This window comes from Bubalus kerabau, chromosome 22, assembly GCF_029407905.1.
Source record: "Bubalus kerabau isolate K-KA32 ecotype Philippines breed swamp buffalo chromosome 22, PCC_UOA_SB_1v2, whole genome shotgun sequence".
Classification (NCBI taxonomy): Eukaryota; Metazoa; Chordata; class Mammalia; order Artiodactyla; family Bovidae; genus Bubalus; species Bubalus kerabau.
This window is the reverse complement of record NC_073645.1, coordinates 20014325-20077040: the sequence shown is the minus strand read 5'-3', so window position 1 is coordinate 20077040 and position 62716 is coordinate 20014325. Positions and strand designations below refer to the sequence as shown.

At 37.8% G+C, this 62716-nt stretch overlaps 2 protein-coding genes across 16 annotated transcripts; both read right to left on the bottom strand.

The window, feature by feature from the left end:
* Positions 1-4096: 4096 nt before the first annotated feature.
* ZNF518A (zinc finger protein 518A) lies at positions 4097-59172 on the bottom strand. Of its 15 annotated transcripts, none has more exons than XM_055560752.1 (6): positions 30956-31419; positions 29482-29601; positions 28968-29053; positions 13999-14146; positions 10795-10916; positions 4097-10650 (listed from the first exon to the last, which is right to left on the bottom strand). In XM_055560752.1, the coding sequence occupies exon 6, from the start codon at positions 10514-10516 to the stop codon at positions 6065-6067; it is 4452 nt and encodes a 1483-aa protein (XP_055416727.1). In that variant the 5' UTR covers positions 10517-10650; positions 10795-10916; positions 13999-14146; positions 28968-29053; positions 29482-29601; positions 30956-31419; the 3' UTR covers positions 4097-6064. The 15 variants fall into 15 exon arrangements, with proteins under 15 accessions (XP_055416727.1, XP_055416723.1, XP_055416726.1 ...); XM_055560748.1 differs by lacking the exon at positions 29482-29601 and adding an exon at positions 11627-11757; XM_055560751.1 differs by lacking the exon at positions 29482-29601 and adding an exon at positions 11627-11667.
* On the bottom strand, positions 39863-41615 carry LOC129636975 (cytoplasmic dynein 1 light intermediate chain 1). Its single transcript, XM_055560762.1, has one exon. The coding sequence runs from the start codon at positions 41608-41610 to the stop codon at positions 40039-40041; it is 1572 nt and encodes a 523-aa protein (XP_055416737.1). The 5' UTR covers positions 41611-41615; the 3' UTR covers positions 39863-40038.
* Positions 59173-62716: the final 3544 nt, after the last annotated feature.

Below are 62716 nucleotides of genomic sequence, written 5' to 3'. Positions count from 1 at the left end.
GTAAAGAATCCATCTACAATGCAAGAGACCTGGGTTCGATCCTTGGGTTGGGAAGATCCCCTGGAGAAAGAAATAGCTACCCACTTTGGTATTCTTGTCTGGAGAATTTCATGGACAGAAAAGCCTGGTGGGCTTTTTAGTTCATGGAATCACAAACAGTAGGACACAACTGAGCAACTAACACACATACACTCTGATTGATCAGAGGTTGTGCTTAAGACTCCTGAATCAGTGAGATTTACACTGTTTACATTGGATTTGTGTATGGCTTGGAATTTCTTTCACTGTTCAGGGAGTTTACAAGTTTTGCCCTACATTCAGCCAGAGTTGTTCTTATGTGGTTGCAGACTTGAGCACACACACATCCTTTCTGATTACAAGGGATGTCTGTAGTTTTATCCAGATTTTCTCTCTCAGCTTTAAGCTTCTCACTGATAGCTACTGGTATCACCAGCAATTGTTAGCCTTCAATAATTGCTAGATGATTGCTCTACTGTTTTCAACAATACTGTAAGGTATAAACTACTCCAATCTGATCCAGATAAAGTCAGGCCCCTTGCAACAGTGTGTTACCAAGTCTTTGATGCTTACGCCATCCTTCCCCTGAATAGAAACTTTGCCTCTGTGCTATAGAGCAGGTTGTGGGGTGAGGGAGTGTTGGGAATTTGGCTCTTCATTGAATGCTCCCTGTCAAACAGCTGTGTTGGTGGTTGGGGAGGGCATGGAAGGAGACTAGAATGTGCCAAGGTTCACTAGCTGTTAACGTATATACAATAGCTCTTCTGCCCCAGAAACCTGGGAGAGATGTAAACTGTCACATGACTGCCAATCTAAACAGAGCAGGTAGGTCTGCTGCAAGCTGTGGGGTAAAGTGGGGCTACACACTTCTGTAGCTGTCCTGTCCTGTGCCTTATATTGCAGGAATTGCGAGTGGTGCAATGAGCACCACTACCCAGCTGCCACCACCTATTTGATATAAGCCGTCTGTGGGGCACAGGCATGGAAAATGAGACCTACCAGAGTGGTACATTTAATCTTACACCCAGAAACATTGTATTTCTCCCAGCTTGGTTTTCCTTTTGGCAGATTCACACGATTTTTATTTTGTGGCTATTATAAATGGGTCTTCCTTTATTGCCTTCCAAATGACTACTGTTAAGTGTTCACAAAGCTAACTATTTCTCAATGTACTCTTTTGGATTTTCAAAATATTGAAATAGTCATTTGCAAAACTCTCTCCAAGTTTTCATTTTTCTTTCCTACAGTAACAATATTAGTAATGTGAAATAATTGATGACAGCAGGCACCTACATTTTTTAATTGAAAGAGGCAATTTGAGTTGCAACCTGAATATAACCATTTTTGGTTGAAGGACTCTCAAGTATTAGGTAAGAAATCTCCTTCTAACATATTAAAAATGTCTCTACTAGCAATTAGCATTTTTAAATAAGTACATTCTTGGCATTGACTAAAATCGTAATTTTCAAAACTGAAGTACATTAACATTCTTCCTACATTATTCAGGTTTGTTGTTTAGTTGCTAACTCATGTCCAATTCTTATGTGATCCCATGGACTGTAGTCCCCCAGGCTCATTCAACCATGATTTCCCAGGTAGGAATACTGGAGTGGGTTGCCATCTCCTCCAGGGAAGCTTCCCGACCCAGAGATATAATACATGTCTCCTACACTGCAGGCAAATTCTTTATCACTGAGCCACCTGGGAAGTCCTATTCAAATTTACAGTATCATAATTTATGATATTCACTTTTTAAAGAAAAAAGATTTTTAAACTAGAGGCATTTATTAACAGAAACCATTTTAGAGAAATAATCAAAAAATAATTCAAAGACTTTATCAAACACCTCTTCTAAGATACTGACTACTTCTTAATTTTCCAGTTATTAAAGGGAGCATACTTAAAGCAATGAACACCAAAATCAACCAAGTTAATCCTATATTTCAATTCTCCACTATAGGGAAATTCTTCTGCAAATACCACACTCTTAACTAACATCCCTCAGTAAGCTTCACCAGATGAGATTCCCCAAGGCACTTTGCTCAAAACAAGGTTCATAACCAAGGCTGTGGCAACGAACAGAGCCAATACCTCAACACAAAGGGGACAAATTCTCAGTAAGCAGATGTCAATGTGAAAAGGAATCACTTACCAAGAAAAAATCGTAAGTGAGCTGCACAGAATTTATACTATATTCTGTTTTCAGCTCACCTCCATTTCCCCCCATCTTAAACAATTTCTATTACTTTTTCTCACTAGGGATTTCAAACCACTAAAAGAACCAGTATCTATTTCTCATCTAACCTGAACATAAATTCTCATAGCAATTTTTTGATTTTTGATCCCTCCATAAATTGCATTACTCTTAGCACACAAAAGACCTGTCTACTAATTATTTTCATCACCTTCACTACATTTTTGAACAAATACATCTATGGTGGTAACCATATCGACACACATTTTAGTTTCAATACTTTGAACCTTTTGTATAGTTGGTGTGCATTGCAAAAAATTCTCTTAAACTTCTATTTTGAATAAAAATCTCAATCTAAGAACACATCTATCAGAGAAAGCAAGGGCTGGAAAAACCATCTGATGGGCCAGATTAAGCCCACTGACAATTTTTTTAAACAAAGTTTTAATAAAATGAAGAAACTAACACATGCAATTATATTCTAATTTATATTCTAAAAAATAGGCACACTCATTCACATGTTGTCTATTGCTGTTTCAGTATAACAGTTAAGTAGTTATAACAGAAACTAATGGCCTACAAAGCCTAAGTTATTTGTTAAGACCCTTTACTGAAGTATCTTGTTGACTCCTTAATAAAAATGAAATTCTTAAAAATAATTACATTTCAATCTGTGCTGAATACTTAGTAAGACAGTAAATTCTGAAGAGTTAAACTATTAGTTTAAGTAAATGACAAACAGGCCCTTTTCAATGGAGAAGTAGGAAAAAATGAAAAACTCCTTACCCAGGAGTTGGATTGAAAAAGTAACACTAACTCTTCCAGTTGTACTAAGAACTTTGAATTAATGAATACTGTTTTGGAAAACCTTCTTTAGCTAACTTTCAGCCAGGAGGAAAGAAGGATAGAGGTTTCTATTTTCAGATTTCCTGCTATGGCAATAGAGGCTCCAAGTAGGTTTTCCTTCAGAATAACCTAAGTTTAAAAAAAAAAAAAACTCATAAAAGGTACCAACTAGAGGAACTGGCAATGGCAACCCACTCCAGTACTCTTGCCTGGAAACTCCCACAGATGGAGGAGCCTGGTGGGCTGCAGTCCATGGGGTTGCTGGGAGTCAGACACAACAGAGACACTTCACTTTCACGCACTGGAGAAGGAAATTGCAACCCTCTCCAGTGTTCTTGCCTGGAGAATCCCAGGGACAGGGGAGCCTGGTGGGTTGCCGGCTTATGGGGTTGCACATGACTAAAGCGACTTAGCAGCAGCAGCAGAACTGGTGCATGAAGTTTATTAAAATAGCTTTTAAAACCTTAAGGCAAAAAATATGTATTTCAACATTAGCATTAATTTTTTAAAGTATATTTTTATAGTGTTGCAAACACTGGCAAGATAGTTCCTCTTCTCCCTTCTGTATTCACAGGTGAATCTAACCATAACACAGCCACATTTCAGTTTTATTGTCATTAGGGTACTGAAGAACATAACCCTCTCTGTGTCTTTTCAAGATTTTTTAATGTGGACCATTTTTAAAGTCTTTATTAAATTTGTTACAATACTGCTTCTGTTTTGGTCTTCTGGCCCTGAAGCATGTAGGATTTTAGCTTCTCTACGAGGGATCGAGCCCATACCCCCTGCATTGGAAGGTGAAGTCTTTATCACTGGACAGCCAGGGATGTCTCTCTGTGGCTTTTTTTTTACCAGCATAGTTAAATTGTAATACGTACTACCCTTCTCAAACAAAATTTCACCTATAATTTTGGAGGCGGGGGAAGCCCACATTTTATTTTGCATTCACTAGCATTGAAAAAAAAAGTTTTGAAAACTAAGTATTTCCCACTAGAATAAAATTCCCATTTGAATTCAGCACAGTAAAAGAAAAATATGTAAACACAAACTTAAGATAAATTTAATGGAAAAAACATTTGTTACAGAAATTAACAACGCTTACCAGTCTTTAAACACCATACACATTATTAATATATATTGTATATTTTCAACCAACTCCATTCTTAGGCTCAATTTAAGAAACACAATTGTAACAGGTTTTATACAAAAAATACTTCACTTCTAAGAAAGTAGACAAACTGCACAAAAACAGTACATGTATAATGTGCATAGCAAGATAGCTTGAAGCGTCTATGTATGGCTTTCTTTAAAATAAAACTATTGGGGAAAAAGGCCCATTTGGGACCTAATGTTACAGTTGACATATGTAAACTGTTTCACATCTTTTAGGCACTTGCTAACAATAGTGTTCAATCCCTGAAAACTGAATTTATATATAAAAAAAAATTATACATCTGAAATAAAACCCCCCAAAATAACATGGGTAAAGTCTTATATACTCCTTTTAAATTAAACAATGAGTTTTATTAGTGCATGCACAGAACTAAATTGAAAGAAAATAAACTTTTTATCTCAAAAACTTTCTGTGCAAAATTTACATAACTGAAAGGTACAAAAATATGTACAGGTTTAAATTCTTTGTTATATACAGAAGAGAAGCCCTGAAGTTTTCATTCAATCAATGAAAAACATCATAACACTTGTAGTAACAATGTAACAAAAATTATATAGTAATTTTTTAATACAAGAACCCCATTATCCAATGATCCAACAACATTTGACCCAAACTTACAAAGTGAGAAGTTTAAATCAATGATTCTGTTGTCATGAAAACATTCCTTTTTAAAATTCTACCTGTTGGCATATCCCTTCAGACACTGTCCTGAAGTTTTATGCATTGTCACTGAGTCCACTATTAATGCTTCTTCATTTCCAACTGCAAACAACCAGTACATAATCTGCTTTGGGTTGTCAGTCATACTGAAACGCTGCTAACAAAAAATGGTTTGTCCCAATTGGACATATTCAGACACTAATAATAAACACACAAGTATGATTTACTTTGTTAATCTTGCTTCAAAATATTGTTTCTGAGGAGTAATTTTTAATTTTTGAGAAAAGCCATTCCCTTGGAAGTGCTTCTACGTTTCACTCTTTTTAAAGGGATGGCAACCAAGAAAAAAATTGGCCACTTGGTTTATTATGGGACAAACAACTTAAATCAAAGGAACGCCAAAAGTGAGTATAATCAAATTCAGAAAAATATTCAAGTTCTTTAAATGAACTTCAAACTAGATGAAGAGAGGTTAATTCTTCTCTCAAGACTGCCCATCTACTGCAACATGAGCGCCATTTAGAAAAAGAAAATCTCCTTGGAAAGGTGTTCCACTCAATGACGTGTGAGACAGCTTACAAGGAAAAAAGACCTACTCTTCAAAAACTTTTACCAAGCATCATATGAGGTGTAATTGTAGTGAGTTAAATGTACTCTCAATGGAGCCTAGTTACCTTCAAAAGAACTACATCTTGCAGAGGAGAGTAAGTTCTTTACCTAAGCTCTCTTAGAGTATCTTCATGAACGACGAGAAACTCCTTCGGTTGCATAGTGAAAGAGCTCTCAACCTTTTCAGAGGAGCTATAGTTATCAAGATTCATAAGGCTAGTGGAAGAGAGGGAATGGGGCTGTCAGCTGCTATTCTCTTTACTAACAGTCACTAAACTGGGAAAACTGTTTCACCATACTTTTCTTTAGCCTTAACTTCCCAAAAACACATATTTAAAAAAATTAAATCAAGGTAAATCTGTGATTAGTTTCTTTCAAAACTAATGTGCAGTGATGCAACTAATGTGCATTTTCAAATGCAACACTGAAACTTTTGCTCATCCATGAAATACAGCTAACTTTTAAATGTTTAATTTTGGTGCTATATTGAAGTAAAAAAATGTCTGCATGGAGTAACCCAACTCACTATTTTCTTCTAAGGTAATTTTACTTTTCCTTGGTAATTATTCTAACATGTTCCAATCACGAGTAGCTTCCATTAAATGCCTCTGTCCATGACCAGCCCAAGCATCCTGATTGTCAAATACTCTACCGCAAAACCAACAGTTAAATTTAGCCTTCAGAATATTTTCAGAGGTAGTTTTCACAATCTGGTAATTGTTTTTGCTTGTCTTTTTGAGAGTTAACTTTAGCACAAATCTTTCCTTCACAGAACTAACAGGTTTAAATGTTTTGTGCCTCTTAGGAAAATCGTCATAAGTTGTTTCAGAAGGGTTACAACAAACCGGTTTCAGTAAAGCATCCATAGTTCTTTTCGATAATGAAACCTTAAGAACGCGTCCATTAAATTTAGCAACAGTTTTCATTACATTTACTACTTCTGGGGAATCTGCATCAGGATGATTCAAAACTACAACTGGTTGGTTTCTCCGAGGACATTTCACAAGCTGTTTGGAACTAAAGGGGAAAAGCCGCAGAGTTCTGACTGTATCTTTTGAAAGCCTAGGTCTGTTGAATTCAAATGATTCAGGGATACTTTCAGGCTTTGCTTTTTCTTTACACTTTCTGTGTAAGGCTTTTTTTCTTGGAGGTTCTTGGTAACTATCTCTACACTTGCGTTTACAGTTTCTGCTTCTAGATACAAAAGCAGTTTCAGAATCTTGACTTCTTACATGACTTTTTATTCTTGAAACTTTTCTTTTCGAAGTGTTTTTCTTATTGAAGTTTCTCTCAATTGTACAATTTGTTTTACACCTTAATGCCCTGGCCTCTGAATGGTCGGTGATACATACTGGTTCCTCAGAAGATTCTGGGCATGTTGCAGTAGAAGTTATCACAATTTCGTTTGCTGGCATCATATCATCTAGTAAGCAGGGTAAGGCATCTCTAGAAGATTCTGGCTCTTTCTGCTGTCCTGTAGTCTGGTTAGATGGTACACTGTCTTTCTGCAATGAGGATCCAGTGTTGCTTACTGACAGATTACTAGCAGCAGTCACATTTAAAACAGGGTTAAAAATTTTCAGCAATATTTTTTGTGGTGTTCCTTCAGGTTTCTTTGGCTGTATATTTTTCAAGCAAGTACTATTTTGGACTAATTTAGGTTTAAGCAGCTCAGTCTTATTTGGCATCACACACTTTAAAAAAACAGCTTGTTTGCCATCAGGCAAAAAGGTATAAAGAGGTGGTTTTGGAAAAATCTTGTTCTGTGGTTTTACTGAATCGGAGATATTCAACTTAGTGCCCTGATGCTCAGGTATTATATGAGTAGGAACAGCTTTCACTGAAGAATTTGCTGGCGTTTTAATAATATAAGGGCCTTTAAATGACAAAGTATTTTCTGGGCTACTTTTCATGCTCACACAGCTGCCAATGCTGGAACAAAGTGCAGGGGTCAGACAATTCCTGTTTTGTTCTACTTTTAAGAAAGGTGCTCTGCAAGGTTCCTTAGTTGTAGTTCCACAAGCTTGAGCACTCTCAGTTTTGACAGCAGAAACACCTTCAAGTTTCCCATTATTAAATGTTAAAATCATCCCCGGTTTCTTGTTTAAAAGGAGAGGAGCAGGGATACCTTGTGTATTAACCAACGGTCTTCTTGAAACATGGAATCTAGGCTTATTAGTAAAGTGCATGGGTACCAAAAAGCATTTTGGAGTCTGAACAAATATAGCCTTTTTTGGTTCTGAATTTAGTGGATTATGCACATAGAAAGAATGTGTTGTGGCTCGTAGTTTGTCTTTGACGAGCTGCTGTGTAATTATTGCATCTGACTGAGTCTTAGGCAATGTGCCAAAACCGAAACTTCTAGGGGTCTTCTCTGACTCTCTCACATCCTGTGACAGCATTTGCTTTTCTTTTCCACTACAGTGTAAATTCAGATCATCTGTAGGCATACTAGTCCCCATACTACCAGACGGAATCGGGAAAAGGCCTTGTACCTTCAAGTCTTTTGAAGATTCAACTATTTTGTTTTCTCCCCCATGTTCCTGAAAAGACTGGGCACACTGAAGCGGAACATCTTTATCTGGAATGTTACTAGAGTCTTGTTTCACATCAGGTTTTGCTTTTAATACATCTAGAAGTAACTGGTTTAGTTCAGGTGGCAAAAGTTCTGATGCCTGCTGGCTCTGGAGTGAGAAAACAGATGTGATCCTAGGCATCATAGGTGACTCAACATTAGAAATGCCATCCCATTTAGGCTTTTCAGTCATGCTCTCTAAACTTTTATTTTCATTAGTGTATAGGTTTTGTCCATCAATGTTCTGTCCTTTTTCTAGAACACACTGTTCTTCGATTTCAGCTTGTGTTTTTAAAGTTCCATCTTTACTATTTAAAAGACTAATAGATGCTAACCGGCTATCTGGGTTTGAGCTCTCCTTCTTCACTGATGATAAAACTGACTCACTTAAAACTGTCTTGCTGGATGAAGATTCTCTTTGAGGGTTTTCACACATTGCTGTTCCTGAAAACCTACGACGTTTATTAGAATTATTCACTTTTGAGTAATTATGAAAAGGTAATGATCCTTGACTGGAAGATTCAACAGGTAACTCAGAGTTGATATAATTAATGCAATAATTATGCATATCTCCACTGTTGTATGAATTTGGTTTGGCAGTACAGCTGACTTTATCTGGACTTTTAACTGTAGTACTTAACTCCTCAGGGTGACACTGAGTAATATGACTGCCCCATAAGTCAACATTATCTCTTGTTTCTACTTTTGTGGTCAAATTCACTGATGCTGTAATCAAGTCTGACTCTACTGGTGAAGGAGATACACCTTTTTCATCATCCACTGCTGGAATAATATTACTTGTCTGAGTTAGCAAAGCTATTTCTTTTTCTGAAATTACTTTCCCTGAAAGTACAGGAGATGAAGATGAAAATGGAGGAGCTGCTTTCATGCAAACTGTGTCATTTAACTCAGCTGGTACTCCTGTTAAAAATGCAGCGGCATCCAAAGTCTGGTGCTGCAGAACTGCAGTACTGTCCCTTGCAGCACCTGACTGTGAGCCTGGTACACATGAATTCTGTTTAGTGGTAGGCAACAGTTTTATTACAATATGCTGTCTTCCATCCACCATCTTGAAGCCCATAAACTTAGCGCTGTAGTTAGCAGGAATTGTTATTCTGTTGTTTTTTACCATTAACACTGTAGGTCCTTGTACAGCAGTCTTCAAGAAACCTGAAGTAGAATTTGATCCCTCTTGAGCTCCATTACATTGTCCAGTGGACAGAAGAGTTGGTTTTTCCAACTCTGACTCAGCAGGTTTATCATTATTCTCACAGTATAGTCTTTCATGCTTTTCTTCATTTACATGTTCCTGAACAAGATGGCTTGGGTCTTCAGATGTAGCCTGTGTTCTGTTCACTTTTTTAAGCACTTGAGTATTTTTTTCTATACTTCTGTCACTTACATTGTTGACTTTCTTGCGTCTCCAGAATGTCTTCCTTGATGCACCTATCTTGTATCTTTTCAGTATTAGTTTAAGTCCTGCCGAAGACTTCACCATCCTTTTTTCATATTTGTCCTTTTCCAGTTTTTCTTTCGCATATAAATGTTCTTTGTGCAAAGTTATAACATGTCTTACAAGGTGCTCTCTCCTGGTAGCACCATAGCTACAATATTGACAAGTGAAGGGAAATGTACCAGAATGAATATAAAGGTGCTTCTGAAGCTCTCCTTTGGTTAAACATATATAATGGCATTTACCACATTTATAAAGGATTTCGTTGTGTCTATGGATATGCTGAACAAATGTGCCAACATCCTGGGTGGAGAACTCACACTTTTCACACTGAAAAGTACCATTTACACAATGTGTGGATGAAAAATGCTTTGTTAAGTCTAATAAAGTATATAAATTCTCATTGTTACAAATGTCACATTTTACTAAAGTGATTCTATGAGTTCGTCTGTGTTGTTTAAATACCTGGAAGTCATTTGCTGAAAAACTGCACATCTCACAAGGATAGGAAGGTAATTCACCATGGTGCCACATTTGAAAGTGTTTCTGCAAATCATTTGGGCTATACCGGGTGCTATCTCGGCACTTTAAACAATTGAAATTGAGTATTTTTGCAGACATTTTTATACCTTCGTCAACTCTCTCAGACTGATGAAGCAACATACACTCTTCTACAGAGCTTACAGTCTTTACATTGATAGATTTTCTTGCAGTCTGTGGCTTATGCTGAAATAATTTTCTGTATTTGTCAACTTCATGTTTCAATAGGACTTCATTTGGAATATTTATCTTCGGCAAAACAATTTTCAAATTTTTTAATCCATAATGAAAACTGCTTTCTGAAATGTTTGGTTTAAGTTGGTTCTGAAATTTTGGTTCTGAAATTTTTGATCCGAGACTATCAACTACCTCATTTTTCACATCATAATCTTTTTTTAAAGTATTTTGTTTTTCATCAAAAAATAAATGTTTCTGTTCAGATGGCATGATTTAAAAATAAAACAAAACAATCTCAATTCTTTTTTTCCTGAAAATTCTTGAAGTTACTTGTAATTTGAACAGGAAACAATACTGTGCCGCAACATCTTCAGAATACCAGGATTTTCCCCACATTAACTCACCTAAAATTAAACAAAGAACTGAAATTTTCATCACAGAAGTATCAGTAAAATTCATTTTAAAGTTCATTTTGACACAAAGCAAGAATGCTGATCAAACAAATAAAAGATATAAAAGACCTGTTAAGTAATTTAAGAGTAGCTTACCAAAAATTAAGTCTGAAGTAGAAATAACACTAATCTGGACCTCAGGAAATACAAGCTTTACTTTCGGCTCTGCTCTGTGACACTGGGCAAGGTTTGACTTCTCTGCACCTCAGTTTTCTCATCTAAAGAAAACCACAACTGGATAAACACCTTTAAGCTCTAAGATTTTATATTAACTTGACACTATAGTTTTTAAACAAGATTTTTAAAATCTCAATAAGAGAGCCCTATAAACTTAAGTCCCACTTACACACATGTAAAGTTCCAATTATACACATATACCATTAACTTTCTCAGTTACTTAGTTGACCCATAGCTATTACCTTGTGAGAATTAAAACAGACTTCTCTGTAGATTTTCTACTTCCCTAGTGCCTCAGGGATAATTTATGTTTAAAATAAAAGTTTCACTCATCTAACAACAACAATAACAAAAAGACATTATCTATTCTCTCAAGTTATCATGACTAACTGGTTAAAAAAAGTAGAAATTAAAAGGAGGAGTACATTTCCCTGGGGTACTCCTAAATCTACTTACTACCTTTCTGGTTCCCTACCATTTTGGTTTTTTCTTTTTTTAATCCTTAGAACTAAGGCAGATGGCAGCAAGGAAAGTCCTTGGCATTTTAGAATGTACTCATTACCATCTGCCTCCATTAATTTTAAAAATTACTGGTTTGTGTTACTCTAAGCAAATCTCAATCTCTGTGTTTTAGTTTCTTCACCTATGAAATGAAAAAAAAAAGAAGAAAGAAAATTACCCCTAACTATGTAACAGCATCCTGTAAGGTACCTTATAAACTGTAGCTACCACCATTACTGTATGTACTTACCATGTATGAGACATTATGACAAGGTGCAGAGGACAAAAAAACTGTAGAATTAAAAAGATGTTCAGTGGTTCAGTGGTTAAAACTCCAACCTTTGGATGTAGAGGGTGTGGGTTCAATCCCTTGTCAGGGAACTAGGATCCCATGTTGCATGACACAGCCAAAAAATAAACAAATAGATAGACAATATATTGCTGAGAATGGAATCTGAGCACCAAAGGTTCAGCAGCAAAAATATCAAATGGTGTATTACAAGAATTATATTTTCTTACTTTCATGTTCTTAAATATGTATATGACTAATAATTAGATAAGCTAAAAAACTAAAGTATAAATCACAGTAAGCTTCATCCACAATGTCTATCCAAAGGTCTCACCTCTAAATTCCAATTAATCTAAGTAACTAGGAACTTCACGGTTTCAAAAATCCTTCACTGAGGGAATATAATTAAAAGTTACATTACATTACTATTAAGAGGCCCTTTGAATATTTCTCAAACTTAAAAATTTGGTTGTGTCTAAAAAACACCTTCAGTATTAAAAAAATAATAATAATAAATATATATATATGCGCTAACCTGAAAATGAATTCATTAGAAGCGTTTGAGTTTACTGAAATTTTTTTTTTTTACATACTATTCCTAATACAGTAAAAAATGTGAAACTTTTACTATATTATTTAAAGCTAAACGTAAAACTTTTTCTTCAAAAGTGAGAAAAATAATAAAGGGCTAGAAAAAAGTTCAGTGATAACCTGGTGGATACTTCACAACAACTAAGAAAATTCTCTACAGAGTGTCACATTCTCAACAGCGACAAGCGTCATAATCAACTATGGTGTTTTCACTACACCAGACTCTGAGCATGGGGCTCAAATATGTGAAACTTCTTAAGCACATTGAGTAGTAAGTCTTCCACATTTGCCAGAATATCATATTGTGGTCATTCCAGACTATCGATACCCAGGCTTTTCTATTTCTATATATAATCAAGAGGAGTCCGTATCACAGGTTTCATTACAAAAGGCAAATTGCTTCTTATAGTATATGTTACATGTCCAAAAATGTGTATGTAATGCTAAAAAATACACGTTTTGATAAAATTTCTAAAGATCATCAACTTCATTTCAAAATACCTATATAATTTAAAATTTTTCTCATGAAAACACATATCCCAAAGGTTGACAACAAGTATATGATTTAAATAATTCAATTAACTAATACTAAAAAAAATCTATTATAAATATGATACATTTTGATGAGTGCTACTGAGAGATCCCAAAAACATGGTTGCCACCCTTAAATGCAGCTTGTAATCTAAAGGATGAGGTGGGGCATATACTTATGTTAATACTTGGCTTATTCAGAGTTGACCATCCAGCAATAAAACAGAAAAATTTAAAAGCAGAAAATAAATAGGATGCATGGCAGCCAACACAGATGTCACCCAGTTCATCCATTAGAGTGCAAGTCCTTTCCACACAGACAAAACAACACTGAAAAAAGGAACCACCTTATTAAGAAATTCATTTAGCTTTTACTTAAGTCTGATAACTGCTAATAAATTAATGTTGAATGTGATTATTTTTTATATTTAATATATGACATGTATAATATAGCACCAAAAGAGATTAGTATTTTACGTATCTTGGGGTTTATTTACCCTCAAATTTTAAGTTTGGAAAATCTCTTTTGTCAAATCTTCAACTATGTTCAACCTGTTTTCTGTGAAAGCAATCAAACACGACATCTGGTACCAAATTTTATAAGGATTGCCACCTATGGGGAAAAAATGTGTTTCATTTTTTAAAGAAGGAAAGAAATTTTACTCTTTCAACCTGTTAGCTAATACTCATTTCACTACAGACCACTCTCTATCTTACCAACAAGGATTACTGACTTTAAATCCCATATTTGAATTACCGCCTCCTATATATGTATTATTATCTCATAACACGACCAACATCTTCTCAAGCCTTTTATAATACTATTTGTTTAAAGTATGACTGGCCCTTTAAAAAGTAACCCAGAGTGTTTGCTGCATCAAGATGGCAACTCAAGCCATTTGATGGTCTTCCTCTCCCAACTGCTCACTGAAATATAAACTAAAAAATATAATTTTAAAGGTTCTATAATATGTCAAGAATCTAAAATATATTCCATACAGATGCCACAAGGTGTTTGGAAGGTTAAGGTCCAGAGAGAGAAGAGTGAAAACAAATGCTGATATAGCAACCCTTTTAAAGCAACACTTTCAAAGAGGAAGCACACTTCCCTGGTTGAATGAAGGACATTCATTCAACCAATATGCAGTAAGTGTCCATCATGTCCTAAGTAGAGAAGTACTGATTCCAGCCACTCCTTCTCCTATACATACCTTGGGAGAGAAGTGAGGGCTTGAGAGGAAGACTGCATGAAGCACTTTGGGGTGACACAAGGCTCCAGCTCAGGTATGGCAAGAGAACAAATCCAGAGCTTTGAGCTGGGTCCAGAGACGAGACGGAATTGAGAGTTGCTAGCACCAGCTGTCAGGAGAGATGTAAAGAGGCATCATTTCTGAATAAAAATACATCTTCCTAAACCCATGACCATCTTGTTCTGTTTAAGAGTGCTGCTCTTCCTTTTTTTTTTTTTTTTTCAGTTTTCAAGGTTTTTTTATTATTATCATTATTATTTTTTTACTTTAAAATATTGTATCGGTTTTGCCATACATCAACATGCATTCGCCACGGGTGTACATGTGTTCCCCATCCTGAAGCCCTCTCCCACCTCCCTCCCCATACCATCCCTCTGGGTCATCCCAGTGCAACAGCCCCAAGCTTCCTGTATCCTGCATCAAACCTGGACTGGCGATTCATTTCTTATATGATATTATACATGTTTTAATGCCATTCTCCCAAATCATCCCCCCCTCCCTCTCCCACAGAGTCCCAAAGACTGTTCTATACATCTGTGTCTCTTTTGCTGTCTCACATACAGGGTTATCGTTACCATCTTTCTAAATTCCATATATATGTGTTAGCAAGTCATGCTGGGAAAACTGGTCAACCACTTGTAAAAGAATGAAACTACAACACTTTCTAACACCATACACAAAAATAAACTCAAAATGGATTAAAGATCTAAACATAGGACCAGAAACTATAAAACTCCTAGAGGAGAACATAGGCAAAACACTCTCCGACATACATCACAGCAGGATCCTCTATGACTCACCTCCCAGAATATTGGAAATAAAAGCAAAAATAAACAAATGGGATCTAATTAAAATTAAAAGCTTCTGCACAACAAAAGAAACTATAAGCAAGGTGAAAAGAAAGCCTTCAGAATGGGAGAAAATAATAGCAAATGAAGCAACTGAAAAAGAATTAATCTCAAAAATATACAAGCAACTCCTGCAGCTCAATTCCAGAAAAATAAACAACAAACAAACACATGAAAAAATGCTCAACATCTCATTATCAGAGAAATGCAAATCAAAACCACAATGAGGTACCATTTCACGCCAGTCAGAATGGCTGCGACCCAAAAGTCTACAAATAATAAATGCTGCAGAGGATGTACAGAAAAGGGAACCCTCTTACACTGTTGGTGGGAATGCAAACTAGTACAGCCACTATGGAGAACAGTGTGGAGATCCCTTAAAAAACTGGAAATAGAACTGCCATACGACCCAGCAATCCCACTGCTGGGCATACACACTGAGGAAACCAGAATTGAAAGAGACACGTGTACCCCAATGTTCATCACAGCACTGTTTATAATAGCCAGGACATGGAAGCAACCTAGATGTCCATCAGCAGATGAATGGATAAGAAAGCTGTGGTACATATACACAATGGAGTATTACTGCTAAGTCACGTCAGTCGTGTCCGACTCTGTGCAACCCCATAGATGGCAGCCCACCAGGCTCCCCCGTCCCTGGGATTCTCCAGGCAAGAACACTGGAGTGAGTTGCCATTTCCTTCTCCAATGCATGAAAGTGAAAAGTGAAAGTGAAGTCTCTCAGTCGTGTCCGACTCTTAGCGATCCCATGGACTGCAGCCCACCAGGCTCCTCCGTCCATGGGAGTTTCCAGGCAAGAGTACTGGAGTGGGTCGCCAGTGCCTACTCAGCCATTAAAAAGAATACATTTGAATCAATGCTCTTCCTACATGTAAGTCAATTAGTATCTCTAAGCTGTCAGAAAAAATTATGTTAACTTTCCAGACTCTGTCTAACCAAAAACACTAAGAAAATCTTGGTTTATTCTCCAACAATACATCTCAGCTCTCAGTGCCATCTAAATAGATAGCCGACAGAAACATCACTGGATGCAGCAGCTCAAAAAAGGGAAAATGACTGAAACACTCAGAGAAACCTCACCCATTCTCTCATCCAGCATGAGAAACATAATTACAGTTAAAAGTTACTGCAGGAAAAAGGAGAAAGCTTTACCAAAAAAATCAAGTAATGATTGGCAATCTCAGTAAGACCTGAGCTAGGATACTGAGGGGAAAAAAACAACACAACAACAACAAAAGTACTGCCAGGAAAAAGAACAAAGTAGATGGGGGAGAAATAATGGTTTTGAAAACAAGAGGAAAAAATTACATTGAGTTATTGCTTTCTTTTTTTTTTTTTAAAGCCTTGAATTTTCAAAATCAAAGGCTCCCCAAATGCCAGGCAAGATTATTAGTGTATAAGAAAATAAAACTCAATATCTACACTTATTCTAGTAAAATGTTTCCGTTTAAAAGGTAAAAATGAAATTTTACCAAAAAAGGTGGACAGGGAGTTATCTAAAAAGATATTCCCAACACCAACTTAAAGCAGACAACAATATTAATCAGACATTTTACTCACAATTCTAAATGCTAGAAGACAATGAAATAACAGTTTTAGAGTTCTAGAGAAAATAATTAACTCAAGAATTAATTCTATACCCAGGAAAACTCTCACATATGGGAGAAAAACACAATTTTAGATATGGGAATATTCAGAAAATACACTACATATGTACTTTTTCTAGAAAGAAGTTTTAAGTAAATACTAATACTTCAGCAAAAATCAAATTTTAGTCAGAAGAAATGACTATAAATAAATAATATGACATAGAAAAAGTATCTGTCAACTGTAACATCTACAAAAGAGAAGTATAATTTTTCGGTAAATACAGTTAAGAAAAATGACAAATATATAAGAAGCCCTTAAAAAATAACAATGGGAAACAGAAGAAGTGACAATAACAAAATTCTAGATACTGGAAAGCAGATAAGTAGATAGTAAACAACCTGACACAATCAGGCAGACAGAGAGGGAAACTAAGAACTAACCCATTTTATACTCTGAATCTCCAAAAGACTTAGGAACTGGCAGCACCAAGTAACTCTGAGATGGGAAGAAAATAGGAAGAGGAGGCTAAAACAGAAATTTGGAGAAGCTGGTTGAGTTTTGGTTGGATGCTAAGATTCTCTTCCCCACTCCATCATGCTGCTGCTGCGGCTGCTAAGTCACTTCAGTCGTGTCCGACTCTGTGCGACCCCATAGATGGCAGCCCACCAGGCTCCCCCGTCCCTGGGATACTCCAGGCAAGAATACTGGAGTGGGCTGCCATTTCCTTCTCCAATGCATGAAAGTGAAAAGTGAACGTGAACTCGCTCAGTCATGTCCGACTCTTAGCGACCCCATAGACTGGAGCCTACCAGGCTCCTCCGTCCATGGGATTTTCCAGGCAAGAGCACTGGAGTGGGGTGCCATTGCCTTCCTCCTCCATCATGCTAGGTTACTGCTATTCCCCCACCACAGAAGTCACAGGTATTGTCTGCGGAAAAGTAAAACAGAATTTCTGATATACAGGATACCAGCACAGCTGAGAAAGTGGGCACCACACCAAAAGCTAGAGGATTAAATGACCATATACATATGAGACGCAAACCCCATCCCATGCCCCAGTTAAAACAGGGCTAAAACACTGCTACTAAAAATGTGGTCTGCTGATAATACATGAGCCATTTGTCACCAGTCCATTACAATATTTGTACAGAAACTGAGAGTAAGCATTTAGGAACTAAAACAGCAATTTTACAAGGTTGTCTGTTGAATCCAACAATAAAAATTTGAACTTGTTTGTATGCTTTCTTTTTAAAATTTTATTTTCTGGTAAGAGATATACTATGAGATACTAACGATAGGAATAATCGACAACTTTCATAAAAACAGTTTGTAAAATATATGTATTTATTATAAAGATTATAATTTCATAAAATAACATAAACACAATATATCTACATCTACATATATGCCTGGGGAGAAAGTACTTTAACTTCTGATTCACCCCTAGAAATCTATCCTAAAAGTAATAATCAGATGTTCATGGGAGCACTGTTTATAAAATCACAACATTAAAAATAATTAAAAGCCTACCAATAAATAAATAATGGTATTTCTATTCAATGGAATATTCTTCAATTTATAAAACAACACTGTAAACCCACGCTTAGTAATAGGGAAGACACATTAAGTGAAAAAAAAAAAAAAAAAAAATCAAAACAGTAGCCATATCAGGATTTATTTTGTTCAACTGTTAATAGATGGTAGAGAACAGATGAATAAACAGACACATGGAGCCCTAAACACTCTTAACAGTCAAGAATACATAGAACGTGTTTATAGTGATCACTGGTTATCCTTGGGTCAGTGTTTCTTAAAATGTCCTTGGATTACTATGGCCTCCACACTGGCATACTTCCTTATCATAGCACAAGCAAACAGCCTAACATTTGGATGTAACAAGAATGATTCCAAGACCACACTATTATGAAACTTTAAGAAAAAGCACCATGAATCCATGAAACTTTTGGAATTCTCAAAGCATGTGAGTCTGAGGTAAACAAACTGTTTTTCTTGAACAAACTCAAAATAGTAAACTTGACACCAATAAAAAAATTGAATGTTGACACTAAAGGTGGACAAGAAGTTAAAACAAAACAGGTATATTCAACGTACTCCTCTTATCAACACAGAAGTACCCAATCACATCACTTCAGAAAAGACTGTTAACAGTTACAAAGCTAATGGCAAATGTAATACTCAGATAATGAAGAACTATGCTATCAGATGTTACTGTTCTTCATAAATTCATGCTATGAAATTTCTTTTAACAATTAATTTGAGCCATAAAGTTATCTAAAAAGTAAGTAAAGGGAACTGGCACCACCAAAATAGCAGTTATAGATGCACTGTTGTTATACAAAAAAAGTTTTATGTATTTTATATAGAAAACAAGTGGTATTTAGTTAATAATATGATTCCTGATCTAGGTATACTGTTAAAAGAATAAAAATTATAACATCAATCTAAATTTGATTTTTTTCTATACACTGTACAAAAAAATAAATATCAAGTATAATGTTGAACTGTTTTGTATTAGTTAAGTATATTATTCTTTAATAAAGCACTGGTTTTAATCTGACAAAATTTTATCTATTTTTATTTTCTTTTTTAGTCCTCTCATTAAGTTTTGATTTGGTATGGAGAATTTGTAAAATCAGTGAGGATACCTTCCATCATTTCATCTGCTCTGGAATAGTTCAATAAACATAAGACGTGCCCACTCTTTAAAATTACACAGACTGCGCAAATATACCATATGGGCCTGGGACATTTTTAAATTTTAGATATTATAATCTTTGAAAGTTCTTCTATGGTTTCTGGGATCGTTGAGTGCTCTACTGCTTAAATCACTTTTGGCAGTCTATGTTTTCCTTGAAAAAAATCAACTTCCTTCACATTTTTAAAATATACTCCCCCAGAAAAGTTACTTTTAACAATCTATCCTACAGAAATAAAAGCAAAACATATAGATATGTACCTTAAATACATATCTTAAGCACTTAAATGCCCATAAGAAAATGATTAAGTAAATTATGGAATACCACACATGAAAACAACATAAAGAATAAGGTGTATGTATTGAATTGACTTGTGAAATTTTTTTAGTTTTCAAAAAAGGAAGTTGCAGATTAATGCATTTAATATATTTTTAAATTAACAGGGAAGATCCTCATTTTTACATCAGAAGGAAAGATTCTATGAGTACATGTTTGTAAACAAACAACTCTATAGTAAAGATACCCTTTAAGCTAATGATAACAAATTAAAAACATTTTTTTAAGGAATGACAGCAGAGCAAAGCAAAACAAGATAAAACAAAAAACAAAACAACAGGAAAGTAATCATCAGATCTCCTAAGAACCTTGACTAAAACCTAGGGAGTAGTATCACTACAAGTTTTTACCGAGACCTGCCCATATTCCCACCCCACTCCAGTACTCTTTTGCTTGGAAAACCCCATGGACGGAGGAGCCTGGTGGGCTGCAGTCCATGGGGTCGCTAAGAGTTGGACACAACTGAGCGACTTCCCTTTCACTTTTCACTTTCCACTTTCATGTATTGGAGAAGGAAATGGCAACCCACTCCAGTGTTCTTGCCTGGAGAATCCCAGGGACGGGGGAAACCTGGTGGACTGCCGTCTATGGGGTCGCACAGGGTTGGACACGACTGAAGCGACTTAGTAGCAGCAGCCCATATTCCTGCCCTTGAATTCTAGGAAATGGGCTTCCCTGGTAACTCAGACTGTAAAGCGTCTGCCTACAATGTGGGAGACCCAGGTTTGACCCCTGGGTCGGGAAGATCCCCTGGACAACGAAATGGCAACCCACTCCAGTTTTCTTGCCTGGAAAATCCCATGGACTGAGGATCCTGGTAGGCTATATTCCATGGGGTCTCAAAGAGTCGGACACAACTTCACGACTTCACTTTCACTTTCAATACTGGGTTGGCCAACAAGTTCACTTGGGTTTTTCAGTAAGATGTTCTGGAAAAACCTGAACAAATAATTTTGGTCAAGCCCAATACCATTCCCCCTATTCAGCTGATGGGCTTCCCCTTGTGGCTCAACTGGTCAAGCCACAACTTCCCTTGTGGCTTCACTGGCAATGCAGGAGACCTGGGTTCAATCCCTGGGTTGGGAAGATCCCCTGGAGAAGGGAACAGCTACGCACTCTAGTATCCTGGCCTGGAGAATTCCATGGGTCCATGGGGTTGGAAAGAGTCATAGACACGACTGAGCGACTTTCACTCTCACTTTTCAGCTGACACTAGTGTAAACTGACTTAAGCTACTAGGTATTACTTGTAACCAAAGGTTCTTAAGACTTGAAGTTAACAGATCAATGTTGACTGTATCTACTTCACAGAAAGGTAGATTTTATGACAATCCTTTAGAGAGTAGCAGGGCTTAAACATGTAAGAAAGGAGCAAAGGTTATCAAGTTCAGAAAAACAAAAAGGAAACACTGCAAGAACTGTAAAATCTAGATTATAGAGAAAATGGGAGGTTAATTAAGAGGACCGTAGAGGACAGATCTGAACTTGAAAGGTAACAAGGAGCCATTCCTGTCAGTTCATGAGCAGAGTTACAGAAGCAGTATTTTAGAAATGGTATAGAATGCTACTAGAAAACAGAAAGCAAGATATATTCGAGGAAGAGAGTAAAAACAGAAGGAAGAAAACTAAGAGAACTAAGTGATAATCCAAATAAAAAGAGAGGAACCAGAAAACTGGCAGTGTTGGCATACATTAGGAATCACACAGTAGGTACAGAGAAACTTTTAAAAAGATGATTCCCAAAGTAAAATGCCAAGGATAAAGACTTAGAGTGAATAAAAAGAACAATTCCTTGAGAGTTTTGTTTATTTTCTATAACAGATCAAAAAGCAAAGACATTCTACAGTGTTCAGTTTTAGTGTAAACGTATTAAAAAGGAAGAATCTATGTGCAACTTACAACATTCCAGTTGCTTAAACATTAAACAAAGAACTAAAAACCTCTTGAATTTAACTGACCCTATTTGTGACTCAGCATGTAGCTCTGTAACTTGTCACATTACACAGTTAGGAAAACTAGTCATTATTTTTTAAAACTATTGTATTTCTTGACTTAATTGAATTTTTTTCTGCAGAGATAACTGAGTGCAGAATGGTCACATAAATATGCAACTAGAGATAAAACCAAGAGCATGCAGCAGGAAGAGCTTACTGAAAAATGTAAAGAACACACAAAAAAACTAAAACTTTTATTTTCAAAGCAGGATCTATTTTAGTGTCTTCAAAATAATAACTATTATCTTTTCATGACTTAGAACATTTTGGGCTTACTCTTTTTGTAGCTATTTAAAGTTTTTCAAAAGTTTACCCAGGAAGCTAATGCCTATCATATTTTGAAAAAGTAAAAGATTAAATTTTGTAGAAATTTATATTAAAGTTGGTTCCCTTCAAATCACTGTGGCCTAATGACCATCTTCAACACAAAAAAAGAGGAAAAAAAAAAGGTTAAGTATACAAATGTGATCAAGTACAGATACAGAAATACTAAAAATGCTAGTATGTACATATGAGCCACATACCACTAAGGTAGGCTGGTGACACTGGTATACAATGAAGGAGTTTAAAATAAAAATTAAAACACAGAAGCAGTTCCTGGTTCAGATGAATCTTACTTATTACTCTCTGAAACTACAACTGCTCACTGAATACACACACACACACACACACACACACAGCCCAATATACATGATGCTTTCTGCTCCCCTACATATCCACTTTCCTTTATGTTCATACTATTTCCTTTCACCAGGCTTGTCATCCCCTTCACTCAACTCTGGTCAAACTTCTTTTCTAATTCTACTTTCTACACAGACATGAAATCTTCTGCAACATACACCGATCTCTCCCTTCTCTGAATATCCATTTAAAGGACAGCCACTGTGCATCATTTTACTGCAAACTGTTTTATAGTTACATCATTTCCTTTTACAAGTTTTACATCCCAAGAAAATTTATAAGCTTCTTAAAGACAAGTTCTATTTCATATTTATCCCTCACAAAACCCAAGAAGACTGGGTACACAGGGACCTAACAAATTCTAATTTGTTTATTATTTTCTTCTCTCCATCCCCACTGGCATCATCTTAGCCCACTGTCATCTCTAACTCGGATTAAAATGATAGTCTTCCTAACTGGCATTCATGCTTGCCCCTTGCCCATCACCCTTCTCTGAATCTATTCTCCACAATGGAGCAAAAGTCATCTTAATATAAAATAGATCACGGTGTTCTCCGCTTAAAATTCCTTAGGGGCTTCCCAAAGCACTTAGCAAGTAAAATACAATCTCTTGGCCAAGGCCTGCAAGCAACAGTGACATACGGTCCTGGACCTCTGTCTTCAACTTCATCTCACACCACTCTCCCCATCTGTAAATATACTCCAGGGCTTCCCTGGTGGCTCAGATGGTAAAGAATCCACCTGCAATGTGGGAGACCTGGGTTCAATCCCTGGATTGGGAAGATCCCCTGGAGGAGGGCATGGCAAGCCACTCCAGTATCCTTGCCTGGAGAATTCTTATGGACAGGAGCCTGGCGGCTTACACTCCATGGATTCACAAAGAGTTGGACATGACTGAGCGACTAAGCACACAGTACAAGCCACCATATATAGACAGTCTCTCAGTTTCTCAAATACTTCTCTCCCATCTTTCGTATCTCAGGCCTTTCTCTGCACCTGCTACTCCCTGCTTGAAACAGTCTCTCTTCCATTCCTCAAATGACTAGATTCCTTAGTTTTTAGGCAGTTCAAATGTCATCATCTCAGAGAGGTTTTCCTCAACCTATAAGCCATTCCTTCCTCAAACAAACAAACAAACAAAAAAACTGTTTTCTATTTTATACCCTCATATTTATTTTTCTATAACATTTTCTCCTCTGGAAATATTTTATGTATTTGTCAATTTATTTCCCATGTGTCTCTACCACTGGAATAAGCGCTACATAAGTATATGGACTATATCTATCAGGTTTTTGGCCATATGGCCAGCATCTTGTACAGTGCCGGGCTTGCAGCTAGCACCAAATATGTGCCAGTCTTTGTTCTAAACACTGGGAATACAGCAGTGAATGAAAAAACAGACAAAAATCCCTCCCCTCATGGAGCTAACACTCTGATTATTTAGATAATAAACAATGTAGGTAAATCATATAATACAGTCAAAGGTGACAAGTGCTGTGGAGAAAAATAAAGCAGGGAAGGAGAGGCGGAACCAGAGAATTCCAATTTTAAATACAAAGTCAGGGAGACCTCACTTGAAAAGGTCTTATTTGAGCTAAGATCTTAAGGAGTTGAAGCAGACAGCATTCTAAAAAAGAAAGAGTAAGTGCCAACATCCCGAGTGTGCAGCATGCCTAACACGTTCGGGAAACAGCAACAAGACAGTCAGTACGACGGGAACAGAAAACACCATGGGGAAAGCAACCAGAGGAAGATGAGGTCAAAGAAACAATGAAGACAGCTGCTGGAGCATTGTGGGTAGAGAAGTAACATGAGCTACGTTGTTTTTTTAAAAGATCACTCTGGCTGCTATGTTAAGAACATGGTATTTGAGAAGGAGGTTAAAAACGGATGCTTCTCAGGTAGCTCTACTGGTAAAGAACTTGCCTGCCAAGGCAGATAGACGTAAGAGAAGCAGGTTTGATCCCTGGGTCGGGAAGATCCCTTGGAGAGGAAATGGCAACCCACTCCAGTACTCTGGCCTGGAGAATCTCATGGACAGAGGAGCCTGGCAGGCTGCAGTCACATGGAGTCACATGTGACTTGTCACATGGAGTTGGACGTGACTGAAGCAACTTAGCATACACACAAAAACAGAAGCAAGGAGATCACTTTGGAGATTATTAGACTACAATTACCCAGGTAAGAGATGGTAGCTTAGTAAAGACAATGATACAATGGTCAGATTTTGAACATACTTTGAAGATTGAGACTACAGGATTTACTAACAGACTAAATTTGGTCCATGAGAAAAAGAAACACATCAAGGATAACTCTGAAAGTTCTGACCTCACCAACTGGAAGAAATGAGTTGTTATTTACTAAGGAAAGATGGTGTGAGGGTGGTAGGTTTGGAAAGTATATCAAGAGTTTGGTGTTGCCCATGTAGAATCTGAGATATCTAGTTGACATCCAAGTGGAAACATGGAATGTATAACTGAATACAGAGCTCTAGGTTTAAGATAAAATTGGAAATTATTAGTGTGTGTGTATATAATGTGCATGTGTATGTTATTTTTATAGGTAGAACTGGATGAAATCACCAAAGGATAAGTAAAAAAAGAGAGAAGTCCAAGGCCTGAGCCTTGAGATGTTCCAAAATTTAGAGGAAAAAGAGAAGAGCTGGTATGACTGAAAGAAAAGACCAGTGAGAATGAAGGTGAATTAGGAGACTGGTACCCTCAAAGCAAACTGAAGAAAGTGGTTCCAGAATCGTAACAATCAACTCTGTCAAATAAGATGAAGACTGAGAACTGATCACTGGACTTTATGTCAAGAGTGCTAGTGACACTGATTAGAATGGTTTCAAGTGGAGTTACAGAGAAAGGTTCACAAGTACTAAGAGAAAATAGGATGCATTTAAGAGAAGCAGAGATGTAGTACAGATAACTCTTTCAAGGAATTTTACTACAAAGGACCAAGAAACAGAGGAGTTGGGAATTTTTTGTTTGTTTTTTAAAGGTAAAAGAAATGATAGTAGGATTGCATGCTTATAAAAAATGACCCAGTAAAAATTGTTAAAATCACTGATGGAAGAGAGAAAGAAAAGAAATGCAGTGGTAATGTCCTTCAAGCTCCAATACTTAGGCCACCTGATGCAAAGAGCTGACTCATTAAAAAAGACCCTGATACTGGGAAAGACTGAAGGCAAGAGAAGGGCACAGAGGACGAGATAGTTGTATGGCATCACTGACTCGATGGACATGAGTTTGAGCAAATTTTAGGAGATGGTGACGGACAGGGAAGCCTGGCATGCTGCAGTCCATGGGGTAGCAAAGAGTCGGACACAACTGAGCAACTGAACAATGAACAAGAACAAAGTAATCTCCTTCAGTAAGTGAGAAGAAATGTAATCCAGTGAGCAAGTGGGAGAGTTGAACTTAGAAAAGAATAAAGATAATTCATCTACAGTTACTGGAGAGAAGGAAAAAGATTTCAGCAGGTGGGTAGATGTTATTGTGAGAGGTCGTGGAATGAAATGTTTCATTAAGTCTATGACAGGGGTTGGCAAACTATAGTCAACAGTCAGTTCTGGCCTGCTGCCTGTTTTTGTAAATTAAGTTTCACTGGAACACAGCCACATTCATTCATTTACATATTGCCTATGGCTGCTTTGGTGTTACACAACAACTGGCAGGTGCAACAGAAACTGTATGGCCCATTAAACCTAAAGTATATACCACCTAGTCATTTACAGCCAAAGTCAGCCACCCTGGCATGCTAGAATACAACAGCATTTAATGAGAATGACACATTAACCTATACATCATTCCTAATATCTGGAGTAATCAAACATTAACTTCACTCCTTATCTCTTTTCAAATATTTTTATAACTACTGCTACATTAATTTTGAACTAGCTTTATCTCTAGGGATGGGGTGTGTTTCATCACTGTACTAAGGGCATCTTTAAAAAAGGAGGCAGTAAGAAGAAATAAACTAGTTGCACATAAAAACAAAGAACAGCATTTCAGGTTCATTACTTTTTTAATTTTCCAGGCAGATGGATGGATTAGCAACAAGATCTTTTCCATGACAAATAAATGTACACCCACTTGAATAAACTTATTTTATATCTTAGCATCACAAAATGGCATCACACTGAAAGCAATACAAGCATTTTATTCAAAGAAAGCCCCACTTCAGTAAAAAGAAGCGAAATTTCTGCCTGGCTTTCCAAATACCTCATATACAGGCTTACCTAAAACAGCCAGCCTTATTTCCCATTATCTCTCATTTTCCCAAAATACAAATTGTTACTGTCAAACCAATCTCCTACCCATCTCGGATCAGCCCTTAATCATTCCATCTGTTCTTCAATTACTCTTTACGTCTATCAAAACCCAATTCTTAAGTCAAAATCCATTTGAAATTATACCTCCTTCAAAAAACTTTCCTAGACTGGGCCAGCCCTCACTAACTTTCTATCAGAACTCAGACTTACAACCCATACAACTGTGTTCATTTATCCTTTTAAGCTGTTTGTGTTATGTCTCATGTATATCAATCTGGATGCCTTAACTGAACTATAAGCACTCTGAAGACAAAGACATCCTCTTATACTTATATACTACTAAAAAGCTAAGTACAGCATGGATTATTCTCAACACATGCTTGTTGATCTATGTAACCTATTACATAAAAATGTGCTGTATTAGAGAAAGCCCACCATCCACTCAGTCTAGTATGTATAATCCTCGCCTACACAGGCAGGCGCACATACTTGTACATATTACTATGTATTCAATTAATATTTGTAGGTTGAACAAAGAACTAAATACATGTACAGTGAATGAATGCATGCATGTATGACTAAAGGAAAGCTCTTATAAGGTAGAGGAAAAGGGCAAATTGTGGATGGATATGAATGACCAACTTGAAGTTATAGATCCTAAATTCCTAAGGGCCATATATTCATCAGGATGTTTTCTGCTACAATCCAATTCAAACTAATTTATATGCAGAATTTTAGCCCCAGGGACTGGAAAGGACACCAAGCTAGCAGACAGAATCAAAAGAAAACCACACATATCTGATACCATCGTTCCTGAGACTAAAAGTAGTACTCTATCTCCATCTATCTCCCATCTCTATATGGCTTCACTTTCACCTACTACAGATAGGATTCTCATATACATGGCAAAGAAAGTCACTAGCATCCTCCCAGATTAACAATGTTTGAGAAAAGGGATCACCGTTTTCCCAGCATTCATACATCAATTTCTAAGGATTTTGATTGGCTCTGCTTGAGTAACAGGTAATCATTGTTGCAACAAGGATGACTGGGCCAAGTTGTAAGACAGACTGATAAGGTAAGCCACCAACTACTCATAACAGGGAATAGATGATTCCCAAATGAAGAGATACTGAGCTGATGAAACAACATACATGCACACACACACAAACACACACACACGTGTGTGGGTGTGTATATATATATATATATATATATATATACACACACACATCGTCTGCCAGCCATAACCTCCAACTAGCAATTAATTAGGAATTGGTGATGACTTTACCATTATTTTGAAACTATTTGACTTTCCAAAGGGCCAATATAAATTAGTACTTCTTGAAATGAGACCCATGTGAAATCCACTTAATTTTCCTAAGCTTTAAGTCATGAACCTGCATTCCAATATTCTGACATCTGTTTCAAGCAATCATACCAATCACGATCTTAAAATTTTAGTCAGATTTTGTTCACAATTTTTAAGTTCAAATAATTCAAATCATTTTGGTCAATCACCATACAGCAGTCTCTTATTCATTATATTTGAAGCTCTCATTGTTCATCATGTTACTTTTTCTGAGTAGTTCGGCTCACACCTAGTCAAGAATACTCTTGGCACTCAGTATTTACTTTGTCTACTCAGGAGCAGCACAGTATCCATGTGAATCTCAAATGGTAAGAGATCAAACAAATATCATATAAGAAGAAATGACACAGGTAAAGAACATAAATGATAACCTGGTATCATTTATACCAGAGTTATAGTTATAGGTATACATCTGGTGAGGGGAACTGTATGATACTGTGATATCCCAGAACCTACTGAATACAAAACAGCAGAGACACGTGTATTTCAACAGATAGATAAGCCATGTTTTTGTACAAAGGTACGGTATTTTCCACTGAGTGCAAAACGTTCCTTACATCACCATGGATTTGTTGGTAGGTATTTTTCCTTCTTTTTGTCCACACAAGGATACTCAGATGACTGTTTCCAGGAAACCAGCCTTAACTCTGTAGTGTCCCTTTTCTGATTCAGAATGTTGATATCATTAATCACAATACAAATATACATTAGATAATTTTTCTTTGTGTGCATTACTTCGCACTTACTAGAACAAAACACAAACACTCTTCTGACCATTTATACAGCTTCAAAACATCTTCCTACCATATTTATCTCTATCATTCATTACCCAGGAGCCCTGTAACGTCACCTTTACATTTAGAAGGATGATAAGAGTTAAAATCATCTTTAGATTTCTAATGAAATATTAAAACTTCAACTATGAAAAAACCTACTTTTTTTGCTTATATTAACATGAAAACCCATGTGTATATTATACTTAGGACAAAAACAAAACTATAACTTAACTTATATAATTACTCTATTCAGTCTAATATTAAAATATATTAACTTACTACTTAATAGATTGTATAGTATAGTACTTCAATCTTCACCATACCTCTTTCTTCAAGGAACAAAAGGCACACAATTTAATGCTTGGATAAAGCCACAATCAGGAACAGTGATCAAAAGGAGAGATGATATCTGGAAATGAAGACCAAAATTTTAAAATTCTGACTGCAAAAACACTCAGTAAAATGTTCTTAAGCTTTTGATTCAACTATGCTTCATAGTCAACATAGGTATATAAATTTGGGAAAAAAAAAATCTCTGCACTTAAATAACCTATCATTGACATTTAGTGATAACATGTCATAAATTTACAAAAGTCACAAAACTCAAAGCTTAGAAGGGAGCTTAAAATCAATCTCATTATCTTCATTTATTACACGATAGGGAAAATGTCTTGTCCCAACTCACAAAGCGAGAATTAGAATCTGGATCTGATTCCAACCCAGATACCCTACCATGACAATGCTACCTCTTAATTCTCATTTCTAAGGTCCATGAAAATTGCTCACCATGTGAAGTCAATACCCCACACAGAAGCGAAATACTCATAGCCTACACACCTGGGATAAGATAATTAAGAAAATTTTCAACTTTAACTTTTTTCTTTTGTTTATAGTGTTTTGCCAAAAACTTTTAGTAGAGTACTGAAGGAAACTGCGAAAGGTCCAAGTCTTTTACCACTAAAAAAAAAAAAGTTGTATTAGGTGATCTACAGCACACAATGCTTCAACATGAACAATTACAAACAGAAAAGTAAACAATAAAAGTAAATTAAAAGAGCAAAGTCAAATTTCAGACTTATTCTAAAATATATCCCGTCTGGAATGTTTCAAAATATAAACACTTTGGGGATCACAATACACCATATTGCTACCAGAGAGGATAGGAGAGGATCTTAAGTGTGATGATAAAAATCTCAATCATTTAAAAAGCTCGTACATTATCAATGTGCACAGCAGATATTTACTCTGGTTGCTGTCCTTTTATCCTTCCCTAAAAAGACATAAAACGTTCTGAACTGATATTTATACTTACTTCCATGGCAACAATAAAGAAAAATTTGGACGTGCAAAACAGGTTAGATACCTACATTTTCTCCTTCTCCACACTCTTGTTAATTTTCTGAATCTGGAACTTATGTACAAGAATTTTAACAAAAATCAACATGGTCTACTACGCTTACCGTCCTCGTGAAATGCTAACCCCCTGAAAATGTTAATACAAGGCAATGTCTTATTGAATTTCAAGAAAATTCCGTTTTGCTGAAAGATAATGAATCCACTTCAACTGTTTTGCAGTTAAACTCTGAAAGACGTTAGGGTATCTCATTGAATCAATTTAAGTGGTTGCTAAATGTTCAACTTGAAGACAAAAACTTTAGAATACACTGAAGTCAGATCCCTTCCTGCCTGAAAAACAATTCAACTTTATCAGTACACTAAGCCCAAAACATAGACGCTCAAAGTTAAGAAAATTCTCACCCTTATATACAGTTTGGTGGCATGTTTCATCACTGTGACAACCGTACAAAGTTCAACATTATTATGTATTCTTTAAACACTGACTTAATTTATTTTTCTACAGTTTTTTTAAAGTTTTTATAGCCAAACATATCCAACGAATGTTTTCGCTAATAGCTCACAAACACTAAATGGTCCCAAACTTAAACCTTAAAAAAACCTGAACCTTAATTTTTGCACTCAGAACCTTAAAGCTACCGTATCTGCTTCATTGGTCTACTTAAGAGTTATAACATTTACCTTATATACAGTCACCTTATATATCTTCAATTACCATAGTCTTCTAAGAAGACTGTCTACTTGACAATGAGGACCATCAAGTTAAGAACAGACTCAAAATGGACCCTACGACTAAGAAAGCCAGTTACAAAGAAATCCATCTGCCACTGGGTGTGGTTGGGGTCTGCACGGAAGAGCGCCCTTGGCCAACTCTGGAGAAGGGAACGCGCGCTAGAGAGGTGAGCATATCTGGAAGAAAAAAAAAAAATCTCCAAAGACCACAAACTGAACCCACAATGGGGAGCCGTCGAGTCCGGCTGCCTTGGGCCTGCGAACCTACAGCTCGAAGGGTGCAGTCTGAGGGGTACCCATGCAGTCTCCACCAGTCCCGGAACGCGCCGAGTAAGTGCTTCGAGCGCCGCGCGCCCCGCTCCGTCCCAAACACCGCGCCCGATCCGCCCCTTCCTCCGGGGTTCTGCTACCCCTCGGGCGTGCGGAGGCACACTGGGCCGCGTTCCCGCTCCAGCTCCTGGACTGTGGTAGAGTGCGGAGTTCAAAAAGCCCCGACGTAAAGCAAGCCCAGGCTAAAACGCTGAAGATTAGCTCTGGCAAGCTGCAAGAGCGCCGAGTCAAAGGACTGACTTCTCTAGAAAAACTTTGCGACAAGTTAGGCGGAAACGCTGAATGGCCGGGACTATTTAACAGACGCTTCCTATCACAAGAGGCGGAGCCCCGAGCGAGTTCGTGGGGGCTTTGTAGCCCCCACAAACTCGCCCTTTGCCCCCTGACTCGTTCTCTACAAGTCCCGGCATCCTAACAGGTCTGAGCGGCCCCGCTCACAGGGAATACCTGTCGTGGTCCCCATTGCCTGCGAGTCCCTGATGGCGGCCATTATGCTTCCATCCGGGTATTGCCGAAAAGCCTATCGGAGCGCTACCGGGAGCGCTTACTGCGGCGGAGGGATCCGCGCCGCACCTGAGTCGAGCGGAAGAGGACGGAGGCCGGCAGGGTCCGCCCCTCGCCCTGGTTAGACTAGGCCGCTGAACTGGGCTTGCCGCTGACCTTTCTAATTAAGCGCGCTTCCCGGGTGCCTGCCACAGTAGTGGCTCGCTCCCCCCTGGCTTACCAGGCGGTGGGGAGAGCCTACTGCCAAGGGAGTGAGAGACACATGTCCACTCTATGCTCTTTAGAGAAGACACCAGAAGCAGGAACTGGGCTCTGGGCAAACCTTTGCTTACTGGGAATGGTCTAAACCTGAGATTTTAATCATTTCCGGCTTTGCAAATGGCGTCTCCCCTATCCCTTTGCTTTTGGCACGCAGGGTGTAGCAGCCATTGCAGCTCATGTCAATGAAGGAAGCTGCTACAAGCAGCTCTGGAAGACATAGTCAACCCCAACCATGACATATTTAATAAGGCATCTGAAAACCAGCGTTCAACAAGAAAGTCTCTCATCCCCATCAAAGGAATCCTTCCCCCACATAGGGCTGGACAAAGAGGTCAATTAATATGATTAGGTTTACCCCAGGGGCCAATATGGCTCTTGTGTCCTTTAGTGGATTTCTGAAATTAAGCCTATTAATTGGCCTCACTTTTTTACATAAATTACTTTCCTCAGGAGGGGGTGGAGGTTTTTATGGCGGAAACTGCCTTTTTAAAAACGAAAAAAATAACAATAATAACCGGACTGGAGCGGAGGGATATGCCTAAATAGTAAAAGTGATACTACGATCGAATTTTTGCTTCCTGTCTTTTGTGTTCCATACATTATGAAGAAGTACATTTGCTGCTTATGACTGAAAAAAAAAAAACACCTTTAAAAATCTTTATTGTAAACATTTTTCATCCTCTTAGAGTATGCTTTGAAAACATCGACATGTAACCGTAGCACAAGACTGTCTCCATCCTTTAATAAAAATGTATTCTGTGGAATACTCCTTTTGCCTTTAAGGAGTTTTCTTATCACTCTCTACTAGTCTACATGATTCCTCCTGGAAAAAGCAAATGAGTGGTAGTACACATTCGGTGTGTTTATGTATCTTCTACCAGTATGCCTGTATAAAACACAAACAGAAATCTTCCATAGATACAGAAAGGAATGCCAATATGGAATGAAGAACATGTTCACAACGTGGATTTTATTTTGTGTTAAACATTGTCCTCCTCTCACCCATCTTAATTTTCATACAGGTCAGACATGGGCACACATCACAGAGGAAAGAGAAGCTAGGGTTTTTCTAATAGCAAAAAAGACGATAATTGGGAAGATGAAGTTATTTTGTGTTTTGATGTAATTTTTTGCCTTTTTTCACATTAAAAAAGTTCACTCCTCTTTTCTGAAGTACACACATTATAACTTCACTCGCGTTATATATTCACCTAAAAAACCTTGCAAATCTGCATGTTGTGAAAGAATTAGATTGTGTATTTATACGATCCCAAACTTGTTTCTTCCATATTTTCTTCTTCCATCTGAATCACACAACCACCATCCACTCTTGCCCTCTTTTTAGAACGTTAAGGTTAGCACACAAAAAGGGAAGGAAACAGGAAGGAAAGACGATGGTTAAAAGAGTGAGTCAGAATATAGAGAATATTGAAACAGCTTAAGAAAGGATTCTGGAATATTTTGTACCTCACGAAGACAGTTAATATATAGTGGAAATTAAATTTCACTCTAGGGATAGCAAGGTTATATATGCATTTACAAAAACGTAAGCACACTTCTAGTAATTGATAAGCATTATACAAATAACTATTACATTCATAATTAAAGAAATAAACGGTATTAATTTAAAGAGAAAATTTCTCTTTAAAATGACTGTCTCCCTATTTTGCTGATCTCTAAGTCCAAACTCCTACCTACAAAAATCTAGTGCAACCAGAATTGGAAAAATAGAGATACCAACAGCCTGGATGATCTAGCTTAAAGTGCTCACATTTCTTGGTTAAAAAATTATAGGTTTATTACTCTCTTCAATTATCAAACAAGTGTTAGTTGAACATGAGCTTCAAGTATTATCCTTCCCAATGTCCTCTGCAAAGTTTGTTAACTTAATATTTATTCAGCAGATATTTCCTTGAACACTTACTATGTGCCAGAAACTGTACTAATGATAAGACATAACCCCTCCTGGAGTCATTTGTGTTCCTTTTCTCCCCTTAGTGGGATATGCTCTCAGATTTCTTGAAGTTAGCTGGTAACCCTACCCACCCAGCTTCAGAAGGGTGCCAACTACAGAAGATCATGTGACTAATTTCTGTGGCCTCCTGGCAGTTTCATTAAGGTCTGTGAGTGACATCCTATTTAATTACTTCAAACAGTTGTCAGGAGTTTAAGCTGTAGCTTCCTAAAATGCACAAGCTTAGAGCTGGAAGGATTCTAGAGATTACTAACCACTCCTTCATTTGATAGATGAGCAAAGGAAGGCTCAGAGAGGCTAGGTAATTTACTCAAAGTCACACAGCAATCTGGTGGCATGCTCTGCCTAATGATCCAGAGAAGTGCTCTTTATACTAGTGCACATTGCCTCTTACCCTGTATAGATGAGGGCCCTAAAAGGAAGCCAGGATTTTAGCAAGGATGAATGTGGAAGAGCCTCACGCTGCTGCTGCTGCTGCTGCTACGTCGCTTCAGTCATGTCCGACTCTGTGCGACCCCATAGACAGCAGCCCACCAGATTTCCCCGTCCCTAGGATTCTCCAGGCAAGAACACTGGAGTGGGTTGCCATTTCCTTCTCCAATGCATGAAAGTGAAAAGTGAAAGTAAAGTTGCTCAGTCGTGTCCAACTCTTCTGGACCCCATGGACTGCAGCCTACCAGGCTCCTCTGTCCATGGGATTTTCCAGGCAAGAGTACTGGAGTGGGGTGCCATTGCCTTCTCCGAGCCTCACTCTAAAATCACCCAATTCGGTGAGTTCAAGGGAAAGAATGAAGAAGAATGGGAAACATTTAGAGATATATATACACAGAAAGAGGGGAGAAGGGACAAAAATGAGGATTGAGATCACTCATTCAAAAGCACATCAAAACACCAAAGCACCATACAAAATAATTAGAATAAAATTTGACTTTTGTCCTTCTTGGAGGGGACAGAATGGAGCCCTTATCAATCTTTGGGACACCTGTGCAACCAGTTTTGATGGCTTCAAGGTTCTTTACAGCCAAGTGCATGGTCTGCAAACCCACGGATCAAATCCAGTCTACGTGTCTGTGTAAATAAAGTTTTACTGGAATGTTAAAAAAAAAAAAAAAGACATGACCCCTCATGGAGTAACCAGTAGGAAGGGAGAATCTTGAATATCTAAAAGATTCCATGATTAAACAGAGCAAATACAAATGTGGGACTTCAGACACTATCACAGGTGATGAGAAAGATTTTGCTGGAGTAGGCATCCCTGCCAGTTTCCTTGCAACTCATACTTCCTAGATGACCAACACTTTGGATATGCTGCTATTTTTATTAAGTTTTTATTAAAGATATTAAAGTCCCTCTTTCTTAGTTTCAGTGGATAGAATATTTGAATGTGAAGAAAAGTTAAACTATATAAACTATATTGGCCTTACATAAATATTTTAGGGCACCTTTTCCTGTCCCCAATTATATAAAATTCTAAGAAGCTCTGTATCCTGAGGGTAACAGAACAGAGGGTACAGATAACTCAAGGCCTTAGAAAAATTAAAAGAGGGAACTGAAAGGTAGCTAATTATATTTCTTGTAAGAACAAACCTGGTACATATATATGTTATATATACTCCTCTGTATACTCTTTTATATGAATAGTACATTTCACTATTTTAAATTTTAAAAGAATAAAAGTAAAGGGTTTTCCTTTTTTCTTTTTGTTGTTGTTGGAGATTCAGTACTACCTTTCCTTCTCCAGGGGATCTTCCCAACCCAGGGATACAAAGAAATGTAAAAATTCAAGAAAAATGCTCACCGAGATTGACGTTTAGATTCTTTCAATAAAGCCCACTAATCAATAAGCAATCCAATTAATGTTCAAGCACCTTGCCTTTAAATATAAAAACTTTAGGGAGCCAAGGATAGTAAGAAATTTAATAAAAAGCTCCCCAAATATAGATTTTTTAAAAAGAAATATTTTTTGGTAAAAAAAAAAACAACAAAAAACCAAACAGAAAAAGTAACAGAAGAGAGACAATGCAGCAGGCAGAAGAAAGCAAAACAAAAGCACTATTTTATACTCAGATATATAAGAAAAGATAGTGAAAGAAGAGCAGAAATACTATAAAAAAAGGAATATCCCAAGGCCAAGAAGGCACTCTTGAAAATTAAAAGAATGCTCTTAAATATTTAATAAATAGTTTGAAGATAAAATTGTAAAAACTTCCCCCCAACAGAAAAAAATTTAGAAGTGAAAAATGAAATATATTTAAAAATTAAAATCTAACATCCAATTAACAGGAATTCCAGAAAATGAGAAAAGAGAAATGAGAAGAAATCACTATATTAAAAATGTAAGAAAATGTCCCAGAACTGAAGGGCATGAATTTACACTGAAATTACTCATTGAATGCTCACCCAAATGACTATACCAAGATAAATCATGGTGAAATTCAGAAAATCAGGGTATAAAAAGCTTAAAATCTTTCAAAGAGAAAAAGTAGGTCACATACAAAATATTGGGAATAAAAATAGAATCAGATTCCTCAATGATAACACAAATGGCTAAAGAAAAGTTAAGTAATACCTTCAAATTTTAAATACTTTTCAATTTTTTTTCCAACATAGGGTTCTACAACCAAACTATCAATTAAGCATGTGAGTAGAATCAATACATTTTCAGAACATGTACTCTTTCCCAAAAAGGTAATGATTCACTAAAATGAGGGAGTAAACCAAAAAAGAGTTAAGACATGGAAACCAGGACATAGTGGATATAAGTCAGGAGAAAGAAGAAGAAAATCCTAAATAATAATAAAAGAAAGTCCCAGGGAGAAAACAAAATCTTCCAGTGGCTCTATGCAGGAACTGTGATAGTCTCAATTTACTCTGGAACCAAAGGCTTGTAATCTGTAATAGAAAATCTTGTTCCATTCCACAGGGATAGGATTGGCTGAAAAAGACAGCTTCAAAATAACTAGGCAGGAAAATGTGAGCAAAGAGCAAGAGAGAGAGAGAGAACAAACAAAAGTAACCTTCTCTCTGAATTAAATTCCAAACTCCATCTAAATGCTATAAAAGTAGCCTTTAAGATCAAACTTCAGTACATAAATTCACTCTGGAAGAAAATGAACTGCCTCACACACAAAAATTAATGAAGGAATGATGTTACTAAGAACAGGCAAAGAATTATGAAGCAGAAAGAAATGAAACACAAACAAGTTGATATTTTAAAAGAATCATTTTAAAATACAATTAGAAAATCCTGGAATAGCCATTGAAATAACATAATACAGACAGGATAAGCTCTCGGAGAAGGCAATGGCACCCAACTCCAGTACTCTTGCCTGGAAAATCCCATGGATGGAGGAGCCTGGTTGGCTGCAGTCCATGGGGTTGCTAAGAGTTGGACACGACTAAGAGACTTCACTTTCACTTTTCACTTTCATGCATTGGAGAAGAAAATGGCAACCCACTCCAGTGTTCTTGCCTGGAGAATCCCAGGGATGAGGGAGCCTGGTGGGCTGCTGTCTATGGGGTCGCACAGAGTCAGACACGACTAAAGCGACTTAGCAGTAGCAGCAACAAGGTCTACAGTGGCTACAATAGAAAAGAGAATAAATGTGAAGATAGCTCTGAGGAATTTCCCCAAAATGCAGCAAATATGCTTGTTTAGTTGCTCAGTCATGTCTGATTCTTTGCAACCCCAAGGACTGTAGCCCGCCAGGCTCCTCTGTCCATGGGGATTCTCCAGGCAAGAATACTGGAGTGGGTTGCCATGCCCTCCTCCAGGGGATCTTCCCAACCCAGGAATCAAATCAGGGTCTCCTGCATTGCAGGTGGATTCTTTACCAGCTGAGCTACCAGGAAAACCCCTCATGATGCATAACTCACTTATTTCAGCAGTTTTCCATTTTTCATACCTTCTTTTACCGAAAACACTTCCCTTAAAAGTTTTTCCCACATTGTGTTCCTTTTCTTGTTAACAAATTTGCAATCGATAGAATATAGTCTTATTTGACCTCTAGTAAATCCAGGTACAACAGAAGTATTTTACCTATTGATGGTTCTAAAGACATGTCTGTATTACCAGGTAATAATTCAATGTTGAACATTTTCCAGTTCACGTGAACCTGAAATTCATTTAGTTTAATTTGTAATTGTTGGTTTGTAAGCACTTACTTTTCTTTAAGCCAGTTAAATAGAGCACATTTACTAATTAATCTCAATAATATTATCCAGAGACAAAGACACACACTGAGACACACACATATCCAGACAGCCTCAATGCAAGATTTAACTTCATTTTCTAAACTTAGTCATGAATCAGATATTACAATATAAAATTCAATAGTTTATAAATAACAGTTGGAATAAATAAAAATTTTAAAAGCTTCTTCCCATTTTCCCCTTAGTCTCAGGAATTAGAGATGGTCTAGATTAGTATTTCTGAGAGGCCTGATCTCAAGGCACAGGGAGAGAAAATCAAGCTCTAACAAAATGGCAGCAGGTCTAAACAAAATGGCAGCCACACAAAGCAAAATGGCCATCACAAATCACAACACAGAACACACACACATGCCCAGTCATCCTAATCAGACACTCCTTAAAATACAAGATTGCAGTCTCTCAGAAAACCTCCTATAGAGACGCAGAACTTCAGATCCAAGTATGAACAGAGTAAATGAAAATATCTCAGGTCTTCAAAGATTTCAAAGGGAGGAATGGAGGCCAGGTTGAAAGCAGAAGGGGAGGAAGGCGGGGTGGGGGGGTGGTCAAAAGGGGTGGCCTTATAGATGTCTCTTGCCACCTGCAGATACCCAGGCGTTACCAGACTTTACCCTGGAGCTCTGGGGAAGGGAGGATTGGAACTCAGCCCTACCAGAAACCAGACCAGACCAGAATGGAACCAGAATTCAAACCAGAAACCAGACCAGAACAGAACCAGAATTCAAGTTATCTGCCAAGTGAAGGTGATAGGCCTCCAACTCTCAGCTCAGGCTGAGGTCCTTCAACTGGACTCCTGAGTCCAGGAGAGGGAGATGAGGAAAAAAAAAAAAAAGGTAGGACAGGAAGGGTTAAGAAGAGGAAAGAGAGAAGGAAGGAGAAAGAGGTCAGTAAAGTCTCTTGTTCTTTACCTGGTCAGGGTACTCTGACCTGTCGTCCATGCCAGGAGGAGACCAGGGACAAAAGGGTCCCAGTTGCAGCAGCGGGGTCTGGTCCCATCGGCTGGCAAGCTGGTCCATAAGTACCCTGAGTGGTCAGGATGTCAGTCTCAGTGAAGAGTCTCAGGGACTCTCCACTGAAAAAACAGATAATGGACATGGAGAATAAATTGAGTGTCTCCAACACATACATCTGTTGGAGCAGTACAAAAAATATGCAAGTGTGTTAATGTTGGAAAAGCAATAGTTTTTTTTTTTTTTTTGCAGAGAATAAATACTTTATTAACTGATTACAGTTGAAAGTCACAAACATAAAAGGGGTATATTAAGGCAGAGTCATATATATATATATATATATATAGGTAAATATATATATATATATAGATATAGACAAATCCAGACTGTTATACCTCTTTACATTTTAACCTCTGCATTTTTCTTTTATCCATTCAGGCAGCGTGCTTTCTTTTTCTTCTCAGTTAAAGAAACAAATCTTGACCAAAGTTTCTAAATCACATTTTGATAACTTATAGGACCATGGATTAAGACAGTGACTAGTGTATCCAACGCTACCTGACAGGATTCTCAGCACATTCCATGTGTGGTGGTATAGTTACGGTGGGGTGGAAAATCTGACAACTGATCATCCTTTTCCAGCAAAACTACTACATAATTCTTTAAAAGATTTCTTAACAGTCTTAACTAAAATAAGCTTGGACTTCCAAGTCAGTCAAATGCCCAAAGCGTATTATTTTTCTGCCCTTCCCAAACCCTCCTAGATGTTTTAAGTAGCCTTCAGAATATGATCCCATGGCTGTATTTCACATCTATAAATTTGAGTTTTTCAAAATCCAAAATTACTTTCTTATGCAAAGTGGCGATGCAAACAGCAATCCTACATAGTGTAGAATAATTTTTTCTGTATAGTTCCCTTTTATTAAAAAATGGGCAACCACACACACAAAAAAAGGACATAAATTTAGTCCATCTGAAAAAGCACTCCAGCTCCCTAATCCCACTTCTGAAGGAGAAGGCAGAGGCAAGTTTACATTATCCCAGAAAGTGAATAAATGGCTTTATTTGGCATCTTCAAGAAGCTTCTCCTTCCGCAGGAGATGTAGGTGTGGTAGTGGAGACTGTCACTGGTTTCCGTGCGATTCTGTCCAGCTCCGCATGGACGTCTGACAGGACGGGCTTCTGGCCTGACTTTTTGGCAGACGATGGTAAACCGCCGCCTCCGCCCGCAGCCCCATCTCCAGGGCCACCTCCAACACCAGGGCCTCCTGGGGAGCCAGTCTTCTTACTCAGCAAACTGTTAAAGAAATTTGCCAGGACACCTTCACTTGTAGCTCCAGCTTTCATGTTTGGATCAATCTTTTTTGACCCAGCAGGGATGGGTGACACGCTAGCAACGTTGGATGACACAGATCTGTTTGGTGTTCGAGGGGAGCCTCCTGGGACTCTTGGTGAGGCGTCCACAGGCCTTCCAGCTGCAGTTGGTGGTTGCTTTGCTAAAAGGGACTGTAGCTTCATAAGAAACACTTGGTCATCTTCCGCCATAATTTCCTTCTCATGCACAAACTTTCGGACAGGTGGTTTAGTTATGATGTCTTCAAAATTATCTTCTGCTTTTAACGTTTGAAAGTTTTCATGTAATATTCCTATTTTCTTATCATTATCCCACCCTGCTGGAATAAATACTGCATCTTTTTCCACAACAACAGCAGGAATCTTATAAGGAAATCCATAGAGTTTCTGGACGATGTACTTATATACTAAATCTATATTTTTATTTTCTTTTACTGAAGTGTATATAAGTGCTGCACCATACTGTAAACAAAACTTCCGGATATGTGACTGAATAAAATCAAAATGCTCATCTCTGTAGTCATGTTCTTTCTCCAACACACTAATGGCATCACACTTTGTGCACACCACTAGCACTGGAACGCCCAGGTTCTGTGTGAGCGTGTCCGCACCCAGAGGCAAGAGCACGCTGTCATCCCTGTCCTCCTGTGACGCGGTACTTCTTCTCTGAGGGGAAGCTGGGAAATCTTCTCCTGGTTCAACATATTCTTGAAAATCTCTCACCAACTTTTGTTCCATTTCTTTCATTTCTTCAGGAGGAATTTTCAATTTGTCAATATGTTCTCTAACAACACTTGCCCATTTCTGTAAAGAATCCAAAGCAGTCCAAGGCTTTGACATGTCAACAACCAGCATAACCAGAGTGTCCTTCAGAGAAATGGCATCCAGTGAAAATTTAAGGAGGCCTTTGTGATATGGGTCTCCATCCAAGATCCATACATTACATCTTGTTTGATCGTCCCTGTCTTCATCATGAACATTTAAGTACAGATATTCCAATCCTCTTCCTTTCTTGTACTCCTCTATTCCCTGAATTTTTCTTATTAAGCTTGTTTTTCCAGCTCCATCTTCACCCAGCAGCAGCACGTTCTTCCCCGCGGGGAGTTTGGAGCGCGAGCGGGTGGAGACCTCACTGAGGATGCAGGACCAAAGGTTCTGTCCGTCCTCGTCGTCGCCTGCCGCGGCGCCGCCGTTGCCCGACGCTAGCTCGTTGGCTAGGGGGCCGCCTGTGTAAGTCGCGGTTAATCCTGGCGGACAGGAACCGAAGGAGCCGACTCGCCCCACGGCCGCCATCTTGGTAGGGCGAAAAGCAATATTTAAAAGGATAAAATCTAAACATTTTTGTGAACTGAACAAATATGAGCCCTTCATTTAAAAATGTATCACAAACTCTCAATAGGATAAATAAAAACATACCTGGATATATTGAAATTTTTAAATATCAAGAGAGAAAATTGCTTAGAATTTTCAGTAAGAAAAGACAGAATAAATACAAATGAATGACAACCTAAAGACAAATTTTTCAATAACATACTTAATGCCAAAAACAATGGCACGACTTTTTTGAAATATTAAGAGATGGTGAATGTTAACCTAGGATTCTAGCTAAACTATTATAAAAAGGCAAAATAAAGATATTTATCATTCTATGAAAATTAAGTAAATTTATTCACCATATGTCCCCTCTAAAAATACTATTAAAAGAATGAATTTTAGCTAGAAGATAAGTAAACCTACGGAAAGGTGCGAGATTTAACAAAAATGGTGAGTTCTGAAATTTACAACGTATTTCTGCAAATTAATAACTCTTAAAAAAACTTAGCTTTGAAAAAAGTTGAAACAACCTATGCAACAACTACAAGATTGGTGTTCAGTGGATAAAAGTTATAAGATATTCAGAAGAAAGATAGAAATACTGAGTAATTACAGGCATTGTCCGAAAAATTACATACTATGTACATACATGAAAAATTAAGCATTACTATTAAAAGAATAGGATACAGTCCATAGTTTCCAAATCAGGAAAGGATTAAAAGGCAGTAAAACTCTTTCAATCCAACATAATGAAGGAAAATATATAAATACAAAGATTAATGGTGATAAATAAAAAGGCAAGTACTATGGTAAAAAATAAGTCTAAATATATCAATAAGCATTTGAACAGATTGTTTACATATAGAGAGATTCTCAGAATATGTCACAAAAATAAATTTCATCTTTATGTTGCTAACAAAAGAAAATCTAAAACAAAACTATAATGTTTGAAAGTAAAGAATATAAAGATACACCAAGAAAATATTAAACTAAAAAAATATAGGCTTAAAATATTAACATGAGTCCAAAATATCATTTAAAGAGTCACTATAAGTAACAATACAAGGAACAATCAACCAAGAAGATATCACATTCCTGACTTACACATAACCACCTAAAATTTGAATTTTTAAAGCAAAAAATAACAAAAAACACATAACCACCTAAAATTTGAATTTTTAAAGCAAAAAATAACAAAAAACTGCTTTTATATGAAAAAAAAAAAAGATCCACAATCACAGAGAGGAAATTTAAAATTATTTTATCAAAAACTGATAGGGCAAGCAAAAGAAAATTAGTAAGGATATAGATTTGAAAATAAAACCATCAAACTTTATCTAATTTATGTACTCCTCCACTTAAAAAGCTTAGAGAAATGGGATAGAAAACTTGAATATATTTTAAGACATAAAGAAAGTCCTAACGCATTTCCTAGAATCAATACCCTACAACCTAATTCCAAAACTAGGATAAAATGACAATATAAATAGGAGTGTATTTCACCTCACATAGTATTGAAATATGGGTATTAGGATGGGTATTTTCTTTAAAATTTTCAAGTTTAACAAACGTTTTAAAATAGAGAAACTACATATAAATACATTTCAAATATAATAACCTAAAAACATCATAAAATGGCATACAAAACACAATTTTTAGAAAATATAATCATTAAACCTATCATTTAAATACATATAGAGTGGTAGCCAAAAATAAGTTCTTGAAAAATACCTAAGCACTTACCTCAAAACTGATAAAAATTTAATTTAAAATGAAGCAACATTTAGTAATTTTTAGAAAGGTAAATTATTCTAAGATGGAAAATGGTAAGAAGGGAGTTATAAGTCACGTCAAATCTTTTCTTCTCCTTCACTGTCAAATAATTCCATCTCTATTTGATGACCCTGAGTCTGTAATTTTTATTATATGCAAATTGCTGTAGTCTTATTTCAAAGAAAACATTTCCAAAGCAGTACATGAACCGTGAACTTCCAGATGTTCAAGCTGGTTTTAGAAAAGGCAGAGGAACCAGAGATCAAATTGCCAACATCCGCTGGATCATCAAAAAAGCAAGAGAGTTCCAGGAAAACATCTATTTCTGCTTTATTGACTATGCCAAAGCCTTTGACTGTGTGGATCACAATAAACTGTGGAAAATTCTTCAAGAGATGGGAATACCAGACCACCTGACCTGCCTCTTGAGAAACCTATATGCAGGTCAGGAAGCAACAGTTAGAACTGGACATGGAACAACAGACTGGTTCCAAATAGGAAAAGGAGTACGTCAAGGCTGTATATTGTCACCCTGCTTATTTAACTTATATGCAGAGTACATCATGAGAAACGCTGGACTGGAAGAACCACAAGCTGGAATCAAGATGGCCAGAAGAAATATCCTCCGGCCATCTTGACGAAAATGACCTCAGATATGCAGATGAGACCACCCTTATGGCAGAAAGTGAAGAGGAACTGAAAAGCCTCTTGATGAAAGTGAAAGAGGAGAGTGGAAAAGTTGGCTTAAAGCTCAACATTCAGAAAACGAAGATCATGGCATCTGGTCCCATCACTTCATGGCAAATAGATGGGGAAACAGTGGAAACAGTGTCAGACTTTATTTTTGGGGGGCTCCAAAATCACTGCAGATGGTGACTGCAGCCATGAAATTAAAAGACGCTTACTCCTTGGAAGGAAAGTTATGACCAACCTAGATAGCATATTGAAAAGCAGAGACATTACTTTGCCAACAAAGGTCCATCTAGTCAAGGCTATGGTTTTTCCAGTGGTCATGTATGGATGTAAGAGTTCGACTGTGAAGAAAGCTGAGCGCCGAAGAATTGATGCTTTTGAACTGTGGTGTTGGAAAAGATTCTTGAGAGTCCCTTGGACTGCAAGGAGATCCAACCAGTCCATTCTGAAGGAGATCAGCCCTGGATGTTCTTTGGAAGGAATGATGCTAAAGCGGAAACTCCAGTACTTTGGCCACCTCATGGGATGAGTTGACTCACTGGAAAAGACTCTGATGCTGGGAAGGATTGGGGGCACGAGGAGAAGGGGACGACAGAGGATGAGATGGCTGGATGGCATCACCGACTCAATGGATGAGAGTCTGAGTGAACTCTGGGAGTTGGTGATGGAGAGGGAGGCCTGGCATGCTGCAATTCATGGGGTAGCAAAGAGTTGGACATGACTGAGCGACTGAACTGAAGTTTCTTTTTTAAATTTTCTGGCCACACCCTGTGGCATGCAGGATCTTAATTCCCAGACCAGGGACTGAACCCATGCCCCCTACATTGGGAGTGCAGAGTCTTAACCACTGGGGAAGTTCCCCAGTAAGTTTTAATATTCTTTAATTTCATCTCATGTAAATGAGGTTTCACTGAAAGTCATCTATATCCATTTCAATGCTGCCCTATTCATATTCCAATTGTTAGGAAAGTCTCTGACAGGAGTAATAAATAATCTTAAAATAGAAAGTTTGCTATGTTGATTGCTATTTCCCTCTTCCTCTTGAAGAATATGGAGATTTCACAAACATTTGTTTAACCCAACATTTTAAAGAGGCATATATGTATATCTATCTGGAAAGAGATGATTTTTTGCAGAATTAGTGTTCTCACTGTAAACTTCATAGTCACATTTGTAGCAAGAGTTGTATTTTATAGAAGCATGCTTCAATGGCCAGCTTTTCTAGAAGAAACACCAATGTTTTCATAAAAGTAACAGTGAATCTGAATTCAGACAAAACACACTTAGAATTTAAACATTTGAATGTCTCCTGAAAAATTTTTGGTAGAGTCTGTGAGTAGAGAGACATCTCCCAGTAACAAATCCTGAAAAATGCTGCCTAAAATTTAAAAAATGTTGTATATCTAAAAAAAAATATTGCTGATAAGGTAGAGGGGTAACAATTCCAAATGGAGAGCAGAGAAAAATGACTCCACAGGGATAGACAAGTACCAACCCAGCAACTGTCTTCAGTGCATCTGCCACAACATAGCTGCCAAGAACTGGTGTTTTTTATGTAGCTGTTGTCCTAAGAGTAGTTCATTAAAATTTTTTAACAAAATGTTTTTTAAAAACAGGAACTTCCCTGGAGGTCCAGTGATTAAGACTCTTCTTTTCTTCCACTGCAGGGGATGTGGGTTCAGTCCCTAGTTGGGGGACTGTTAATAAAATCCTGCATGCATTGCACAGTATGGTCTCTAAAAAAATATATATCATAATATATATATATATACACACACGCACACACACATATGGAGAAGGAAATGGCAACCCACTCCAGTGTTCTTGTCTGGAGAATCCCAGGGATGGGGGAGCTTTGTGGGCTGACGTCTATGGGGTCACACAGAGTTGGACACGACTGAAGTGACTTAGCAGCAGCAGCACACACACATATATATATGTAGAGAGAGGGGAAAGACAGAGAGACACAGAGAAAGGTGCAGAAATAAAAAATACTTCAGTTCAGTTCAAGCAATGCTACATGATCCTGTCCATTAGGGATGCCTGAGTGCCCTCCTGGCATGGCAGCTGGGTTCTACCAAAGTATTTGATCCAAGTGAACACAAGATGAAAGCCATTGTCTTTTATGGCGAAGTCTCAGAAGTCATACTCCCTCATTTCAGCAATATCCTGCAAGTTATAGAGGTCAACTGTATTCAGTGTGGGAGGGAGCTAGAGCTACCTAAATGTATTAATACTAAGAGACTACAACAACTGGAGGCCATCTTGTTAGCCGGCTATTACATTCCATCCTCTGTTCCATTCATATGCAAAATACACTCACCCTCAAAAGATTCATCCCATTACAGCATGAGTTCAAAGTCCAAAATTTTATACCTTGATCAGGACTAGGTATGCATGAGTCTCCTTAATGCAGGACCTTAATGAAGCTCCCTGAGTATTGTTTTTCTTAATCTGAAGGCATGTGAGCTAGACACACCACACCAAAAACAGATTAATTGGTGCAGGCACAGGATAATTTCAATTACTGTAGAAGGTGGCAAGAATGGACATTTGAGACCATTATTGTTTATTTCTTAATTAAATCTAAGAATATAAAAAAATTCCTAATTAAATTGTGACAATGCTTATTTGCAGAGTTCCAAAGAATAGCAAGGAGAGATAGAAAGCCTTTCTAAGTGATCAGTGCAAAGAAATAGAGGAAAATAATAGAATGAGAAAGAATAGAGATCTCTTCAAGAAAATTAGAGATACCAAGGGAACATTTCATGCAAAGATGGGCACAATAAAGGACAGATACAGTATGGACCTAACAGAAGCAGAAGATACTAAGAAGAGGTGGCAAGAAGACACAGAAGAACTATAAAAAATATCTTCATGACCCAGATAACCGTGATAGTGTGATCACTCACCTAGAGCCAGACATCCTGGAATGTGAAGTCAAGAGGGCCTTAGGAGGCATCACTATGAACAAAGCTGGTGGAGGTGATGGAATTCCAGCTGAGCTATTTCAAATCCTAAAAAATGATGCTGTGAAAGTGTTGCACTCAATATGCTAGCAAATTTGGAAAACTCAGCAGTAGCCACAGGACTGGAAAAGGTCAGTTTTCGTTCCAATCCCAAAGAAAGGCAATGCCAAAGAATATTCAAACTACTGCACAATTCCACTCATCTCACACACTAGCAAAGTAAATGCTCAAAATTCTCCAAGCTAGGCTTCAACAGTACATGAACCAAGAACTTCAAGATATTCAAGTTGCATTTAGAAAAGGCAGAGAAACCAGTGATCAAACTGTCAACATCCATTGGATCATAGAAAAAGCAAGAGATTGCCAGGAAAACATCTATTTCTGCTTCATTGACTACGCTAAAGCCTTTGAATGTGTGGATCACAATAAACTGTGGAAAATTCTTCAAGAGATGGGAATACCAGACCACCTGACCTGCCTCCTGAGAAGTCTGTATGCAGGTCAGGAAGCAACAGTTAAAACTGGACATGGAACAACAGACTGATTCTAAATAAGAAAAGAAGCACATCAAGTCTGTATATTGTCACCCTGCTTATTTAACTCATATGCAGAATACATCATGAGAAACGCTGGGCTGGAGGAAGCACAAGCTGGAATCAAGATTGCTGGGAGAAATACCAATAACCTCAGATGACACCACCCTTATGGCAGAAAGCAAAGAAGAATTAAAGAGCCTCTCGATGAAAGTGAAAGAGGAGAGTGAAGAAGCTGGCAAGCTGGCTTAAAACTCAACATTCAGAAAACCAAGATCATGGTATTTGGCCCCATCACTTTATAGCAAATAGATGGGGAAACAATGGAAACAGTGACAGAATTTATTTTCTTGGGCTCCAAAATCACTGCAGATGGTGACTGCAGCCATGAAATTAAAAGATGCTTGCTCCTTGGAAGAAAAGCTATGACAAACCTAGACAGCAAATTAAAAATCAGAAACATTACTTTACCTACAAACGTTCATCTAGTCAAAGCTAAGGTTTTTCCAGTAGTCATGTATGGATGTGAGAGTTGAACTATAAAGAAAGCTGAGCACTGAAGAACTTATGCTTTTGAACTATGTCGTTGGAGAAGACTCTTGAGAGTCCGTTGCACTGCAAGGAGACTAAACCAATCAATCCTAAAGGAAATCAGTCCTGAATATTAATTGGAAGGACTGATGCTGAAGCTGAAGCTCCAATACTTTTGGCCACCTGATGGGAAGAACTGACTCATTAGAAAAGACCCTGATGCTGGGAAGGATTGAAGGCAGGAGGAGAAGGGGACAGTCGAGGATGAGATGGTTGAATGGCATCACCAACTTGATGGACATGAATTTGAGCAAACTCCATGAGCTGGCATGGTGCAGTCCATGTGGTCTCAAAGAGTTGGACACAACTGAATGACTGAACTGAATGCTTATCACTTAAAATTTTTATTATTTACTTACACATGAACTTAACTACATATCACTTCTGTGCATAAATAAAAAGGAATATGTAAGCAAAATAAATCATCCCAGGTATTTAAAAATTCTCTTTACACTGAGTCTGTTCTTGATTACTTTAACTTGGAGGCATAAATATCTGAGCTTTTCTATCAAGTGTCATTCTTTGTACAATAAAGAATGTTTATGATGTAGTATTTCTTTAAAAAGTGATTCACTATTAGCTGCAGGATATTATTGCACACAGCTGATACCCATTCTGCAGGTTTTAATGCTGGCTATGACTAAAAGAAACTAGCAAATTAGTATTGACTCTGGACGGCTCTAGATCTAAGTAAAAATTGGGGTTCTATGAGTGCAGAAGGGGAAATTGATATCAAGGGACAACTAAAAGTCTCAGCAATGTGGTCATTATTTCCATATCATATCTACAAGGTAATGGAAACTCAGAGAATGGACTAATTTGCCCAATGACACACAATTACTAAGTCATACAGCCAGAATCATGTCCAGGTGGATCCAAATTAACAAAACTACCGTAAAACACAGATCTAGAATTGATATGGCTTTGAGGAAATTGACATACTCATCTACTGTTTGTAGTATAAATCATGGCAACATTTTAGGGAGAGGTGATTTAGCAGTACCTATCAAAAACCTGGATGTGCTTCCCTTTAAACCCAACAGCTCTAGAAATTTAGTCTATAGAAGTATCACTACAAATGTGGAAAGAAACATATTTAGGATTTACATGAGCATATCATTTCTACAAGCTTTAAATTAGAAACTAGTATTGCAAATAAAGACAGCAGCAGGGCAGGGGGGAATGGTGGCAGGTACACTGAAATCTCAGAGCCAGAAGTAGAATTATTGTCATTGGTGCAAGACACCATACGGTCTTGGTGGTCCATACACTCACTGCTGGTCCATAACCAGCGGTCACAGCAGTCACATCCCCTCTAGACCAGTTCTGTGGTAGGATTTGGGGGAGTTTATCTTGCTGAGTCAGTCTGGTAATCCTAAAGATTCTGTGAGCTGCCAGATATTTTTCAGTAAATTCCTTTTCTCCTTTAACTATTACATTGGTTTCTACTAGTTGTAACTGAGAACTGTGATTGATACTCTGGCCTCATCTCTTCTCCTCCTAACTCCCGTAGGATCTGTGCTGTTGGTGTGCCCTCTGCTGGGATCTCACAGGGCTGCTTCCCTTATATCACTCAGGATTTATATCAAATGTCACCCACGAGCAAAAGGCCCAGATCCCCCAAACTCAGTAAGTTCTGTACCCAAACTTTTCACTCTTTCAAATCTCCATGTTGTATTGTCTTCACAAGACTTATCACTAGATGAAATTATTTAGCTCACATTTACTTGTACTCTTGTTTATTTCTTCCCCTCCCACAAATAGAAACTATAGAAATTACCGTGCCTAGAAAGTTGCCAGGCACTTAGTATGGACACCATAATTTTTGCTGAATTAATAAATGAATGAAAGAATTTTATATCTTTGTTTTGTAATACCATGTAATTGTTAACATCTTCTGAATATCTATAGGAAATTAAATAAACTGGGGGTATGACCATCTAATAGAATATTACATACCTAGTAAAAATATGAAGTATATTGTATATATCTTGGGGTTTCCCAGGTGGTGCTAGTGGAAAAGAACCCACCTGCCTATGCAGGAGACATAAGAGATGTGGGTTCGATCCCTGGGAAGATCCCCTGGAGGAGGAAATGAGAACCCACTCCAGTATTCTTGACTGGAAAATTCCCTGGACAGAGGAGCCTAGTGGGCTACAGTCCATAGGGTCACAAAGAGTATGCATCTTAATATAGAAAGAATTCCACAATAGATTTCTAAGTAAAACAGTGAAATGTAAATGAAAGTAATTATATGATGATATGATTTCATATGTGTAACATGCCTACAAAGAATATGAGAAGATATTAATCAAATACATTAAGAGTAGTTTACTCAGTATAACGGGAATACTAAGATGGAAAGAGAAATCCCTCACTTCTTGCATAATACTTTTTTTTCAGTGATTATGTATGTACTGTCTCTTTTTTCATTTCAAACAAACAAGCTAGTTTGAAAAAGATATATTTATTGGAAAAAATACTAAGGTATGATATCATTTGCAATGAAAGGAAGAGTTAAACATACAACTACTGGAAGGACAGGAATGTTACTGGGTCTCAGAAACTCTCAGAATCAAGAGATATAAAAATTCTCGGATCTGAAATGCAAATCAAAACTACAATGAGGTACCACCTCACACCAGTCAGAAAGGCCATCATTAAAAAGCCTACACATAACAAATGCTGGAGAGGGTGTGGAGAAAAGGAAACTGTCCTACACTGTTGGGAGAAATGTAAATTGGTGCAGCCCCTATGGAGAAGAGGATAGAGGTTCCAGAGTTGCCATATGATCTTGCAATCCCACTCCTGGGTATATATTCAGAGAAAACCTTAATTGAAAAAGATACATGCACCCCAATGTACACTGCAGCACTATTTAGCCAAGATATAGAAACAACCTAAATGTCCATCAACACATGAGAGGATAAAGGACACAAATGTATATATGGTACCTATATAGAATGTAAAACTTTTCAGCCATAAAAAAGAATGAAATAATGCCATTTTCGGCAACATGTATGGGCCTAGAGATTACCATACTAAGTGAAGTAAGTCAGAAAGAGGAAGACAAATATCATATGAAATCACTTATATGTGGAATCTAAAATATGACACAAATGAACTTACCTACAAAACAGAAACAGACATAGAGAACAGATTTGCAGTTGCCAAGGGAGTGGGAGGATGGGAAAGGAATAGATTGGGAATTTGGGATTAACCGAATGATGCTAAAGCTGAAACTCCAGTACTTTGGCCACCTCATGCGAAGAGTTGACTCACTGGAAAAGACTCTGATGCTGGGAGGGATTGGGGGCACGAGGAGAAGGGGACAACAGAGGATGAGACGGCTGGATGGCATCCCTGACTCGATGGACGTAAGTCTGAGTGAACTCAGGGAGTTGGTGATGGATAGGGAGGCCTGGCATGCTGCGATTCATGGGGTCGCAAAGAGTTGGACACGACTGAGCGACTGATCTGATCTGATCTGATGCTGCAAACTATTATGTATAGAATGGATAGACAAGACTCTACTGTGTAGCACAGGGAACTATATTCAATATCCTGTAATAAACCATAATGGAAAAGAATATGAAAAAGAATACATATATATGTATAACAATCACTTTGCTGTACAGTAGAAATAATATTGTAAAACTATTTCAATAAAATAAATTAAAAAAATAAAAATTCTCATAACTTTTTCTATCCATCTCTTATTTTGGTTCCTGTTTACATGTCACCTTTACACTATTTCACTGCTACGCTTCTGCTACCCAAGTCTAGGGCTAGTGATAGTGGATAAGCTAGAGAAAGCTGGCCCCTGTGGCTTTATCAGAAATTTCATGGAACTATCCATAGAGCCTGTATACTCATCTGTTTGTTCTAGGTGGAGAAGGAAGTAGTAAGGGAAATGGTTTATAAAAAAACCACATATGTGGTACTCAGATCAGTACTCTGAATTCTCCTGCCTCAAGAGAATATGTTTAGAACAAGATAAATGATGAAAGATTCCAGTGACAGACATCCACAGTGAAAACTTTCGCACTGTCATCAAGGTTATTAAATATTGTCTAAATCATCCATGTCTTCATATTCATATTAGTAACAGCTAATCTTTAAGCATTGCTGGGAATCCTTCCACAAACTGGGAACTAGTATGTAGCTGTGAATAGGTTCTTAGTCGCTCAGTTGTGGACTGTAGCCTGCCAGGCTCCTCTGTCCCTGGGATTCTCCAGGCAAAAGTACTGGAGTGGGTTGCCATTCCCTTCTCCAAGGGATCTTCCCAACCTAGGGATTAAACCTGGGTCTCCTGCATTGCAGGCAGAGCTCATCTGAGCTACTAGGGAAACCCCAAAGCCCTGTAGCAGAAGGGACTGCCACCAACTGTAGTACAATATTATTTCTCATAAATCGTGGTTAAATCTTAATCACATTTATTTAGATGCTTGATATCTTTAATATTTTTTCCCAAATCAGTCAGTTCCATCAAAATCCATAAGGAAGCATTTTAAAGCTGCTGACATATTAGTCAAAGTCGGTTGTTTGTTTTCTTGCAGTGTCTTAACAGAACAAAGGATTATTGCTTTCTCATGTCTCAGTCCAATGTGGGTTAAGAGAGAGAGGAGTGTTCCATGCAGACACTTAGGGATCTAGGTTTCCTATAACTAGGGTCTCCACTTCCCCCAGGGGGCTCAGAGTCCACCAAATTCTCCACATTTGGACTTCAGAAAAAGAAAACTAGGAAAAATAAAGAAGCCAACACCTATTCTTAATCATCACAATCTAAAAATAATGCACATTACTTCTTTCCAATTCCACTGGTAATTTATAAATCCATCTAGAAACAAGGCATGTTGGGAAATATAGTCTGGTTGTGTGCCCAGGAGGAACAGAAGAAAATGGATATTGGTAGTTGATATTTACTTCCAAAACAGTTGACATTAAACAGCTTATTGTATTTTTCAGATGCTTATTTCTAAAAGTTACTTCTTATTAGCATGAATAATACAACTGCTTCAGCAGATTCCCATTATATATCAGTTGAAGGTCTCTTGGTTGCAAATATCAGAAATCCAAAGTAAACAAGTAAATGAAAAGAAGGGTTTATTTGCTCACATAAGCAAATCTCAGATGGTAGAGGCATAGAGCCAACCTTAGTAGAGGCATAGAGCCAACCTTAGGGACAACCAGAATAACAACAGGGTTTTCTCTTTGTTGCTAATCTCTACTTTTCTCTTAGGCTTTTTTCTTTAAAACCGTACATCCATGTGTTGGGAGACACATACTCAGATTCAAATATCTCTATAACCAGTTCTAGTTCTAAAAGTGGCTCGAATGGACTACAACGAGTACAGGAGTCATTCACAATATTCAGTGTGATTCTCTTAACCTTGAGCTTGGGCTCACCAGGTGTTGTGCTCATATGAGCAGAATTGAAAATGTGCTACTTTGGTACTAAGTAACTTACCAGTTCATTCATCTCTCTCTACTGCTATCATGGTAAAGACAATGATTCTATGAATACTTAAAACAGATTAAAAGTCTAGCAGAAGAGTGAAGCTATAGAAGATCTACAATCTTGGTTGCATTTGGTACCCTCTCAATGGCAATGAAGCAAAATAGGGCTTTTTACTATAAGATTAAAAGAGGTACTTTAAATACTTAGCACATTACTATACTAGAATGCTTTAGAAAAGGTTTCACAGAGTCAAAATCTATCCCTCATAACAGAGACTGTTAGCAATTCCCCAATATATTCATTCCCCTCCATTTCTAGAGCAGGAGTTGGCAAATTTTTCTGAAAGGACCAGATATTGAATATTTTAGGCTTGCTATATGGTCAGAGGATTCTTTGGATCTCTGTTACAACTACTCTCAACTCTGCTATTGTAACACAAAATCAGCCCTAGACAACACCAAAAGCAGAAGCAACAAAAGGAAAAACAGATAAACTGATCATCATCAAAATTACAAATATTTGTAACTCAAAGGGCACCAAAAAGAAAGTTAAAAAAAAAACCCAGCAGAATGGAAAAAAAGATCTGAAAATTATATTTCTGATAAGGCATTTATATCTATAATATATAAAGAACTATTACAATCCAATATCAAAAATACAAATAATCTAAGTGAAAAATGGAGAAAGGATCTGTATAGACTTTTCTCCAAAGCAAATATGCAAATGGCCAATAAGCTCATGAAAAGATGCTTAATATCTTTAGTTACTATAGAAATGCAAACCAAAGCCACAGTAAGATATCATTTCACAACCACTAGGTTGACTATAATTTTTAAAAGATAATAAGCATGATAAGGCTGTGGAAAAATCAAAATCTTTACACACTGCTGATGGGAATGTAAAGCAGTATAGCCACTTTGGAAAATAATCTAGCCATCCCTCAAATGGCATACTAGTCAGTAATTTCACTCCTGCTGTTGCTGCTGCTGCTAAGTCGCTTCAGTCGTGTCCGACTCTGTGCGACCCCAGAGATGGCAGCCCACCAGGCTCCTCTGTCCCTGATATTCTCCAGGCAAGAACACTGGAGTGGGTTGCCATTTCCTTCTCCAATGCATGAAAGTGAAAAGTGAAGGTGAAGTAGTAAGAGATAGATATAGTAAGAGAACTGAAAACATACATCAACACAAAAACTTGTAGATGAATGTTTATAGATAGGTTTATTCACAATAGTCAAAAGATAGAAACAACTCAAATTTCCATCAACTGATGAAAGGATAACTCTGCATATTGATACAATGGAATATTATTTCGCCACAAGAAGAAATGAAGCATTAACACATGCTATGACTAGGGTGAACCTTGAAAATATTATTCGAAGTGAAAGAAGCCAGTCACAAAGGACTGCATATTATATGATTCAGTTTATATGAAAAGTCTAAGATAGACAAATCTATAGAGATAGAAAGTAGATCATTGGTTGCTTAGGTCTTGGAGGGGAAAGGGAGATGGGAGATTCAGGGAGAATAGCGAAAGGGTGTGGGGTTTCTGTTCAAGGTGATGCAAATATTCTAAATTGGTGCAAGATGCATGGTTCTGTGATTAGACTAGAAGTCACTGAATTGTACATTTTAAATGAGTGAATTGTATGGCATGTGAATTACATTAATAATATGTTTAAAAATCTGTAGCCACAGACGACAGGTCAAATGTGTAGGGCTGTATTCTAATAAAATTGTATTTATAAAAACAAGTGGGACCTCTGTTCTAGAGTGAGAGAATCTTCAATTAAAAAAAAAAAGCTATCTCTCCCAGCTTCTCTTGCAAAAGCTTGTATACAACTTTTGGGAATTGTTCTTAAGTAGAAAAGGTGTGCTTTTTGATTTCCTTTGTCCTTCCTATTCACTGGAATGGCCAGAGTTCTAGCAGCCATCTTGGACACTGAAATGACTTTGGAAAATGAAAGCCACACACAGTGGGCCACAAGACAGCAAGAGCCTGGAATCCTCACCCCATGAATCACCATACTAATCCCAACCTGATTTCATCCAGATTTCTTGAACGAAAAAATAAATGTATGTCATGTTTAAATAACTTTTATTTTAGAGCCTTCCATTACTCTGTGCTCACAGCTGTGCCTTGTTCCAACTACTAAAACCCTTAAGGAATTAAACAGCCAGACTTCCTGGAGGGGCTCAAGAGAATGTTATGGACATCCAACATCCAATTCTATGAACACAGATGTCCAATTCTCTGCCTCTCGTTTTCTCACTCTTTTACTCTCTCCCTCCTGTGTAACTTTTTAAAAAAATGTCAAATTTCACAAATACAAGCAGCACCACACAGAACAGGCCCAGGGTTTGCTAAATCCCTGTTTAGTCCAAGTCTTGATCACCATATATACAGTCTGTTGTGAGTTTCTCTACAGATCAGGTAGTGTTAGCATTAGCTTGTGACTCACTCTGCTCTATAGGACAGAAGAAAACAGTTCTCTGAGTGGGTCCTGTTTTACCTTGACAAGATTAAAATAATGTCTGAAGAGCTCTTAAAGTGTCAGAAAAGATTTCCAAATATAATGTTGACCTTCATTCACAAAAAGGTACAGATACACTATATAGCATATCTTCTCCATAAGGGTGTGAGGCATGGAACAGACCTAATATTCTTATGCTCCTCACTAAAAAATATATCTCTGTTTTATAAAATAAATATGTCCTCCTAAAATTTATATGTTGAAGCCCCAACCCCCAGTGTTGTCATATTTGGAGATGAGGCCTCTGAGGAAATCATTAAAGTTAAATAAGGTCATAAGGGACTTCCTTGGTGACCCAGTGGCTAAGACTCTGTGTGCCCAATGAGGGGGATGCGATTTCAATCCTTGGTCGGGGAACTAAGATCCCACATACTGCAACCAAGAGTTCACATGCTGTAACTAAAGATTCTGAGAGCTGCAACTAAAAAACCCACTGCAGCCACATCAATTAATCAATAAAAACAAGGTCACAAGAGTGGGACCCTGATCTGATTATTGTCCTTATATGATGAGACACCAGAGACATCTCTCTCTCCATACATACATACAGACAGACAGACAGACAGACACACACACACACACACACTCAGGGAAGCCCATGTGAAGACACAGCAAGAAGGTGAACATCTACAAGCCAGGAAGAGAATTCTCACCAGAAACACAATAGCCAGAACCCTGATCGTGAACTTCTGGCCTCCTTCTCCAAAACTGAGAAAACTAATTTTTGTGGTTTAAGCCAGCCAAATTGCAGTATTTTGTTACACAGTTCGAGCAGACTACTACACACTCCACAAGGGAGAAGATCCTACTTCAGCATCATTTTCCGATTATCCTCTGATAAAATCCACTTTAACACCAACATGTTCATAAGCTAGCTTCACATACTCTGGACCTGCTTGATATTTCAACTTGACTCTTACTCTCATGAGCAATTTTTTGGGTTCTTGGAGGCTTCCTGCTAGGGTGCCTTCTGACTATACCTCCTCCTATGACATGTAGAATGACCAATCATCCTGAATTACCTGGGACTGAAGGGTTCCTGGAACTCAAGATTTTTGGTACTAAAACAAGGAGAGTTCTAGGCAAACTTGGACAAGTTGATCACCCTAAATGGGCAATGTATTCTATCTCCCCCCAGTTAACTGCTCCATTTACAGCTCTAGATTTTCTAATAATCCACACTACACAGATTCTCTCTGTTGAAGTCTCATATCCCTTCTACACAGTCCTCTTGAGAGAGTAAAAAAGTCTCCAGGCAAGCTCTCCCTTTCACATGGCCCACATGTAGTACAAGAGAAACACTCAAACATCATCTGTCCTGATGGGAGGGACTACAACTTCCTTTGTTCCTCTGCCAAAACTTCTAACTGACGCATTTCTCCCACCCTTACAATTTCCCAGATGCAGTCATATACCTCCACACTTCCCAAAAGCAAGGGGACATATACCAAGCTCTCTGAGTAGTGCCACTGAAGCCTCACTCATCAGACCTGAAGGGGAGAGGGAAAGCATAACAATGGCTCTCTCCTAAAGTGCTTGTTTTGAAATCCTCTCTTTCAAAATCTTCTTTTAAGCCTGAAACAGGTGAAAAGTTCCAACCACTGAAAAATTAGTTCTAGGATTTTGATGACCAAACACAGGAAGAAGATTGACCAGAAGCCCTAGAAGCTGAAAGCCCTAGATTCTTGCACTAAGAGCCAAGCTTCTCATGGGCTACTCCAGCCAATGACTGACGGCAGCATAGACAATGAGGCAGGCTCTTTCCTAGAACTCCTCTGACAGTGATTTTGGCTTAAGGATTCTCAACAGCCTTGCTAAATCTTCCTTAGATTGTGTAGGAGTCTAGGATACTTCCACCAATCTTTCTTCCCTCTCTCCTTCACTCAGTTTCAGACTTCATCACAGTCTGATGGCTCTTCCAGCCTCCCCTTCTTCCAGGCTCCCTCCCCCAATCTCCCTCACAAGTGTTTTCCTCTAATAAAATCTTGCACATTTAATTTCATCATAACAACCATCCCTCAGAGGACCCAGACTAATACAAAGATACTTCCTTCAAAAACATGCATCTGGGCAGCACCTCATGTTGGTGTTTCATAGTTGTTGCACTATAATGCTACATGCAAAACTTCCAGTTCAATATCCATTTAAGCTATTGATCATGTATGAAATAATATGGTAAGAGGGAGCACCAGGGAAAATGATGGGATTTTACATTTCTTGTTGTTCAACAATGCCCAGTTTTGTTAAAATATATGTTTAATCTGTAGGAGTACAGAGTGATTTTTGGCCAGAGTTAACACGGTAGGTACTGAATGTGTGAGTGCAGATACTATATATGTGAATCTACCTTTGGTAGGGGCAAGGATACGAGACCAAGCGAAACCCGAGGTCATTGGGAGAGTGATGGTGACCCGAGCATACATTCAGCTTCCTGCCCACAGTAAAATGCACAAGAGCTGTGACTTGGCCCCACTTCAACGGCAACAGGACGCTGAGCTGAAGGTGAATAGCACTTGCAGAAGCGGCTTACCAGGATAACAAGCACCCGGGGTTTGAATTTTTTTAAATGGAAGCACGAGAGATTTCAAACACATGTCCTGCAGCCAAACTGATGGAGTTAGACCAGCTTCACTGAATACTAGCTCTATGATCTTAAATCACTTCCCCTCTCTTAGCCTTAGCTTCCTCGTATATAAAATGAAAACAGTAATATTTCTTTCTCCTGGGACTGTTGTTGAAGAAGCCATTAAGTGGTATGGCAATGCTGGTGTTAAGCACAATGCCAGACACGTGACTTGTATTACAGGCAGTAGGTTGTCACCAAGTCCCCAACCTTTCCCGGCCACAAACAGCTTCCACAAACAGCTTCCCTACCGCGCCCGCTCCCGGCAGTCTCTTCACTTCAGCCCCTCTCAGCCGAACGCGATCCCTCCGCGCTCGCGTCACTTCCGGGGGAATGTGCGTGCGGCTCTTCGAAACACCCGGATGCAGTTATCATGGCTGCCATCAGTGAGGGAATCGCGATGGAGATCAAGTCAAGAGTTGCTCGCAAAGCACTCAGAGTTTGGGACTTCAAGGAAGTCAGTCAAAGGACAAAGGATGAGATCGCTGGGCAGCAGGATGTCCTAACCGGTCCTAGAAACTGCGCCTCTGCGATTCCCATTAACTTGCCGCCAAGTTTTTCTAGCTTCCCAGGTGGTAATAGTAAAAAACCCGGTTTCCAAAGCAGATTTAATAAGAGAGCCGGGTTTGATCCCTGGCTGGGGAAGATCCCCTGGAGAAGGGCATGGCAACCCACTCCAACATTCTTGCCTGGAGAATCCTATGGACAGAGGAGCCTAGCTGGCTATAGTCTGTGGGAATCCCAAAGAGTCCGATAGGACTGAAGCGATTTAGCACGCACCAAAGTTTTTCCTAGAGGGGTCGCTCCTCTTGGCAGGGTGGGGCCTCGCTTCCTACCCAGCACTTTGCGTGCCGGGATTTTGTTCCGGTAACGCCCTGCTGCCCAGGAGCTGAGTGGGTAGTGCAGTGGCTGGCCGGAGAGGAAAGGGCGAGCGGGAGGCTAGAAGAGAAAGAAGCGGGAAGCCCTGGGGACTTCTGAGGCGGCCAAGCTGGGTACGCTCCAGAGTGCAGCCCCGAACTGCCGCCCCCTCTGGAGCCTGTTTCCCTAGAGGCCGACATGCTCCTCACCAAGGAGCTCTCAGAATAAACCGCAGGATTGTTCTCTGCCGACCCATCTTACTCAACAGTAGACTTTGATCCTCGAAAATATCTAGGATATGTAGAATGTGATTTTTTTTTTAACATCCCAAATACAAGCAAACTAGTAAGTTTAAGAGGGAAAGTTAGCATGATGAGTCACCTGGTGGTTTTCTTTTAACGTTTAAATCTGGATAACATGCTTGTGACATTTTTACCGAAAGCATTCTTTTAAAACGACCTGTATGAGAAAACAGGTTAATATTTTAAGTACTCAGAATTGTTGAAAGTTGCTGCTGCGCAGTTAGGATGAAACACGGGGTCACCAGAATTATACCTCAAGATAATAGCTTTAATTGCTAAAAGCTTCAGAAAATGCAACAATAATTCTAGGTGGTGTAATATATTAGAGTTAGTTCTTTCACAGAGTGCCCTATAGGTTTTGTCATCGAGTGAAACAGGAACAGATGTAAGTTGATAAACATGTCCTAGTAGTTAAAATTATTTTTTTTAATGCTTAATTGTATATGTATTGGATTCAGAATCTCAGTTGAAACCATTTTTATTTGTTTGAAATATGTAATGAGCTGATAATGTGTAAACACAGAATATTACTATTTTTATAGAAACAAAAATACGGAAACTAATATTTAAAGCAGGTTGAGTCTAATATAAGGTATTACAGTGGGTTTTTTTTTTTTTTGGAGCAATTTGATACAGATTTTATTCACTTTTCAACAACCAAATCAGTCTTCTGTGTTCATTGCTTGTGAAGCAGTTTTACTGAAGCATCATTCAGGGAAAGAACATTGCCAAATCTTTTTTTTTTTTTTTTTTTTTTTGCTTCCTTAGCTTTATATTTATTTTATGTTTTCCTTTTTTTTTTTTTAATTTAAAATGACTCTTGTCTTAATTGAATCTTACAGCCCGAATTTTCACTTCCCAGCCACATAAACAAGAAAGTTATATAACTTCCAGTTAAAAATAATCAAATCAAACCCCAGGTTGTAGTTTACACATTTTAATTGGAAGGGTTCCAGAAATAATAAAACAAGGTTATTTGAGAATGTGTTATAATTTGAATTTTCACTTAAAGTGTCAAAATTAGAAGAGCTGACCTAGAAAAGTCTTAAAAATGAAGAAGAAAAGAAATTGAATATTTACCACCTCTCTAAATATTCTGTTATTTGAACAGAAAATAAAATGACATTAGAAAGCACCTGGGATTTGTTTTTACGATTACAGACTGTGTGCAAAGCACTGAGTTGATATTGGATGAGAAAGTGCTTTGTGATATATAAAGTAATATATAAATCATGAACAGTTATTACTCTCATTCTTCTGGCAAAGTCATGTCTCCCTGTGCTGTATTTGAAGCTCCAGAACCCTTTTGTTTTTACACTAGTATTAATAGATATGGTTGTAATAGTATTTTAAAGGAACTGAAAATGAATGCTCTGTTAATGCATTTTAAATGTTTTCCCTTGCTTATGTGTTATCTGAGATTGTATTTATAAACACATTTGTACACATTAGAGTAATTTGATGGTCATGGATAGGGGGTATGTTCTTACTTTTTGCTTTTTGTGTGATTTCTTACAGGTAGGTCTTCTGGGTTCTTGGCACAGTGCCACACGGACTGGACAAAGCATTGTTAAGATGGAAATTTTTATTACACTAATCAGTTCAAACACTTGACCTGTCTGTTTAGTTTTCCAATATTTTAATCAAGCAATTAGATATGGGATGAGTGCAAATGTGTGGTAGTTTAAACATTCTTTCACATTGCCTTTCTTTGGGATTGGAATGAAAACTGACCTTTCCAGTCCTGTGGTCACTGCTGAGTTTTCCAGATTTGCTGGCATATTGAGTGCAGCACTTTAACAGCATCATCTTTTAGGATTTGAAATAGCTCAGCTGGAATTCCAGCACCTCCACTACCACACAACTGCACTCATCTAACACGCTAGTAAAGTAATGTTCAAAATTTTCCAGGCCAGGCTTCAGCAATACGTGAACCATGAACTTCAACTTGTTCAAGCTGGTTTTAGAAAAGGCAGAGGAACCAGAGATCAAATTGCCAACATCCACTGAATCATCGAAAAAGCAAGAAAGTTCCAGAAAAACATCTACTTCTGCATTATTGACTATGCCAAAGCCTTTGACTGTGTGGATCACAATAAACTGTGGAAAATTCTTCAGGAGATGGGAATACCAGACCACCTGACCTGCCTCTTGAGACACCTGTATGCAGGTCAGGAAGCAACAGTTAGAATTGGACATGGAACAACAGACTTGTTCCAAATAGGAAAAGGAGTACATCAAGGCTGTATATTGTCACTCTGCTTATTTAACTTATATGCAGACTGCATCATGAGAAACGCTGGGCTGCATGAAGCAAAAGCTGGAATCAAGATTGATGGGAGAAATATCAATAACCTCAGATATGACACCACCCTTATGGCAGAAAGTGAAGAAGAACTAAAGAGCCTCTTGATGAAACTGAAAGAGGAGAGTGAAAAAGTTGGTTTAAAACTCAACATTCGGAAAACTAAGATCACAGCATCTGGTCCCATCACTTCACGGGAAATAGATGGGGAAACAGTGGAAACAGTGGCTGACTTTATTTTGGGGGGCTCAAAAATCAGTGCAGATGGTGACTACAGACATGAAATTAAAAGACGCTTACTCCTTGGAAGGAAAGTTATGACCAACCTACACAGCATATTAAAAAGCAGAGACATTCCTTTGTCAACAAAGGTCCATCTAGTCAAGGCTATGGGTTTTCCAGTAATCATATATGGATGTAAGAGTCGGACTATAAAGAAAGCTGAGC

Coding starts and splice junctions, on each gene's coding strand:
- ZNF518A (XM_055560756.1), bottom strand. CDS start 10,516: ATGCCATCTGAACAGAAACATTTATTTTTTGATGAAAAACAAAATACT.
- LOC129636975 (XM_055560762.1), bottom strand. CDS start 41,610: ATGGCGGCCGTGGGGCGAGTCGGCTCCTTCGGTTCCTGTCCGCCAGGA.